The 60,948-nt window shown below is 39.2% G+C and overlaps 3 long non-coding RNA genes across 5 annotated transcripts; all 3 read right to left on the bottom strand.

The window, feature by feature from the left end:
* Window positions 1–26,229: 26,229 nt before the first annotated feature.
* On the bottom strand, window positions 26,230–27,236 carry LOC147537938 (uncharacterized). The gene is made up of 3 exons (XR_015226026.1): window positions 27,121–27,236; window positions 26,923–27,012; window positions 26,230–26,812 (listed from the first exon to the last, which is right to left on the bottom strand). It is a non-coding gene; the product is annotated as an uncharacterized LOC147537938 (long non-coding RNA).
* A 9,374-nt stretch (window positions 27,237–36,610) lies between these two features.
* On the bottom strand, window positions 36,611–48,892 carry LOC147537939 (uncharacterized). The gene is made up of 11 exons (XR_015226103.1): window positions 48,599–48,892; window positions 48,399–48,498; window positions 48,153–48,250; window positions 48,014–48,060; window positions 47,418–47,541; window positions 46,645–46,962; window positions 46,374–46,597; window positions 45,986–46,038; window positions 38,589–38,659; window positions 37,041–37,224; window positions 36,611–36,705 (listed from the first exon to the last, which is right to left on the bottom strand). It is a non-coding gene; the product is annotated as an uncharacterized LOC147537939 (long non-coding RNA).
* Window positions 48,893–56,591: 7,699 nt separating this feature from the next.
* Window positions 56,592–59,128, bottom strand: LOC147537940 (uncharacterized). 3 transcript variants are annotated; one of them, XR_015225469.1, is made up of 5 exons: window positions 58,696–59,128; window positions 58,362–58,465; window positions 58,030–58,307; window positions 57,673–57,849; window positions 56,592–57,067 (listed from the first exon to the last, which is right to left on the bottom strand). It is a non-coding gene; the product is annotated as an uncharacterized LOC147537940 (long non-coding RNA). The 3 variants fall into 3 exon arrangements; XR_015225470.1 differs by lacking the exon at window positions 56,592–57,067 and having other exon boundaries at window positions 57,078–57,849; window positions 58,030–58,294; XR_015225468.1 differs by lacking the exon at window positions 56,592–57,067 and having other exon boundaries at window positions 57,078–57,849.
* Window positions 59,129–60,948: the final 1,820 nt, after the last annotated feature.

The raw sequence follows: 60,948 nt of genomic DNA on the forward strand, positions 1-60,948 counted from the left end.
GAAAGAGAAATGTAAAAATTGTAGCTGCAAGTAATTTCAAAAGCAAGTACGAGGACACCGTCATGATATATCTCTACTTTTTCTAATGGTATTCCAATACTTGCCAGCAAGTCCATCCTATCCGTGGAAAATATCAAATTTCAGGTTTTCAAGATCCTCAAACATCATTTATAATCGGAAATATAGAAGGACAATCATAAACATACCAGGATTCCTTTAGTTGAACACATCGAATAGTTGTGTAGCATAAGTCAGCATCCAACAGCAACCAAGGGAAGCAAACCTGAATTATTAATCTGACGGATACCATCAAAGCAAAATTACCAAATATCAAGTTACACCAGAAGTCACGGTATACAATCTTATTCTGTACATTAGTCTGATTATTGAAGGCCAAGCATATAAGAAAATCAACCATAAAAACATGGTTCAAATGCATTTTTCTGGAACTTGCACCTTCAAACCCCATTTTCAATGAAAAAACTATTTTAGTAAAGGACATTTACTAATATGAGAAGTGTAGACTTAACAAACACATTTGTTTGAAATAAAAATCAGATGTCAGACCCTAATATGAAACCAGATAAATTACCAAGACTATACAAGCAGACAAGAAGAAATGAAACGAAAAAAGAAATGAAACGAAAAGCGATGAATCAACTTGTTAGCAAGTAAGAAGGGCGACCATGGGATTAACTTTAGTCTGCTGTAAGATGTACAGGGAAATAGTAACAATTCCATTTCCCTAGATGTATAAAATAGAAACAAAGAAAAATGAAGGAAATTTAATCCAAGTTGCATAATAGGACCCGTAAAATTTCCACAAAATTAGAAGATACCTTCTCAGGAAGAGCTGCAAGGAGAAAAATTTGTAAATAATCAATTGAATGTCAAATCTAAACCGTCGATCATCGTAGTTGATTTCAAAGCTACGGAGTCAACCAACAAAAGTGATTTTAAAACTACGCAGTCTAGTAAATTTCTTTGTAGGATTTTAGTATTAAGAAAAGTAATAGACTTGGGATTGAATGCTTGAGTGAGGGAGCTTAGCTAGGTGTGGGAATTCAGAAAGGTTCGGGTACCTGTTTCTTATGTCGAGTCGGGTCAGGCGGTCTTAGTTGCTACCACCTTCCATTCCTGCAGCTCTCCTTCCTCCATGACCCTTCCACGATTAGTTGAAGGCCAAACACTTGTAATGGCTGTGTCAAAGAGAAAACACAGAAACAAGTACAATAAACATGCAACACACAAAAACTTCATCTTCCATAGACATAATATCTCTACGAAAGATTTGTTTAGATCACCATAATTGCACCAGGCTAAATGAGGGTCTTTTCCACTTTTTACTTTTCAAGAATCCCTGAATCAGCTACGTTTTAGTGCCCAGTGTCCAGAGGGACTGCAGAGGGGACAATTGGTAATTTTTAGTCTTAACACATAGATTTACAGGGACACTTCAATCTTAATTGAGCAACCCACATATATAGAAGGCCTAATTAAATAAGTCATACCTATCAAAACTCTAAAAATATGTTGAATTACATATGCTTACGAAATAAGTCATACCTATCCTTTTGCTCCTGGTTGTCCAGGGCTGACAAAAGCACACGATGTTCAGCGCATCACTCTTTTTAACCCTATAGGTCCTGTCATGAAAAATGAAAGTGTTTAACGGCATGTTCAAAAGTTAAAAGTTTTGAAGAATAAAACAAGGTGTATCTAACAATAAATAAATATGAACTATACAAACTTCAATGCATTTCGCTCCCAAAATAAATTCTTGGTCGGAGGTAAGTGCATGAAGTCATTCATATTACTACAACGTATCAATCGATAAGATAAAAACAAAAGCTATAAATCTACCTTTCCCATTCAGCAAAGTAGAATAACACGTAAGAGTTCGCAATTTAATCCAACTTGCATTACAAGACCCCAAACATTTATTTAGAAGGCCGATTAGGACTTACTCCCTGAAACTAAGAAAAACTTTTTATGGCAGTGCCCTGCAGTATATGTCATACCTATCCTCTTGCTCCCCTTGTCCACAGTCCAAGACTCAGGGATTTCCATTTTCCAATCTTTTAAACCCTAGAGACCCGGTATGCATCCTGTCATTCACAGAAAAATGCATGTGTCGTCCATCAGCAGTACTTACCCTGATGGGTTTGCAATCTACAATGAACGTATAGGGTGTAATCTGAAATCAGTACCTTCGAGAAGGTCATCGATGAAGGTGTAAGGGCATGAATCAACACTACTTAAAAAGGAGGCCAACCTGACCTCTTTCATCGATCGGTTGACAATCTTGATCAAGATGCATGTATAGCATATGAACAGAAATCTGTAACTTCAAGAACTTCAATCGCATGAGTTCGAGAGAATCAGGCTAAAAAGTTCAGACATAAAAACCAAAATCAACAAAGCCGAATCTGATGCAATGAGTCTGAAAATTGTTTGGGATAAAATAGATCAAAAAGAGGGATACAGATAGTACCAAACTGATAAGGGGAAATTGAGTTGGCCATCATTTGCTAGTCCGATCGGAAGCCTTTGGGTTTACATGCCATGCGAAACCTAGTTTGTCTGTTATCAAAGAGATCATCCTTGGGTAAAAGAACTATCTAAGATGATAATAATGGAGAAAGTAGAGAGGCGGGTCGAGGGAGAAAGTGAGACAGAAACAAAGCTTCTTAGCAAGAGCTTTAAGGGGTCAGGCATTATGGCAATAAAAGATGAAGTGATAGTTCATATACTACTTTCAGAAGCCATGTTGAGATACGCATGAAGCTTCAAAGCTCTAACTGCTAACACTGCAAAGCTAATATAGTTCAAAAGAAATAGGAGCAAATGAGCAATACTTAATTTGGAATTCAAGGAAAACGAGTTCTTCTGCAGTAATATAGGTCAACCACAGTCCCTCAACCAACTAGCATTGTATTCATTTCATACTAAACAAAGAAAAGAGTAAGAAAGTGGTATTAGCAAACAGCCGATAACAAGGTAAATCATAAAATGGAGTAAATTCAAAAGGATACCTAGTGATCCTAATTAATGATACTAATTTTCAAAAAAATCTTAATTAATGATATTGAACTTGACTACATTGTTGTTGAAAATGTTTCAAGCTAAAAAGGAAGATGGGAAGAGCGTCCTTAGAGGATACACTTAGTTACCAAGATTCTTATCACAAACTGACGTTTTTGCAAATTGGAAAATAAGATCTGCAGAAAATATAAAATAAGACAGTAATAGCTAGCTACACACAGAAGAAAGACTAATGTGTCGAAGTATGGTTAGAATTAAATTGTTTCATTATCCATCTTGTTTGACTCATGTAACAGAAAAAAGAAAAGGCAATTTAATCCTAATTCCACAACAAGACCCACTTAGTTAAAAGGTCGTTATAGTCAAGATATAGAATTACGATATATGTCATACTTATTCTCTTGCTACCCTTTGTCCACTCTGTCCAGAACTTTGACATTTCCTTTTTCCACTCTTTTAAGCCCCTGAGAGCAACATTATCCTGTCATACACAGAAAAATGAATGTGTCATTGATCACAGTGCTTTACTGCATGGTGATATTTACAGTTCTAACACAAAATGTTTCTTCTAATCTTGAAATAAGAACAGATCCATTCATCAGCAATACTTACAAACTAAAACCCGTACCGTCAAGAACTCCATCAGTGAAGGGGTAAGGGCATCAATGAGCAATACTAATAAAGGAAGGCAACGCGATTCTTGCTGGCTCTTCTTTCAGCGAACGGGCAATCTGGATCAAAAGCTACCAGTTCAGCTGTTTGTTTGTCCTCGTACGAAGATCCAATGTCGAAGAACCAACATATCCTCTTCAATTCCAAAAACCTGACCTTCTGCTTTACAATTAAGTTTTCTCTTGATGTTTTTTTAGCATAGTCAAAATAAGTCTAGAGAATTTGCAGTAATCTTCCTACTTGCTTTTAAAGAATTTGTAAAGAAAATGATTACATGCTTCTAGTATTGGTGCTACAACAAAATCAGTATTAATTACATAGGAATCATATAGTTTCTCTACATAAGAAGATCTTACCATCACCTAAAATACAAAAGAAAAAAAGGAGGAAAAGAGGAAAAGCATAGTCCACCTACCCATTCTCATAAACCGTCGTGCCACGTGCAACCACTACCAACATGTTTAAAAGCAACAATACCACAGTACCTATCCGAAACAGAGAAAAGAAAAATAACTAGCACGCTTTTTTTACCAAAATGAAGGTAAATATGCGCATACGAAAAAGATATTAGGGAGTTTTGTGGACGATTCACCAAAATACCTGCAAGTAAATTTCTTCCAAGAGCAAGTAAAGGGATCACACCGAAACATGCAAGAAAGCATTCTTCAAAATGTTGCTTAAAACTTCTTCGACGATACTACCTCAAAATCAAAGATAGATCATCGCAGGTAAAATATTTCTCTGCTTACTAATCTATGACATGCAATTTGATTCTGAAGTTGTTTGTTTTGCAAAGCTAAGTAACAAATTCCTTGATAGAAAACATCAACAAGAGATGGTCGATGATTTCTAGAATTAAGTGTTAGTTGCAACAATTAGCATTGCTTTTACGATAAACAAGAATACAATACTTACCCTAAGAAAAAAATTCAGGAGGACACTAAAAAGGGGAATGATATTTCTAAGTATAAATTCAAAAAGCATAGGAAAAAAACATTTCATTAATTTCCTCAACAACCACTCACAGCATTCAATAACATCACATATACACTTCAAAAAATCAGATTTCCGGTGTTACTGGGTTCTGAAACATAGATTAATTAATATTATCAACATTATACTTGAAATTAGAAGAAACGAAATGAATAATGGGGTTCAACCATGCAGGCAACCCAGAAGGGTGGTTGCGTTAACTTCAGTATTTATCTCATTGGATTCATATAACAAAAACAAAACAAAGAGGAAAGCGTAGGAAAGTTAATCCTAGTTGCATAACAAGACCCATAGACATGATACCATTATGAAATATTTGTTTCGATCATAATAGTTGCACCTTGGTAAATGAGGGCTTCTTCCATTTTTTACTTTTCATGGATTCTTGAAGCAGATATGTGCTAGTGCCCAATGTCCAGAGGGGATTGCGGAGGGGTCAGGGATTGCGGAGGGGTCAATTAGTGATTTTAGTCTTACAGGACACATACATTTAAAGGGTCATTTCCATCTTAATCCAGCAACAATACCCACATATGTTGAAGGCCAATTACAATTAACAAGGTCTTCTTCTCTAAAACTATGCTAACTTTCATATCTCAGCGGTATAAGTCATACCTGTCCTCTTGCTCCCGATTGTACAGAACTGTGATAAAAACACTCAATTTCAAGCATTACTCTTTTTAACCCTATAAACCGGCATTATCCTGTCATATACAAAAGAAAATGGAAGTGTTTTTCATAATAAACAAAACCTTCACTTCAAAAGCACTTGGCAGACTGGCTTCAACGCATTTCTCTTTCAAAACAAAATCCTTGGCCAGGGGTAAGTAGGTGGAGGGTACAAACTAAAATCTTTCCAGGATTCCGGCCTTTCCATTTTCACTCTTTTAAACCCTAGAAACATTTTTGACGATGGATTCGCAATCTACAACGTACATGGAGGGCACAAACTAAAATTTGTACCTTCAAGAAGTTCATGGAAGAAGGCTTAAGGGCATGACCCAACAATACTTAAAAGGGAAGCCAACCTCATTCTTTGGTAGACAATATTGATCAGGAAATAGGACAAGAAACCCAAATCACTATATTGATCAGGAAATAGGACAGAAAACCCAAATGAATAAACCCAAAAACTGTTTGGGATAAAATAAGTATAGAAGGGGATACAGAGAGTACCAGACTGATAAGAGAAATGGAGTTTGCCCATCATTTGGTCGTCCGATCAAAAGCCCTTGGTTATGCATGCCATGTGGAACCTAGTTTGTCTGGTACTCTTGAAAGCATTTCTTGTTGGTCCGCAGTTTCTTCTTTCATTAATCAATTGATAATCAAGATTCACTAGGTAATGAATAAGTTCAACCGAATGAGTTCTTCACCTATTCGATCTTGATTTTAATGCGTAAGAAATGTGACTAAATTGATCGTCCTTAAGTAAAAAGAACGATGATGGAGAAAATAGAAAGAGAAAGTGGAGAGAGAACCCAAATCAAGAGAATCAAGCTAAGGAAAAATAGGTGCAAAAGGGGATACAGAGAGTACCAGACTGATAAGGGGAAATGGATTTCGGCCATCATTTGCTCGTCCGATCAGAAGCCCTTTGTTATGTATGAGTTGTGAAGCCTACTTTGTCTGAACCGAACAACAATCAGTCAACAACTAGGTTTAATTTGGACTCTTGAAAGCATTTCTTGACAGTCAAGATTCAATATGGTTTAATTTGTTAACAACCAGGCAATGAACTGAAAAATGGAGAAAATGTGAAAAGGAACGATGATAATGATGGAGAAAATAGAGAGAGAAAGTGGAGAGAGAACGTTAAGAAAGCGAATGTATGAAAGATTTGGGGATAGAGAGAACATTCCCTTAACAAACTTCACCTCCACCCCGACAGACATTTTTTTTGTTGAAAGCCCAACGGACATATTCTAACTAGGGTTTAAATGAGATTGGTCAAATTTCAATGTGGACGACTCAGTGTTCATTTCATTACAAAAGACCATCATCACTATCCACAACATCGAACATATTGATGGATGAAAGAAAAAAAAGAGTAAAAACCTTACATGAATAAATATGGTGGGTTCCAATATTTAGACAATAGCAATGTATATTACTTGGTACCTAAAAAAAAAACTAAAAACCTTAGAATTGACGCCGCTAGATTGAGTGAGTCCTGGTTATGAAGTCTTTGGCATTAACTAATCGCCAACTGTCTTGTTTGTCCCCTTGACCGTAGGCCGTGATTTCAAGCGTAATTTGCCAATGCACCTCTAGATCAACAGATGAGATGAGTTCAAATAAAACCCTAGCATCACCCTCTATTATAAAAGAAATCAACTCCAAAGCTTCTGATAACTCTAAACCACTTTCAAATCCTAGCATCTCGTTGTGGATACGAGAGATCGGCGGAATTGTTTTAACTTTTGTGCAAGTGATAATTTCCTCTCAGTTTTTAGAAATGGCTGCACAAGAAGTTTGGTTTTCTCGAAAAGGTCCAGCGAAATTTATTTTTATATGTCCTTGTGGACACCATTTACCTACCTGCACAAATGAGTTTGAAGATGGTCACTCGAATAGATCTGTTACATACCTGAGAGACACATTTCTCAATTATATGGGGAAATGGATTGAAATTAGGAATCAGTCCATTTCATTACAGAAGGACCACATAACACCACTCGGGTAAATCCACTAGATTGAGCCTACCGTGCATCACTATGTTCTATCTACAATTGAGAGCGATCAAGGAAAATCTTTATCTATTATGATGTTTTTTTTGTTGAAACATTCTATTATGATGTTTTTTATTTATGCAATGTAGAATATGTGTCTCGTACCGACTACCCGAAACTTAGAGGGTAAAATCCAACTTGGTAACCACTCCAACCGAGAGTTTTTGACATTTATTATGTTGTTCGCTATTTTTTTAAGAGTTTTGATTATTTTATATTTTGCATATCATCGTGAGAATATGTAACTTCAAACTACAAACAATGATTGTTGCTTTAGGATATCCAAAATAGAAGTGAAAACAAACTAGCAAACATAATTGAGGACCAAAACAAGCAGTTAGTCATAAGACATACATAAATAAAAACTAGGCATAACTCGTGCCTCCGGCACGGTGAAAATCATATCTAAATGTGAAAAAAAATTTACAAATAGATACCTAAATTGGTTCTACAGAGTTGCAAAAAGTTGTACTATAAACTAACAAATATGAAAATAAGAAGCTTAAGAGTTTAAAAATTAAAGAGATTAATAAGTCTGCAAAAACCACTTACTCCATTTATATAGATGATCTATTGATTGTAGAATCTCTTGTAACTTGTGATATCTTTGCATATTCATGTTTAGTTGAATGCAATACAAATTCAAGGAATCTCATATCGGCTTCAGGCAACGTAATAAGACAGAAGGGTCTTTCAGCTGAAGCAACATCGGAACAAATTCAAGGATATCTATGCATATTCATGTTTGGTTTCCTTTGTCTAATAAAGTAATCCGTTATATAGCAGATATAATTTGTAAGAAACAATTTCAAACGAATAAATTAAAATATTTTGGTTTTTTCTTCTTTTTGTTTTCGTTTCCGGTTGATCATTATTTTCATTAATATGCTTGATAAGAAACTGAATTTGATAATCTTATTTTACTTATATTTTCTGCTCCCTGTATATTTTTTAATATGTAAGTGAGAAAGCAAGGAACATTTGAGTAAAACAAAGTACTACAAGTTCACTGACCTGAACAATTAGATCTTTCTTGTAAGTGTGGTGTTCACTACTCACATGTAGCAACTTCATTGCAGCTGCATCTTTCATGGAACTTGATGATGCATAAATTGTCTAGACGTTGACTTGCGTTTGGAAGTCAAGAACTGACGTGAAGTCCAACGGGTCAACCCGGCTCAAGGCAGCAGAATAGCTAAAGCCCTCAACGATCCGCCATCTACACCCCTAACTGGGAGGTCGGCTGAGATAACCTAAGAGGTAACAACTCTGTTTTGCCCTCGGCATAGACAGATCAACCCTGGAATCTCTAAAGGAATGAGGGGGGTCCACGTCAGCTAAGCCTCTGCTTCACGCCCTAAACTAGGGAGGCAGGACAGTGTTGCGGGCTTACCGACTCAATCCCGGAATTTTCCTAAAGGATCCCAGTCGGTTACTGATCTTAAGTGTTTAAGGAACTTTGGGCTTCAAGAGTCTCCAAAGAGAAAGTATCTCCCCAAAGATCTATCACCTCAGCAGGATATCTACGGAATATCCTTGAACATAAAAACTTCCTGTTATCTTAAATACGAGATAGACTCTAAGGGAAACCTTAGATACTAATAAAGGGTAACTTCCCTAAACGGTTTGACGGCCACCTCCTCACCTACGCCACTGATCACAGTCGACCTAACATCGCCTATAAAAGGGCCTCCCATCGTCTTCTAGAAAGGACGATCTCTCAACTAGAAAGATCACTACTTCCACTGAGTAACACATACTCGCTCCCCAAAAGGTTCAATAAATATTCAATCTTTTATTGCAAAGAACACCCTGACTGTTTTGAGCGTCGGAGCGGTTTTCGAACCCTTTACAGGTTTTCCCCCAGGAATCAGGAGCTAGGAGTTGGAGCTAAGATCAGGAGCAGGAGCAGGAACGAGGAGCAAGAGCAATGAGCCAAAGAAGGAATCTTAATCACTCACTGAATATTCGATCATAACAGAGGTTGTCATGCATCAACTCCTATTTCCATGTTGATATAACGGAAGGCCATTTTTTGACATCAGCATTTGGCGCTAGAAGGAGGGCATTTCTCCAGCAATACCATTAGTTCGGTAACCCAAACTCTCTCGCTCTCAATCTCAAAACTATCCGTTTTCATTAGCTTCCCAGGCAACTATGTCCGCTGGCAGACACACCTCTCGGAGGTCTCGGGACGAGCCCCTCACAGTCGAGGAGCGGCTGGTCGAAATCGAACGACTCGAGATGGACTAGCTGAGAAAATAACAAAAAATAAAGAGGCTGCAGGAGAACCTGTGCGAAGCAGAAGCCGCCCGAAAGAAGGCAAAGACGGAGGAACGAATAGGGTCAATCAGAACACAACACCCGGAGTTTTTCCCAGAACCTAGGAGCCCTTACTTATCGGAGCCAAGGGACAAACAACCACCATCCCGTTACCCAAAACGTTTGGGTCGAACAACAGGTGACGCCGAAACGGTGAGCCCAAACACGGCGGACACCCCAGAACACCAAGGAGCCGACGCGGGATGCATGAGCGAACTGACCCTCAATGGAGTTAACCCACAAGTTTAACGAAGGACCGGGAACCCCAAGGGAGGATCCCGACGAGAATTGAAAAGGAGAACGTCGACACGATAGAGACCGACAACCCCGTCCCAAAGGAAAAAGACCTCGAAGCAGAGGAGAACCCAGAGGCAACACGCGCTCGGGAGTGATAGGCCACATTAACACCATCGAAGGGAATCTGATCCCTGATAGGAAGATCAAGAATGAGGAAAGAAGGGAATCTTTTACGACTACCCCCAGCAGATGCGCAGAAATAAGGTATGACTTGCCCAGGTACGGGGAACAGTCCTCTTTCAATTTATCTTACTATAAGGCCAGTAGGCCATGATGTAGCAATAGCTACAGTATCTATCAATAAATAATGCTTTTCAAAAACAAGTATTATCTAAGGAGAAGTCCTAATTAAACTTACTTGGCGAAACCAAAACGGACAGCCCTGATAGCGAAAACAACGACCAGGGTCCATAAGGAGGTGTCCTAGTTAAACTTACTTTGCGAAAGCTAAACGGACAACCCTGATAGTGAAAGCAACAACCAGGGGCCCTAAGGAGGATTCCTAGTTAAACTAACTTTGCGAAAGCAAAACGGACAGCTCTGACAGCGAAAGAACCGACCAAGGGCCCTAAGGAGGAGCCCTAGTTAAACTTACTTTGCGAAAGCAAAACGGACAACCCTGGTAGTGGAAGCGACGACCAGGGGCCCTAAGGATGAGTCCTAGTCAAACTCACCTTTACTCAAGTAAAACGGACAAGCCTTGGTAGTTAAGGCTACTACCAGGGCCCTAAGGAGAAGTCATAGTTAAAGATACTCTGCTTCGGCAAAACGGATAGCCCTGCTAGCGAAAGCAACGACCAAGGGCCATAAGGAGAAGTCATAGTAAGACTGACTTTGCTCAAGTAAAACGGACAACCCTGGTAGAAAGAATCAGGGGTCCTAAGGAGAAGTCCTAGTTAAACTAGTCATGCGCAAGCTGACGAAATAAGCCTGATAGCGAAAGCGACGACCAGGAGTCCCAAGTAGAAGTCTTAGTTAAACTAGTTGTGCTCAAGCCGACGAAACAACCCTGATAGCGAAAGCGACGACCAGGGGTCCCAAAGAGGAGTCCTAGTTAAGCTAGTTGTGCTCAAGCCGACGAAACAACCCTGATAGCGAAAGCGACGACCAGGGGTCCCAAGGAGAAGTCCTAGTTAAACTAGTCGTGCTCAAGCCGACGAAACAACCTTAATAGCGAAAGCTACAACCAGGGGTCAAGGGGAAGGCCTAGCTAAACTCCGAGACTACTCAGAAAATTTTTCACAGGGCTAACTTGGGTTATGCTGATGTTGAAAATTGGCTCCCGGTTAAATCAACATGAAAAAGGGAGTTGATGCATGACAACCTCTGTTATGATGGTATATTCTGTTTGGAGATGAGAGATTCCTCTGTTCAGCTCTGCTTCTCTGCTCTACTTCTCTGCTCCGCTTCTTTGCTCCAACTCCTCGCTCCTTGCTCCTATTCGTCTGTTCCCGAGGGCTGATCTATCCATGCCAAAGGCGGGTTAGTGCAGAGCTGATTTCTTCTGGCCGACTTCTCAGTTAGGGGAACGTATGGTGGACCATCAGGTGTTTAGCTGTCCTGCTGCCTTAAGCCGAGACGTTCCAAGAGACTTCAGGTCTGATCTTGACTCTTCAGACGTTAGTCAACGTCTGGACATTTTATGCATCATCATGAGTCCCGCCACTCCTTAGTTGAAAGTAAAGAGACTAAGGAGTAGAAGTAACTCGTGTGTTTTTACTTTATTTGAAGGCCTGAAGTCGAGAGTATTACCTATCCCAGAGCTGTATCGAGAAACTCTTTGGGTCTTACCTTGACCAGGGTTAGTTTGTGGAACTCAGTATTGTGCTGATGCTCCAGAGCTGATTGGTATCTGCTAAGTGGAGGTATTTTTCGACCAAGTATTGTTTCGCCCAGAGCCATCCCAGCTGTGCTTTTGTCTTGACGTGGGGCTTACTTTCCCAAGACACGTTTCGTCTTCTGCACAAGTAATTAGTCTTTTCCATGCGTGAATTTGTGACGTCATTGACTTGATTCTCTGATCGCGTATTTCTGATGCTGATCTTTTAGGTTACTGCGCACAATAACTATTTTCATCATGCACAGACGCGTGGAGCGTCGGGACTGGTGGATGAAACACGTCTCCTCGAGACCCGCTGAAATTTCATTGGTAACCGCTGTCCTTGAGCCGCTCACCTCTCTCAATTGTTATTCCGTTGAATGTTTTTGAGGCACATCTAGTCTTCGCCTTTAATGCTCTTTATCTGTTTCTCGAGGGGTCCCTTGGTTACCCTCTCTTACTATAAATAGCCTGCTTTGGCCTTTCAATTCTTCATCACTAAAAGTTTGAAAGACGATTTTTTTTTGGGGGAGGGGGGTCCTTCTTTTGACGTTGTCGTCTGATTTCCTTCTTCCTGCTTTCATCAAGGATTCGAGATGAGGCCTTTGTTCGAGTTTATACCAGTCGCCAACTTTGAGGAATGTTTTTTCATAATGACCGTGATAAAGGATGGGTTTCTTCATAATGGCTGTGATAACCTCACGAGCCGTTTTGTTTGAACCCGAAGGGGGGTAAGGATTGCCAATACTGCCTCCGGCTTAGGTGTTTAGGACAAGGTGATGATGGCGAGGGGGTTATTTTTTCCCTTGGTTGTCTTCGTGCCTTGGTTGCATCTCTGAATGGTGGTTCCTGTCAGCCTATCCACTTTTCTTCTCTCAAACTCTTTGACGGCTCTTCTGTAGTCGCTCAGGTTTTTGGGTCTGTTTTCCTTTCCCTCGACGGTTAAGGGCGTTCCTGCAATTTCTTCTGTAATAGATCCTTCTTATGAATTAACAAAGAATTACCTTTTTCCCCTTATGCTTTTGTATCTCTTTTCATCTTCCATGTTTAAGTCTGTTGACTCCCCATTTGTTAATTGTGACTGTTCGCCGCGACCCTTTGTTGATCGTGCCCTATTTATTGTGGCATCTTCATCCTATAAATAAGCATGGGGACACGAATAACTCCTCCATACCTCACTATGTCTCTTCTAATGGTTAGCGGAACTCTTCCTGGTGGTGGCGTTAAAGTTACTTTCTATATGGTTCTGAACTATAACAATTCTTCCATTGAGCACTTCTGCATGGAGGTGGCTGGTGAGGGTTTCATCGATGTTCTCCGTCCTTCTGATCTGCTAGACGATGATCATCCTTCCGCCCTTAATTCATCTAGACCACTCTATCATTTGGTTTATACTCTGACTGGTACTACCAACACTTCTGAACCTGCTCTCTTTTCTGCTGTGGGATTTCTGGTTCATCGTCGTGGGGTGGCCGTCTTCTGGCCGTGATGATAAGGGTTTCGGTTGATATCGGCGGTTCTCCTCCTTCTTCCTCTTCTGGCGACTAAAGCTTGCCGTCGCATTGCATTTTCCTGTTTTCTATTCTTTGTATGTAATCAAAACAAATAGTTAATGTAATTAGTCCTATACTTACTAATGCAATTTTCCTAAACTTACTACGCATGCTCCGAATGATCCCACCTGCAAGAGAAATAATTTCAGACCTAGTCTAGCATGCCCTAAACTTACTATTTCCCTCTGCAAGATAGAACCCAAGTTAGCCCTGTATAGAAAATTTTAAATGGTGCCCTGATCGTCTTTACCAGGGTTGTTTCTGCGTAACTAGTTTAACCAGGACTTCTCCTTAGACCTCCGATCGCAGCTTTCCCTATCAGAGCTGATTTCGTCAACTTGAGCTTGACTAGTTTACCTAGGAACTGGGAATTTCATCATGAGGTGGTTCATAGAAACTATTGCTCCTGTCTCTCTTAGGAAATTCCTGCCCAATATGATGTTATAGGCGTACATCTTATCGACAATAGCGAAGTTTAGCATTATCGCTTTTGCCGATTCTCCTTCACCGATTAGTACTGGCAGGGTCGCTATTCCATCTGTTTCGACCTAGTTGCCGCAAACCCTGTCAAGCAAGATTTATAAGATTTGAGGTGGTGCTGACTTACCCCGAGTTTTTGGAAGCATGCCCGACTCATGACTTCTGTCGAGCTTCCTGTATCGACCAGGATGCGTCCTACCCTCCAATTGGCCAACTACAACCGTTATTACCAATGGATTCGCGTGTGGAGTTATTACCCCAACCAGATCGTCGTCAGTAAAGATGATGGGTGGAGTTTCCACGACAGGTTTGATTAGCAGGACTTGCGGGTTCTTCGCCTCGTTGGCGTATCTACGCTGCTCCCCTTTAGTTGCTCCGCCGAGGGTTGGTCCTCCTGCTATGGTGTTGTTATTTCCCATTACTCCGATTGATTCCTCCAACCCTTTGTTTGCTTTTTTGAAAGTCAGGCCCTGCTCGTTGGTTTCCGATCCCGATCCAATTCCTACTCTGTTTACTGGCCTTTTGTTCCGGTATTCGTAGGGTCGTTGCTCTTTCTGGATGTTCTTATCCAGTTCTCCCTTTCTTACCATCTCTTCGATAAGATTTTTGAGGTGCCGACAATTGTCGGTCTTGTGGCCGTAACCTCTGTGGAAGGCACACCATGCAGTCATATCTCTAGACCCGAACTCCTCTCGATCGTCATTGGGTTTAGGCAGTTCGGCCTCGCCTTTTGCTATCAATACCTGCAAGATTTCCTCCCTCCCTTTCATCAGTGGGGTATAGGTTGTGAAGTCAGCCATAGGTCTCCTGCCTTATTCTCGGTCTCTGGGTGGCCTGACTTCGTCCCGTTCATTCTTTGGGGGACGTTCACTTTCGTATGGGATGTTGGCCACGTCCTTCATCCGTAGATAGTTTTCCTCTGTCCTAATAAACTGTTGCAACCATTCTATCAATTATGCGAGGGTGCCTGGCTTCCTTCCCGAGATATCTTTGATTATGTCGTCCTGCCTAAGGCCTCTCTGTAAGGCGACAAAGGCGACGTTTGATTCTAGGTCGGGGACCTGTACCATGAGATTGTGAAATCTCTGCCAGTAGCTCGCTAGAGTCTCGCTCTTTCTTTGTACCACATTGAACAACTCGTCGGTTCCTCTTTTGATGCTAGTGCTTCCTCGGAAAGCTTCGCAGAAAGCTCGGGCGAGCTGATCAAAGGACTTGATTGACCCTGGAGCTAGCGCTTGGTTCCATGCCTGAGCTGGCCCTTTTAGGATGGTGGCAAAGACTACACACCATATGTTTCAGTTAGTCGTGCATAAGTTCATCCTCACAACATAGTTGTTGATGAACACTCCTTGGTCTTCCACACCGTGATAATGTTCCAGCGTGGGACACTTGAAGTTTGCCGGTTTTTCGGATTCTAGTATCTCCCGGCAGAGGGGCGGCAGTCGAATTACCGTCCTTCTCGAGAGCTTATCCTTCTCTCTTTCTCTTGTCAATTCCGCCACTTGGTGTATGAGTATGTCACAAATGGTGGGGTCGTCCACGCACCCCTCACCTATTTCAGCTCTTTAGGGGACGTAAGGTTGGTCCGGATTCAGCACGCCTTGTACATTCAAGATGCTCTCCAGGCGCATCTGGTCGCTTGGTTGTAGAGTTAGGGCCTCAAGAGTGTAGGTGTCGTCGGGCGAGAAGAGCCTCCTCGCGAACGTCCTGAGTACTTCTTTCCTCTCCTCGGGTGCGGCAGCCCTCCTGGTTGTATCGGCTTTGCGGAGGCTTTCCTCCAATCGTTTTGCCTCCCCGTCTCTCCGGTAGTAGTCGGCCTTAACTTGCTCCAATTCGGCGAGGAGTTCGTCTGAGTTGAGAAGCCTGTGAGGCGTCCCACATTGAGTGTGTTCGCCCGAGGATATGTTTGCCTGAAGGGCTCAGGGAGGTAGTTAGTTCTAAAAAAGTATTGAGTAGGGTTCGGGTTACCGAATCTGATGATTTGCTGGAGAGATCCCCTCCTTCTAGCGCCAAATGCTGATGTCGAAAATTGGCTCCCGGTTAAATCAGCATGAAAAAGGGAGTTGATGTTTGACAGCCTCCGTTATGATGGTATATTCTGTTTGGAGAGGAGAGATTCCTCTGTTCAGCTCTGCTTCTCTGCTCAGTTCTGCTTCTCTGCTCAGCTCTGCTTCTCTGCTCTGCTTCTCTGTTCTGCTTCTCTACTCCGCTTCTTTGCTCCAGCTCCTCGCTCCTTGCTCCTGTTCGTCTGTTCCCGAGGACGGAAAACCTACAAAGGGTTCGAAAACCACTTTGACGCTCAAGATAGTCAGGGTGCTCTTTGTAGTAAAAGAATGAATATTGATCGATCTTTTTGGGGGGCGAGTTGTGAGAACTCTGAGTATGAGGTGATCTTTTCTGAGGTAAAGAGATCGTGTCCTGTGAAGGACGAAGTGGGTGGGGCTTTTATAGGCGACGTTAAACCGACTGTGATTAGTGGCGGTGGTGAGGCGGTGGCCGTTAAACCGTAAGGGAAGTTACCTCTTTTGCGTATCTAGGGTTTCTCTTCGAGTCTATCCCGGATCTTTGATAAGTGAAAGTTCCTAAGTTCAAGGATACTTTGTATATATCTTGCCGGAGTGATAGACTTTAAAGGAGAAATTTCCTCTTCTAGATACATGGAGTCCAATCGGGCTTAAACACTTTATGGGCCAAAATACGTCACCAGGAACGCCCCCAGAAATCCACGATTGATGGGCTTACGCGGTGACCAAGCCCGTCAATTAAATGACCAATGAGCCCAACCCATTTATCTTCAAGCATCCTGAAGCAACGTTAAAATACGGAAGTACGTTCAACACTGGAAAAAGAGGTCTGTCCTCACCAGCAATCCAAAGTACGGAAGTGAAACCAGCTCTGGATAAAGAGGTCCGTCCTCACTCCATCAGCAGACCAAACTACGGGAGTACATCCAACTCTGGATAGAAGAGGTCTGTCCTCTCCTCCTCAGCCGACCTCTCTTCGTGTATCTATTGGGGAGGCGTTACCGTTATTCAAAATGACAATATCCTGAATATATCCGTTAAGGGGTTACGATATCCATATTAATGGTAATAGCTCCAAGCGTTACCACATTCAAGGCAACAGGTCACCACCTGGCGACGGTTGACCAAAACGGATAGTTGACCAAAAAACTCTATATAAGGATCAGCTGGTAATCGACTAATGCATCCAACATCGGATAACAACTCCCAACTTCTAAATTCACTTACAATCAGCTAACAACCTATTTTCTCTATCATATCAATCATCCAAACCTTTGGCAGGCAACCCACGATTGCTACTACAATCATCTCTTCACCTGTTGAAGGAAGACGAGTGATCCTTCTCTCTCCCAAACGATCACCTGCTCATGGAAGACGGGTGATCTTTCTCTGTCCTAACGACTTGACGACCAAGGAAGGACGACCAGACGACCGTTCATTTCTTTCTCCACACGAGTAAGGGGTGCAAGCGCTTTGTTTCACTCGACGACCAGAGAACTAGGCAGGCATACACTCGGTTGTACCACCTTTTCTCCCAACGACCGTCTCGCTTAAGCAACATATCTAACTCCATAGCTCAGACTCTGGTTTACAGTTCTTATTTACTCTTTGCCAAGTTTACTGACTTGACCCTCGGAGCCCCCTTAGGCCGGCACCATCCCGACGTCCCCTAAGATCTCACGGTCACGTGCGTTGTTGTCTCTTTTGTCACAGGTTAAGTTCAAAGACGTTGTCGGTGCCCGCAAAATTATTAACAGGTGCAGGTTCGACTTCCGATCAACGACCTGGTCTCCGCTGACTTCTTGACCCGTGAATTCTTACCCCCACAAACACTGCGAGATGTGAGGTCGACTGAGATCTTTCTAGAAAGTCCGTGATTAATTCATTAGGTTGTGCAGCGCTGATATCTCCCCAGTTCTGGGCCTTAGATATATGGGCCGAACCCGTGGAGACCCCCCTTATTCCTTTTAAGATCCCAGGGCTGATCTATCCATGCCAAGGGCGTTTAGTGCGGAGCTGATTTCTTCTGGCTGACCTCCCAGTTAGGGGAACGTATGTTGGACCATCAGGTGTTTAGGTGTCCTGCTGTCTTAAGCCGAGTCATTCCAAGAGACTTCAGGTCTAATCTTGACTCTTCAGACGTTAGTCAACGTCTGGACATTTTATGCATCATCAGGTTCTATTTTGCAGAAGGAATTAGTAAGTTAGGACATGCATATCTTAGAATAGGTATGACTTTAACATTTCTTGTGCAGGAGAAGATCATTCAGGGCATGCGTAGTAAGTTAGGTACCTTAGTAAGTTAGGATCGCTCTAACCAAATAATCAGCTATGTTGGTCGAAATTAACATTGAATTGTAGGAACTAAAGAAGATGAACGGGATTTTAAAAGAACAAAGAGCAAACATGATCATGAGAGGCAAAGATAATTTCATCGAAAGATAGAACCTAGTCAGTCGGAGTACATATCAAAGCAGGAAAGAAGCCAGTCCGGACAAAATGAAAGTTCATCAATCATAACAGAAACAAAAACAAAGGACAAAAGAGAAGCCAGACAACCAAAATCATAGTCCTTCTTCGCGGGGAGAAGGGTTAAGACGGGTCGCCAGAGCCGGGTTGGGGCACCGAAAAAGTAGAACCCTCATCAGAATCATCATCGTCCACCGGGATCACAGAGGCAGTAGTCTCGACTTCCCATTCATCGTCGCTGAAGGGGAGGGTTTCCTTTATGCCTTGCTCAGCAGCGACAGAATCAACGAGCTCATCCACTTTTTCCTTGTTAAGACGGCGCAAGGGAAAAGACTCATCCGTGACATAGTAACGACGAGCAGACTTCCAGACAACCTTGAAAGTCAACTTACGATTCCTCCGGAGAATCTTCGAAAACTCGTCGCTACACTTAACACTGGCAATCGTCTTCTCCCGATTCAGACTGGCAAGTTGAAAGATGTTACGACAAGCCTCTTGAAGGGAATTCTTATCTTTCTCCCTGCGAGTTACGAGACCAGCTTCCCTTTCCTTGTAAGCTTTTTGTTGTTCTTCGAGAGCAGAAATACAAGCCTTGATCGATTTTCTAGTCTGCACAAAACCTATTAAACTCGTTTTCGCAAAATTCCATGCCATTGTCAGTCCTCAAGCGTTTGATCGATTTTCCAGTCTGCTTCTCGATCAAGGTCTTCCACTACTTGAACTTGACGAATGCCTCATCTTTGCGTTTCAGTATGTAGACCCATACTTTCCTGGAAAAATCATCTATCAAGGTTAACATGAACCTACCCCCACTATGTGAGCTGACCCGAGAGGGACCCCAAAGATCTGAATGGATGTAATCCGGAGTTCCTTTGGTATTGTGAACCGCTGTACTGAATTGTACCCGACATTGCTTCCCGAAAACACAATGTTCACATAATTCAAGTTTTCCAACCTTCTACCCACAGAGTAAACCTTGCTTGCTCAGTATGGCCATCCCCCTTCACTCATATGCCCTAACTGCATATGCCATAGCTTGGTAGTCTCAACTTCCTTGTCTGATGATGATACCGCTACAGATCTGGTAACTGTGTTACCTTGTAGCACATATAGACCATTCATTTTCAACCCCTTCATAACTGTAAGACTCCCCTTAGAAATCCTAAGAACACCACCTTCACCAACATATTTGCAACCATTATCATCCAAAGTTCCCAAAGAGATTAGATTCCTCTTCAAATCTGGAACATGTCTGACGTCTGTTATAGTCCTCACAACATCATCGTGCATCTTGATCTGAATAGTACCAATTCCAACCACCTTACAAGGAGCGTCGTTTCCCATTAACACCTTACCGCCATTAATGACTGTGTAAGTGGAAAACCATTCCTTATGAGGACATACATGGAATGTACAACCAGTATCCAAAATCCACTAATCTTCTGCTAAACAGGCATTAATGGCCAGAACCGTAGCTTCATCACATTCTTCAATGATTGCCAAGACACTACCACCTTCTTCTTCGATGGCTGCTGCCTCTGCTAGCTTCTTCCTAAGCTCAGGATAATTCCTTTTGAAGTGCCCCTCCTTCTTACAGTTAAAGCATATATACTTCTTAGGTTTCGATTTAGACCGTGAACGGTCCTTCCCATCGACCACATGCTGCGACCTTCCCCTTACAACCAAACCATCTCTTGAGCTGCTTTCTTCCATTGACCTCCGTCTCAACTCCTTCGAGTTCAATGCTGCTTTAACATCCTCAAAGGTTGTAGTTATTTTTCCAGACATAAAAGAATCAACAAAGCTTTCATATGATGGTGGCAGGGATGCAAGCAATAGTACTGCCTTATCTTCTTCTTCGAACTTGACATCTATATTTGCCAAATCTAAGAATACTCGGTTGAGTTCATCCATATGGTCTTTCAACGATTCCCCTTCTAACATCTCTAAACTAAATAATTTCTTCTTTAGATACAAATGATTAGTTAGAGATTTCGTCATATAACTTGTCCCCAGCTTACTCCATAGCCCATCGGTCGTAGTTTCCGTCGCTACTTCCCGCAAGACCTCATTGCTCAAACAGAGTAGAATCTGACCATGAGATCTTCCTTCTCTGCTTCTGAAAGTTATTCAGAGAGTGCAGCCTTTCCATTCAACGTCTTCAGCAGACCCTCTTGAACTAATAATGCTCGCATCTTAATCTTCCAAAGATTAAAATCGTTACTTCCTTCGAACTTCTCTATCTCGTATTTTGCCATCACAGAAATCTCAAAACCTCAGCTTTGGTACCAGTTTGTTATGCCAATCGGGGTTAATGTGAACAATACGAGTAATCAAACAGAAGTAATAGGAATAGTAAAGAACAATCAAGAACAGAACACAGAGATTTACGTGGTTCGGTTGGTGAGACCTACTCCACGGCGACAACGGCGCGATGATTTTCACTATGATAAGCAAACAAGTTTACACAAGAGATTCGTGAGATTGTGCTACTGATATCTCCTTAGGGTTTAGTTTATATAGCCACTAAACCCTAATCCCACTGCCTCACCGACTTTCTACAACCGACTCTCTCTACAACCGACATTATACACGGATAACACTAATCACCGACATAAGCCTATCGTCCACATTCCAGCTCTGTCTCGGAGTCCAGCTCTGCCTCACAGCCCTGCTTCGCAAACCAGCTCTGTCTCAGCAATCAACTCCGATAAGCGGGTTGGCGGGTCGTAAACCGGGTTCGATACCAATCCATATTCGAGTCACTTCTAACAATTCTCCACTTTGACTTGAATATGCTCCTCTTGACTTAAATCTGCCACCATCATAGCTCAACGCCTCTGAGCCATTTTTGCTCCAACCATGGTAGGGCTACCATCTGGAGATCCCAATCAAGTCTAAGCAATGCTTAAATTTGAAAGTTGTAACTGCCTTGGTCAGCATATCCGCTGGATTCTCTGCCGTAAAAACTTTTTTCATCGTGATCTTCCCTTGTTCAATCACGTCCTTGATAAAGTGATACATCACGTCAATGTGTTTAGTTCTCTCGTGATACATTTGGTTTTCGGTCAAATGAATAGCACTCTGGCTGTCGCAGTAGACCTCTGTCACCTCCTACTTCAGGCCAAAATCCCAAACTAAGCCACTCAGCCATATTGCCTCCTTTACCGCCTCTGTTGGATGTCGGTTGTCATCCAGGTCTGGTTGAGTGACTGGTCAGCTGGAGGTACCGCCTACTTCTGTCCTGGTTGACTGCTCCGGAGTTGTCGAGCGAGGGATTGGTTGGTACGCTATGCCCCCTGCTCCAGTGGTCCTTTCGGCCCGTTCTTCAAGATCCAATTCTATCTGTCTAGGGGCAACTGCTCCTCGAGGTGATATAGCTACAGACAGCTCCGTGATTTTTTCCTGTAGTAATTGATTCTCGGCTCTGACCAGGATGTTCTCCTCTTCCAAGGCTCTGTACCGTTGCGTGTTCTCTTGCATTTGAGTTGTTAGCATTGCAAGTTGGGATGCTACGTTGAGTGGAGTGTTGGTCATCTCTTGTACCATTGGGGTAAGCTCAGTAATTAGTAGTCGGGCCCCCTCCTTCTAGTGCCAAACTATGAGCGTAAGAAATCGAAGGTCAAACAGTCAGCTGGACTGGGTCGTTGACCGGAAGTCGAGCCTCCACCTGTTAATAGTTTTGCGGGCACCGACGACGTCTTTGGGCTCAACCTGTGACAAAAGAAACAAGAACACACCTGACCGTGAAGTCTTAGGGGACACCGAGATGGTGTCGGCCTAAGGAGATTCCAACGGTCAAGTCAGTAAGCTTGCAAGAGAAATAATGTATTCGTGGATATTAACCTTGGAATGTTACCGTTGGTTGGGTAGTGGTTGGAGCTTAGGCCCGACTCGTAGAGTAGCCGGAGCTCGCTCTCTACGTGTGTCTGACTTGATTTGAGAGTGATTATGACAGCGTATGAGGTTTGTCCTTGAGTGAGGCAGCCCTGGAGTGGTTTGCCTTGTCCAGGGGTATGTATCGTAAATAAGTGAGAAGTTTTAAGGGTCTGACCTTATAATTCACGTGGGTGGTATGTCAAGGGTCTGCCCTCTGGAGAGATAATGTGAGCCGAACCTTATAGATAATCACGTGGATGATGTAGGAAGTCCTGACCTCTCAAAAGTAAGCGAACTTTTGAAGTAGACGAACCCTTGATAATGAAGTGGTGGAGAGAGAAAGTAGGTGCTTGCTTCCTCAAGGCTCCGTATTCGATAAGATATCCCTGTATTTGGTAATATCTTGTACTTGACAAGGTTCTGTACCTTGATAAATGGTGTCTAACCTTGTATCTTCAGTGCTCAATATTTTATGAGGTCTTGTATATGGATACAAGACAGTAATGGTGCTTAGGTGAGAGAAAGGCGGCAAGACTATATGATGAAGCGGGACTCTATCAAAGAGAAGGACTCTATTAGAGATAAAGTGGATTGCTGATACTTTGTATGAGAGAGAAAGTAGCGGGGTTCTTCGCTCGGGATCAGATGATTATAGAGTGCTTGATAGTGATATTAGTGGAATATGAATATGTTCGCCGGTCACCAGATGATCAAGTGTATTTGTCGGGAATTCGATGATATTATTGAGTCTGTACTCGATGTGTTTGCCTGGAATTAGATGATCCGTATCATCTTCTTCTTGGTCCTTTTATAGAGTCTTCGATCGACTGTTACTCAGTGATGAGTTACCATCTTTTGTGGTGGTAACGCATGAGTTGTCACCATTAATATGGATGATGTAACCCTTAACGGATATATCCGGGATGTTGTCATCTTGAATGACTGTAACGTTTCTCCAACGGATATACGACAGGAGGTCCGTTAAGAATTTAAGGGGGGACCTCTTTATCCAGAGTTGGGTGTGCTTCCGTACTTAGGTCTATTGAGAAGGCGAGGGCATGCCTCTTCTTCCAGGGCTGGAAGTGCTTCTTTATTTTGGCGTTGCTTCGGGGTGTCCGAAGATAAATGAGTCGGGTCCATTAGCCATTAGTTCATGGGCTTGGTCACCGAGTAAGCCCATTAATCATGAATTTCTCGGGACACTCTTGGTGACGTATTTTAGCCCATACAATTTGTCCCTCACTCTCTAAGTTGACGGAGTGCGGAAACTTAGAGAGTAGTTCGAAGTTATATGGCCAATCTGCAGTTCGGTTTTGCTGCCTTTGTAGCCGAGTTCCTGTCCCGTGGAGACTTGTCTGCGAAGAGTGTCGCGTTTATTGAGTCAATCTGGATTTCTCTTGAGGAGGCACATTGGAGTGGTCCGAGTGAAATTTTAATTTTCTTCGATTCCCTGAATTACCGGTTGACGGTTGGAGGTTGTTCCGGAACACTCTTCGTAGCGTCGAAGTTTTATTAATCTCAAATAGAATTATATCAATAATGTTCGATTAAAGGAATATTAACCAATAATCTCGTGCAAAGATTATTTTAAACAAAATAGACGCATTGGGCGAAATTTCTCGTTTTTCAAAATAATGCGGTCGAGATGTATCTATAATCCGGAGATTATTGGGGTCTAGGGAGATAAATAAGGAGACCCCATAAATAAGATGAATTTTTTCAGCCAATAGATAACTTGAGAAATTAAAATAAAGTCCCGAACAGATCAAAGCGTACTGTCACTGGTAGTATGAAGAGGCCGGAACGTGACGTCACAGTCGGGACGTGAGGTCAAAATTAGTACTCCAAGTCCAAGTGATGTCAAAATTAGTACTCCAAGTAAGTTCCTTCTCATAGTTTTGGAAAAGAAACCAAATGTCATCGGGTCCCACGTATGCTCGTGTTGTCACTTCCCGACTTTGGAAAGTAAAGAATTGAAAAGCCACTTTAATGTAAATATGGAATTGAGGTTCCCAAGGTCCCATTAACTATCCAAATTGTAATTGAAAGTGTTCCCACCTGAATTGATAATTTTAAAGGCTAAGCTTCCAAGGGTCCCACCTTAATTTCCAACTCATGTGTATATACATATGTGTATATGTAATTGCTAGAAAGGTCAAAATAATATTGAAAATGAGTAGAAAATCACAAAACATTTGAAAATTATTATTCAGGTCAAAAAGTGTGCAAATACTAAAATACCCCTTTTTGTCATTTTGTGTAACTAAATTCTTTTATTTTTCTTCAAATTTTAAATCGATATAACTTTTGTTTGAGATATCGGATTTTTATAAAACTTATATATTTAGAAATGATTTTTCATTAGCTTTCTAACAAGATCCACTTTCAATACTTTTTTCTCAAAAAAAAAACCCAGAAAAAAACGTGTTTTTTTCCTTTACGTTTTTCTGCAGACGTGTTTGCAGCAATCTGTTATGCAAACGTGTTTGCAGCAATCTGTTATGCAAACGTGTTTGCAGCAATCTGTTATGCAAACGTGTTTGCAGCAATCTGTTATGCAAACGTGTTTGCAGCAATCTGTTCTGCAAACGTGTTTGCAACAATCTGTTCTGCAAACATGTGTTTGCATTTGCGATATTGCAAACATGTGTTTGCATTTACGATATTGCAAACTGCGTTTGCATGTGCGACAATGCAAACTGAGTTTGAAAATCCGAGCTGCTCTAAGACCTTTGGTGGTGGTGTTAAAGAGATAAAGATGTGAAAACCCGAGCTGCTCTATGGTGGTGGTGAAAAACTTGAACAAAGGAGATAAGAATGTTCTCTCATATTATCCCTAAGAACATAAGTTTGTTATCAAGTAATAAAAAATTGTACACATAGAATTACTATTATTCTTGTTGTTGCAAGATTTGTTATTTTCCTTGTGATTGTGAATACGTAAGTATCTATCAAGTACAGTTATCATATATATTTTCAAGTTCATGTAATCCTTTCTAGTTTCTGATTTGAGATGAATAAAATTTGAGCTAGTTCATATATTTCGAAATTCTAGTTCTTCGTCAAAAATTTTCATTTCTTCTTGTATTAAGAATTTCTATACTTAAATTTGAACACCCTGAAACCCTTTCACAAATGAAAACAACAGATTATGCATGGTTGCCTTTTTTATGAATAATCCATCCATTACCAATTTTAGTTGTCTACTTACTTCTCCCATCAAGACACAAACCACAGTAAGGTACAACAACATCAACTAGCATCATTTACAAACTGCATAATAGAATCTCTTTTTCTCTTTCTCAATTATCTTTTGCTGCCACTAATAAATCACAAGTATGTCGTTAAAAGAAGAAGATGATTCTTCAAGTGAGTGGCTGAGTGAGATAGGTAAAAACTATTGCCATAAGCATCACTAGTGGGAGCAGGAGCCAAAGTACGTTGCTGAACAGCAGTGGGAACGAGAATGTTGAAAATGTGTTTTACCACCACCGTTAAATCGCCATCAATCATAAAACCCTAATCTGATTACAAATATTGAAACCATAGATAAGACTGTAGCTGAAATACATAGTACCCCTAGAAAATAGAGTATGTCGGTAGAAAATGCTCATCATTTAACATCTCAAATTTGTTGTAACTCTTCATCATCCAATGGTACGTATGAATAACCTTAACACATACCTCTCCTCTTAAGGTGAGTATAGATCTCCAGAGTCCAGCGTAATACCCCGAGTTTTTGACTTAGAAAAGTTCATCACTACAAATGTTTAAAATTTCTCACTCACTAACTCTGTTTTTTAGCGTCACGAAACATCAATATCGTTCTACACATAGGCCTTAGCTGTAAGATATAATAGAACTATAGTATGTCGAGATCAGAATGTGAGCAACAACCTAAAAGCATGCCAAACATACAAATAGGACACTGCAACACAAAAGGCTGAAAAAAGAAACTATCAACATTACAAAATTCCTCGACATATCTTCTCCAAGCTCAAGTTTTATATAGTTTTATATGAACTGCAACTTCAATCGGTGATCAGCTGAAGCTGTGTTTTCAAGTAACTAAGAGTTTGAAACTATGTTTCTTACGTATTCAAATTCGCTTCTAATCAGAGCTCGGAGATTATTAGCCAGCGAAGAGGAAGTTTCTTGCTTCTGATGTACCAGCTCCAGCTCACTTGATGGCATCAACAACAAAAAAGCGAAAAGTATTAACCTATACAAGTCGCATTGAAGAGAACCAGAAGGTCCAGGACTTGCATCACCACCAGCAGTTTCAATTACAGTCCGCATTCCTTTCCCATCATTACTTCCGTCAACCAAACCAACCCGAAAACATTTCTCGAATCAAGCAACCATGAATCTTCAACAGTCCCACCTTCTTTCAAGACCCGGGCACCGAATTTCAACAGTGTTTGAAAGTCCAAGTACAGAAAATGTATTCAAAGAATCAATAAGAAGACCCAAACTAATTCCAAACCTAGGTCTTCCTTCAGCTCTGTAATCATAACTAAGGAACAGCTACAACCAAACAAGTCAACTTTGATTCTTTAAAATTTCACAAATCAAATTAATTTGGAACTAGAAACTGGATTAAGAACGAAAAAAAAATCCTAAAATCAATTCAATACCTCACGTTTCAAATAAACTTTAGCCTGAATACAACCGGAATCTTCAGCAATCAAAACGATACCATGTTCAGATAATTCAAGAACAACATCCTAGAAATTTCACGAAAATTTAGTACACAATTCGAAGTAATAAGAAGAAACCCTAGATATTGTGTAATGAGAAGAGAAACAGAAACTCTAGAGAGAGAAATGGCAGACCTGATGACGTTTCCATGAGGGAAATCTGGTTCGACCGCCGACGAACTCATCTTTCTTCCCGCCAGAATGATGAAGTGTGGAAGGAGAAGAAGAATAAAACCCTAAAATGGTTCTCCATTTTTCCTAGGGATAGAGAGCTTTAAGGTTAAGGGTATTTTGGGAAATAAAAAAATAGAAAATGACCTAATTGATAATTACTCATATTATTTGAAACCTTATGTATCATTCCCAATACTATTATGACAACTTTTAGTTAATAAAAAAAGATGATGGTTTTTTTAGCTATTATTATAATATTTTGAACTCAAATAGTCATTTTCTCTTTATTTTATTTTTGAAAATTACAAGGGAGATGCATACGATGATAATTGAAGAGTACCTAGACATCAGTGTATATTGAATTATTCGAGGAGGAAAGATGTTCCGTGGGACGGTTTAATAAATACCGATCTCTCTTCAGTCGGTGGATCCAGCGTTCTTGGCAATGCGCGTGACGGTGCATGGTTGCCTAGTCAATGCATGGCTTATATGTCGAGTGTTCTTGGTGCAAACTTTCTAATCGAGGCGGGCTCGCGAAGCGTGATTACCAATCGAGGCAGTCCTAATGTAAATGGGGTGGACTACTGATCAAGATAGGGTGTCCGCCTGTAGTCCAGGTAGTCCTGACAAGTTATTTTCGAATGAGGCATGCTCATGAGGCAGGACTACCGATCGAGGCAAGATATATGCCGAGTAGTCCTGACATAGATTTTTAGTGAGGCAGGTCCGAAGCTTATGGCGAGGCAAGCCTAGTGCTCTCGGTGAGTCTTGTGATGTGGGTTTGTCAGTTAAGGCAAGACTTATATGCCGAGTGCACTTGACGTGAGGTAAGACTAGTCTTGACCTAATTTGGACGAGGAAGATCCAGAGCTCCTGGCGAGGCGGACCTAGTGCTCTTGGCGAGGCACATGCGGGGTTGTCAGTCAAGGCAAGGCTTATGCTCTTGACATAGACTTAAGGGTAACTACTTAAACCGAGGTGGGATTGTAGAGTAAGGCTACTAACCGAGGCAAGGCTTGTGTCGAGTGCTTTTTCGACCGTAGACTTTTAATGAGGCGGGCGACGAGGCAGATCCACAACTCCTTGCGAGGCGGACCTAGTGCTCTTGGAGAGACACGTGATGCAGGGATGGCAATCAAGACAAGGCTTATACGCCGAGTGCGCTTGACGCAGACTTAGTGAAAGCTACTCAAATCGAGGCAGATTGTAGAGTAGGTCTACTGACCGAGGCATGGCTTAAAAGCTGAGTGCTTATCGATCGTAGACTTTTGATGAAGCCTGCTGTAATCAAGGAAGACTTGCAAAGCAGGGCTACAGATCAAGGCAAGGCTTATACGCCGAGTGCTTTTAATCGTAGACTTTTAATGAGGCGGAGCTGGTGTGTTGATCGAAGCACGGGCAAGCTTCCTCTTTATTTCGGGATTAACATATCGACACCCACTCATGCATACCTCCTTCCTCTTTATCTGTACACATGGAAAACCTGATTGTATTTAGAGCCAGAGCAAGCTTTAGGCGCCTAAGACACTCTATCGACCCCCAGTTTGGCCTTGAGTGGTAGAGCTTTTCTGATTCACCACCATAATGACTTGACTAGGGTTAACCCATTGGGCTTTTGATCTTTTCTTAACTTATTAATCTTAATCAACTGGTGATCACTTTTAGATCATCAGACACTACGATACTCGCACCCTCGGAGGATGCTGGAGACACCTTACCCATTAAACTAAGATGTAATCTACCGTAGCGACATTAGACAAGAGAGGCGTACTGCGTCCATAGAGCGTGACAAAAACTTAATTTCTCTTACAGAAAAGTTAGTTCGTATGTATTTCATCACTAAAAAATTACAATGAAGTCGAAAGGAAAAACAAAGTTTTATTTGCAAACGACGACACAAAAATAGCCTTAATTAATTCCAAGTGAAATCCAAACACGATATAAAAAAATCTTTAATAGCATCTCAATGTTGAATCAGGACAAGAAACCTCTGCATATACAACTTTTGTCGTGGTACTTAGAACTGGATGCTGGAATCAGAAGACGTAGGTGATTCAAAATCATTGGGTGAAGACCAAATTCCCGAATTTATCTCCCTTCAAAATTCTAAAGTACTAAGACGCAACTCTGACACCCATTAATCTCGCTACATTGCAAATTCCATATTTTGGAGAAAAATCCCACAATAACACAATCAACAATTTTGACTTGATCCAACTGATTAAGAAAATTTATAATTTGCTTTCTCTCCTTTTATTTCCCCATTTCAGTTACTATATTCTCAAGATTTAGAACATTATATTTCTCCATCTATATTGTTAACTTAGGTGTTGTTTGTTTTTTAAAATTTTCAGATCTGAAATCTGAATTGGATTCCAATTTTAATTTCAGATGTTTGTTTTTGTATTTAGGTAAATCTGAAATTCTATCTGAATTAATTACATGTCTGAATTGGCTGAATATAAGCCCATACATTTCAGACTTGTTTTGAAGTCTGAAATGTGAGTACAACATCTGAAAATCAGCGAAAGACATATATACCCCTCCTAAACTTTAAAATACCCAGTTATATCCTTCTTCTTGTCTTGCCCACCACCACCACCACCACCACCACCACCAGGATTACAACAACCTTCTGAATCTGTTAGGCAAGCTAACATTGCCTAACAAATGAAATCAAATTTTGGCGAATCTTCAACTTCAGTTGAAGCTCAGATCTGAATCTGCCAATGAAAGTTAGGGTTTTCTGAACTTGAATCTTCGACATAAACGACCATAACCGCCACCACCACAACCAAAGTTAACCACTGTCACAGAAAATATAGAGAGGGTCGGCGAGGGTTAACTTTGCCGATCTTCGGTTGAGAGGAAGAGAGAAAGGGAGTGACCATGTCGGATCTTGGATTAGAGAGAGAGAAAGAGGACTGTGACGGTGAGAAATCTTGCCGGAGAGTCTAAGAAAGAGCAAAGAACCGAGAGAGAGAGTCTCGCTGGATAATCTGGCAGGGAGCTCGCCGGTGAAACTGTGGAGAGAGAGACAGACGGGAGAGAGGGAGAAAGAGATGGCGGAATTTAGGGTTTCATCTTCTCTTTATAATTAGTCCATATGAAGTTTTGAGAGCGCCCCTTGTAAGTGTTAGAGGCGCTTCCCACAAAGCAAACTTGAAAGTGAGTTTGTGATGGACGGAGGCGCCTACGGCACTTATTAGAGGCGCCTATAAAACTTTCCTTGCTACATTGTTTTTAGTCCAAACTATCAAACGGGGGTATAAAGGTCAAAATTTCAATTCAGACCTTATAATTCAGATTTAGAAAACAAACATCAAACTTGTAAAAAAATTCAGCAAATTCAATTCAGCAAATTCAGATTCAGCAATTTCAGATTCAACAAATTCATATTCAGACATAAATAAAAAAACAAACAGCACCTTAAATGGGCTGGTCGTTTACTTTTCTTAATAATATCAAATCAATCTAGAAAAGAATATAATCCTTTTACAAAATTTTGTTAGATCTTTCTAAAAGTTAATTAGTATTTAATTTCATTTTCAAGAGTTGATTTTTAGGTTCTTTTTTGGTTAAAAATTAAATTTCAATCAAAATTCCCAAAAATTAGGCAAAATTCTTAAAATATAAGGGAAATTTGCGATTACAGCCGAAGTGTTGCACTAAAAAGTGCTAGTGCTTTTCCTTTTTGGTTTCTCTCGAAAACAAAAAATTTTGGTATTCTGAAGTTCATTTCTCACTTTCAACAACAAAAAAAAAAATTCATTCCTTGCCGTAAAGAACTTCAAATTTTTTTTTGAGAAATCGATTACAATCTACGTTAAGTCACTACAAGGCATTGATACATCATCAAGATGTAAAGGAATAGTTCCAGTCAGAAAGCGTTTCCCATCTTCGAGAGTCTACTATAACGAAATAAACAACTTCATTCGTTCGCGCTTTGACCATCCATTACCCCACCAACATACTGTATGTACATAATGGGGTATTCATTCCCACATGGAGAGTGTTGATAGTGCAACCTGTCCCAATAGGCAAAGCACGTTCAATCAAGTCCTTGTAAGCACTTTCAGGTTCCACCAAAGCCTATCTTTAGCAAAATACACTTTATCCGCAACATTGTTCTGACTTACTAAATCAATTAAAATCACCAGATGCACGTGATTAATTACTATTGGGTACAATGAGTGAAGTCCTCTAATGAACCTGTCACTAACAATTGCATAAAAGTGTAAAGTCTTCATTAGGACGTTCACGTTCCATCAAATAATCAAATTCAACTCCTATGTTTTCGGTGTCATGTAGTGAATTTTTTGAAAGAATACACCTAAACTTTGATGTTAGTGCGACTTCACTATGGCGTTTACTACTCCGTATTTCCTAGAAGAAGCGAGTATTAAAACAAAAACGTGGAAATGAACCAAACGAGAAAAGGAACCATAACAAAACCTTCTCCACTAAAACTCCATCGCAGTAGCACCTCTCAGATGTCTTTGACTGGGGACAGTTACAATGGTCATAAGGGTAAATATTACTCAATGGAAACCATAATCATATGTAGGGGTTAAATATATATCTAGGGTAATAAGACCAACCAAGAACACTAATAAGTTATTTGCTCCAATCAGGTGTTAGCAAAAATTCAGAAGTATTAAAATGCAGAAACTACAAACATAAGTTTTGCCTTGTGCAGTTGGAATCAGCCCACTGTCTACAGCTAACCATGATCTCATAGCCTATTCGCAAAAGTTACAGACAATGACATAAAGAAAAATCTGTTTAACTATTGACGCATAAAGTACACAACCAGTAAAAATCTAATGTTAGTTATGTTACGTATGTACTTTATCCTGATCAGGAAAAAAAAATGTGAAAGAGAAAAACCATAAAACTAATATATTATGTGCCTTTTTCTAACTTTCATGGATAAGTTCTACCAAAATTACTCAAGTGGGTACAATTTTTTAAGCTATAATACTTCACGAAACAAACAGAAGAGCTATAGATTCTCGGGTGGCTTTTGTAATGAAATATAAAAGAACTTGTGCTGACACGATAGTTTTTGTGATGCATTTTTTGTTGGAGAAAGTCTACTGGCATCAAAAAGTGATTGTATACAATACAATTTTCGAATATTCTAAACAACTTAGCAGCAAATCCATCTGCTGACAGATATTTGATGGACTACACATGCAAATATGCAGATGTCTGAAGACAAAATCTTGGTGACACTAGTCCATTTTTAGTTGCTTTTGTCTTGGTTTTTTTTTGGGTCTAAGCCCTTATACGTATTATGTATATATTGGTTATGTACTAAGTAGAAGAACTAATAATAGGACAGTTACCCGCTGTCATGCACGTGTAAATTGATTATCCGCCAGCATTTTTCGTTAGCAGTCAATCACATATTCTATATTTAGAGCCACACAGTCAAACAGTTATACAAGAAATGACCAAGATATCCAAGAAGTGCGCATACCTCCACTGGTTGTCGGTCTTAAAATAATGTCCAAAGAAGTGGTACAATTCATCCTTATCTTGGTACCTATTAACAACATACGGGCAACCATCAGTACGAAGTTATAGTTTCAGTTCGAAACAAAAAACTAGTGTGGAAAACAGGAAAAGGAAGAGTTATTCAAAGTTGTCAGTTGTTACTACAAGAAGCCTGCATATTCATTGGCGTGGTTTCCTGTATCATAGCCCTTGTCACTGGAAGTCCAACATATGATTAGAAGAAGCAGAAATCGAGAAAACAAGTTAGCATCAGGCTACCAAGAAACTCAATGCTCCAACAAGAAACATATAAAATCAATAGCTGTTTGATGTTATTGTGGGCTTGTGGCACTTTTACTGGATCTAGGTAGAATGGTTTCCCATGTGGTTGTGGGCTTGTGGCATATATCGATTCGTGTAGAAAAAAGCTATCTGACCAACAAGCTACAATGATACTTGTTCTGTCCATCCAAGACTTCAATAACTGTAAATTGTCGGTGACTTCCAGAGTTCCAATGTCCCCATCTATCTCAACTATGATAATCATCATCAACTCATTTATCTAAGACTTCCCTGGGCACTTAATGCACTTTATACGCATTCAATTAACAATGTTATAAACGATTACCTCAGATCAAAGATAACCCCACCGAATAAAAAGTTACTAACAAGTCAACAAACTTTTGTAAGAAAATAACATCTTTCAATATAAAGAGGGTTATGATCAGCAATATAATAATGTGGAATTGTGGACAGGGGCGGATCCATGGGGGTGCGAGGGGGTGCGGCCGCACCCCGTGGATCCTCCCGAAAAAGAAATTTAGTAGTAGACTTTTTTTTAATATATATGTAAGTATATTTGAATATATAATTTCTGATGCAATAAGATGACATAGAGAAATCCTTGGCTTAGTGGTTAAAGTGTAGTTAAGTTGATGGGTGGATTGTGAGGATTTGGGTTCAAATCCTTTAGCAACCATTTAAAGTGTTTTTTTTTCACATTTATGTGTCTGAACCTATATATACCCAATTGTGTTTATAAATGTCATCAAGTAGTAATTGGTTCAATGGTGAAGGCTTTAAATTTGGAGTGAGTGGGAGCGTTAGGTTCTGGGTTTGAGTCTCGTCGAACTATTTTCGTTTGATTGGTCATTTGTATGTAAAAATCGAGTTCGCGCGAGAAGAAAATGTGTGAAATAGTCCAATTTTTTTGCCACCTTTTTTTAGATGGTAAATTGAAAACACAAATCTTGGAAAGCTTAAATTGAAGCTCGCTAAAATAGCTTAGAATCGATGGAATTGCTTGAAGATTGACGAAATCGATTGAATATCGACGAAATTGCTTGAAGATTTCGATGAAATCGCTTGAAAATTTACGAAATTGCTTGAAGATTGATGAAACCAGGAAGCAAATTGAACTCTCTCTCTCTCTCTCTGTATTTGCCTAATCTGTTAAAACCTTTATCTAAATCTGTTAGAATTGGAAGAATCCCTAATTCATATGACCCTAAAATAGAAACAATACAGAGAGAGAGAACGAGAGAGGGAACTTGGAATGAGATGAAATTGGCAATGGTTATGAAAACATTTCAAAATATGAACTCTCTGATGTCAATTGCATTTGTAATCGTTGAAGTATTAATATAATCAACGAATATAAATATTTTGTTAATTACTCTGTTTGCAAAAAAAAGAAAAAATTTATTTAAGTATATAGATCCGCACCCCCTAGGTGAAAATCCTGGATCCGTCCCTGATTGTGGACATAAAATTTTGAAAAAACACTTGATTACCTTAGATCGAAGAAGACCACAAATACCAGGGCCTGAAGAGTTGCTTATTCTGTTATTGGGCCTACATTTATCGCAGCTTCCTTAAGGCAAACATATTGCATTTTGCGATACAAGACCTGCCAAGAATCAAAGGGAAATATCAACAATATGAAACCGCAATTACTCACGTAATACAGTATAATACTGTGATTAGCTCTAGATCTTCTCAAAACTTAAGGCTTACCTTAAAAGCCATGTTGAGAAATGCTTGAAGCTAAAAAGCTCTTTAGTAGAACTGTAGAACATATTGCCTCTAATTGGAAACCTGATATCTTTCATAAGAGTAGAAGTGTAAAGGAAAAACTAGTTTTTCAAGCTACCACTTCCAATCGTTTGCCTCTTCGTGAAACCCAATGTTGAAGATTTAAGATATGCTCTTCATTTACCCTAACCTGAATTTCCACTTTAAAACTCAATCACTGTTATTGTTGTTTTACAGTCAGAAGGAGTAGAGACGTTATCTGGCAAAAAAAGTGGTCACAACTGCGTATTTTGCTACTATAACACTAGTGACAAAAAGAAACCTAGTGGAAAATGATATACATATTCCTTCAATTTCATTGTTATTACACTGTGAATACAGTAGCAGGTTTTAGGTGAGTACAAGAAAACGTTCACTTCTAGGTAACAAATCTGTAATAGTATGGCCAAGTTCCACCAATCCACAGAAAAATATTTTGAATGAAAAACCAATAGAGTTGTTTGTGTATCGTACTTTTTTCTCCACATATTCTAATCACCAAAAAGACGGAGAATAAAAATGGAAAAGAAAAATAGAGTGCACCTACAGATTCTCATTAACCATTGTTTCACGTGTACAAACTTCTAACATGTTGTGCAACCCAAAGTATACCGATTTGGTGGACCAGTCTGAAACAAGGAAGAGCAAAATAAATAACACTTTCTACCGAAATGACGGGAAATATGCTAATGTGAAAAAAGTATCAAAGAGTTCTCTAGATGACTAATGAAGATTCCCACAAAGTCCGCAAATTTCTTGCGAAGGGTAGCTAAAGGATTCATACCAAATTTGCAACAAAACTGAGTCAACGTCAAACACTTATAAATGTGGACATTTAATTGGTGAATGTGATAATCACTTACCAAACAAGACTAGATTGTGATCCCTGTCGTGGTCAATGCTGAAGTAATTTGTCGCAATCAAGCACGGTGCCTATAGCCAAATAAAGGGTGCCATATTTCCCTGCCTATTGTGAATATAACACCAGTGACAGGAAGAGAAATTAACGTGTGGAAAAGGATATACATGTTCCTCCCATTGTGCTATAATTACATGGGAGAGTACAATAGCAGGTTTCACGTGAGTACAAAAGAAAAGTTGTCTTCTAAGAAACGAATCCTTACTAGTGTTGCCGAGTTCTACCAATTAATATAGAGATAATCTGAGTGAAAAACCCATTGAAGCTGATAGTGAATCATACTAGGCAGATCTTGTTGGAAAAATAATTGCTACTAGTAATAATTCAAATGGAAAAGCAGAAAGTGATGTTGTTATACACGAAACTTCAAAGATAATATCGATTCTTTTAGACAGTAATTCGCCCCCTTCTGGTATAAACCACGAGTACACAACGGGTCAGGAATTATGCCTTCAAGATCCGATGAAGTCTTAACAATAACAACTATCTTAGTTCAAAGTATGTACGCTTTGACTAAGGTCGAGAACACTCCAAAATATAAACTGATAATGCCAAAAGGAAATCGACGCCAAATTCGACAAAACTTGATATAAATTTAAACTAGAAAATGAGAGTAAGAGAGAGAGAGAAGAATTCGTTGGATCATATTGGAGTCTGGTTGTTGCCACTTAATATATATGAAGTGAAAAGATATGGATGCATCTCATCCCATGGGATGCATCCATTTGATGCAACAGTCAACAATTTGAATGGGCAATGAACCCATTCAATTTGTATTGTTTGACGAGATGGACAACTACCATGTTCCATCCAAGGCATCCTTCAAATGCCTTACTATCCTTGGATCGATCCCGGCTTTGCCGGATTACTACTTGATACCTCCCCGCTTGGGTGTGCAACCTTTTCGGGTGCATCAAACACAACAGGTATTAACATGTACCCAAGTTTAGTCAGACATTTCATCAAACACATAGTGTACAATCAAATTGAGAAACTCACCTCCTTAACAACTCCCCAAGTAATAAGGTCCATTGTTAGGTTCAACTGTATTTCTGTAATAAAACCAAATGAAATTTTATTAGACCAACAAAATATCAAAAATCTCAAATCAATATAGTGAAATAACAAAATAATGCACAAAAGTATCAACGTAAGAATTTTAACTAAAATGACTTTATTAGTAATAAACATCGACGATGAAAGATAAAAAACAATAACCTCCTTCATAATCTATACGCAACAAATAATAAAAACAAACGCATCAAAAATACCATGAAGAACATATTCTTAGACAGAATCCAAATCACCTTGAAGTAAGAAATCCATAAATCAAAATAATGCCAAGAACTCCTGAATAAAAGATCAAAAGTTTAAATAAAATAATCACCTGATAGAGAAGATGAGAATTAGGAATGGGTCTAGGGTTCGATCGTAGCGATGGATTACACCTGATGAGAGAATGAGAGCTAGAACGATCGTCATTGATGGAGAAGATGAAGAAATGTAACAGTCGACCAAGAAGGGCAGTGGAAGGTTTGATGATACTGAAGTCCCGTGAGGAAAATTTATGACTGCAAATTGTGATAAGATGTGTCCCTTGAGAAAAGAAAATAAAACTGATGATAGGAAATTTTTTTACTATCATCAGAGCAAGTAAAAAACTCTTTTCAAGTATAAGTGAAAACAAATGAATTGCGAAACTATTGTTGCACTACTAAATAAAGCCTACTTATCTGCCCAAAACCGACAAATAAGTAACCATTTACTGTCGCATTAAGTTACACTATAAAAAGTTGTTGGTAACGCGAATTCCATATCATTTCCTCCATACAACATTTAAGTTATCTAAATACAATCACTAAACCTGTGAAGACAACCAACAAACTATAAACAGAAAAACTTACAAACTATTAACACTTCAGATTCTTTTCAATATTTATGACTATATAAGGATCAACATCAACGAACGTCTTTACCACATCTCATCTTCACGACTTTGATCATGCTATCTCTGAAAGAATCTGACACCCTCTTTTTTTTTTTTTTTTGCATTAATCTGACACCCTCTTATCAAGACCTCTAAATGTATCTTCGAGTAAATTGAGATGTGTTGAAATCCAATCCAATATATAATCTCTTTCCTCACCGTACTCGGGTTCAGTTGGACATCTGCCTGTTATCATTTCCAAAAGTATAATGCCAAAGCTATATGTAACTGAAATTGGAGGATTTTAAGATTTTGTTTCTTTTGGACATCTGCCTGTTACATTTCTAATTAATGATTTTGTTTCTTCTGGACATAGAATTAAGAAATTGCAAGAGAGATATGTAACTGAAATTGGAGGATTTTAAAGTGTTAGAAAGAGGGATTGAGGATTTATAGAGGGAAAACAAGAACTGACAAGATATATCTTTTGGGAAGGGAGAGGATGAAGTAATAGAACCGAGAAGATATGTCCGTTGAGAAGGAACGGGAGGAAGTAAAGGACTAATGCTGATGTGGGTCGGACGACACAAACACTATTATAAGGACTAAGTTGGTTTTGTTTTAATTGTGTGAGTAATTCCACACGTTTCCTTCACACATAATAGTTAACTCTACAACCGGGCGAAGACCGTCATAGGCTGCATCTACTCCAATTCTGATTCAGTAAACAGTAAATAGAATGTAACAAACAATATAGTAAGAAGATAAAAGCATGAGGAGGTAGAAGCATAGAGGAACAAAGAAAGTATTTCCCTTTTGCTTACCAAACTACCTAAGCTAGAAAAGAGAGGTGAGCTCATGAGTCCTAGAATTATTTTTATCCTAATTGACAGTGAGTTTTAAACATAATAAAACCTGATAAAATGAATCAGCCCTTGCTTGTGAAACTAAAACACATGAAAACATAAGAACAAAATGGAGGAGCTAACACACAGAAACCATAAATACCTGATTAGATGTCGTAGCAAAGCCTGTTGGTGTAGATAATGCTGGCAATCAACTCCCCGCCTACAAATTTCCTAAAAAAATTTGTAACAATTTAATTGTTTCCACCACTAAGGTCACCAATCATTTTAATTGATAAATTTTAGTGAAAGAATTTACAGAAGTCTAGAGAGCTAGAAAAGTAGAAGAAATAGCTAGTGGAGTAAGGTTTAACAACTCACAGTTATACCCGCATATATCAGTTCAGTAAGCAAGAGGGCCCACATGATCAAAGTGACTGCGACGCTCATAATTAAAGATTCATGTCCACCACCCTTTCGTGTAACGGTTGGACACCCCTCTTAAGGCCATGAGGTCGTGGGATCGAGTCTCAGTGGACGCAGTTGCCATCAAGATTTATCCTATGTAATTTAGGCTATGAATAATGTAATAATTTGTCGGGTTATAGGCCTCTTCGTTGTCAGGCTTTAGGACTCTTTCATTCTCAGTTTAAATTAGGCGGTTATCGTGCTCATTACATCTCCATGATGCATCTATGCCTTGTAACGACTAACGTAGACCGTAGTCGAATTCTCAAAAAAAAAAAAAAAAAAGATTCATGAGCACTGTAACAAAAAGTAGGACCAAAAGCTTGCTTACAAATAGATTATAATGATGCATGAGCATCATCAATATCACCGGGTTTGGAGATAAGAAAAATCTAGATATCTTCAATGATCAAGTTACCTCATATGCATTCCACAAGCTAACATTATCCTCTTTCAACAATTGAAGTTGAAACAACGTAATTGCAATCCGATGATAATGGGGAAAGTAAACATAGCTATTAACAGCAAATATGAAGAAAAAAAAATGAGAATAACATATTCAGATTCAATACAAATTGGTGACTATATACAATAACCTTGAGCGAATAAGATTGAAACTTATCGTTTTTAGGTGGTTGTAAGAGTCTGGAGGGAGGAGAGAGAAGCTCTGACACAGGTCACTTTTCCAACGAACGCCGGACACACCAAACCTAAAGATCGCAGCTAAACCGTTCCACCGCTAACGCCACTGCACTGAATCTTCGATTCTGGTATAGCGCCGACCGGTTAACTGAGTGCATCGATAGGACCAGTGTGTTGGGTGCTAATCGGAGAAGAGGTAGTCCCTAGCTAAGGTCCGGTAGCATTTCATCCCTGGAGATCGCAGGAAACCAGCCCACCGCTACTGCCATTGCACAGAATCTTGGATTCTGGTATAGCGCCGTCTGGTGACCTGAGTTGCATCAAAAGGGAGTACCGTCTCACCGGCCTCAGTCAAAGACAACCATGTACGATAAGAATATCAGAATAGAACATAAACGTTATCTTCTCTCTAGGTCTAGATATGGTAGGTGTGGTGTATCTGAGCTCGGTTTCTTCAGGGAATGGAGTATTGATCTTCCGTCTTCTGGTATAGTGAGTCTGTCTGACTTCTTATCGGAGTTGGCTAAGGATAGAGACAGAAATATTCTAGACAGGAAGATGTCTAGATTTAGAGATGGCTCCTCTCTCTGGTTATGGGAAAGTATGGTTAACTCCAGAGGTGAGTTCATCTGGGCTCATAGGGTAGGGGAAGGTAACAATAGTAGGAAGTCGGTCTGCATCCCAATGGGGATTAAAGCCAGTGGATGGAGGCTTATGGCGGCGGAGTTAAAGGCTTTGGTGGAGGTTGGTTTTCAGGCCAAGAAAGCAATTTCGGGTAATATAGGATTGAGGGTGCTTCCATCCATTCCTTATTCTAAGATCCATCTGGGGAATAGGATAACACCTAATAAAGTGGCCATCAGCAACAGATTTGACGTCCTAGAGGATACCGAGGTGGAAGAGCAACAGGTGACGGCGGCAGCAGCCGACGCGGCTAGGCCTGCTCCAACGGTTGGGAATACGAAAAGACGTCATAAGGAGAGGACACATGCCTATAAAGCTCATGTTCAGAAAGGAGGTAAGTACCATAACTCTTTCATCCCCAAACCCTCTTCTCACTCCTCGAAAGCACCTTCTCTTTCTCCTTCCTCTTCCTCTTACCCTCTAATGGCTTCGTCCGAGATTCATTTGGTAGACTGGTCCAAAACCATGGTTGTGTCGGTTGAATGTCATGACAGTAGGTGGAAGGATGTGGAAGTGGTTGTTAGGAACATCATCGGCTCGTCGGACTTTGAGGTACGTCCGTTCACCGAAGAGGATGCAATTATTTGGTCTAAATCCTCCCTTGAGATCCTGAAGGAGGTTAGGTCGGTGATTCACCCTTTTGCTAGGGGTTCGATTTATTTCAGGCCATGGTCTCCAGAATGCAATTCGGTGGTCATCACCCAACAGTTGGTGGAGGTACGAATGTCTGGTATTCCGTTTAATCTCTGGAACGAAAGAGTTTTCTCTGACCTGGTAGCAGATTTAGGGGAAGTTGTCGAGATTGGGGAGGATACTCTGTATCTGAAAAACCTCAAGTTTGCTTCAGTTAACGTGGAAGTTAAGAATGGGGGAAAGTTGGCTGAAAGAAAAGTTCTCTTAGTGGATGGAGTTGGATACAACATAGATTTCAAAACCATTACTATCTGTGAGAAGCATGAGATGATCTGGCACCACAAGGATACGGCGACAGTATTGGAATTTCCACCGCCGGCGAGTGGTCAGTCATTCCCGGAGAAGAGGATGGATAATGACAAAGGAGACAACGTAGGACGGTCGGTGGGTGGAAGCGGCAGTAAGGTGGGCGATGCTACAGGGAATCAGACAGAATCGGTTGCAGAGGAGACAGAAACACCTTTTGTCAGAGATCCCAGGAAAGGAAAAGCACAAGCGGGGACGGTTATCCAGCTCGACCCAGACGATATTTCAAAAAAGTTGGCGGGAATGAAGGATATGATTGGAATTGAAATTCGTCAAGAAATGGTCAAAGCTATGACCGACCTGGTGAACAGTGCAAACAAATGGGCCAAAGGAATTACCTATGTTAGGAAACGTAAAGGAACTTCCCATTCGTCTCCTAAGTCTAGAGAAGGCCCTAAGAAGAAAGTGGTGCGGAAAGCATCAGGTATCAAGATAGGAGGTAAGGACGTGGATCCTAAAGTTGAGGCACAAGCAGAGGAACCTGCTAAGAAGTTTGTTGTCATGAATGAAGATGAGAGGTTGGAGCACCTCCTTCGAACCGGAGCTAATTTGGGATTCTCAGGGGGGGAAGAGTATGAGAGGGTGATCCAAATCCTTCGGGAGGAGAACATTGAGGTGGGTTTCAAGAACACAGATACCACCGGGGATGAGGAAGCCATGATAGTAGAACCACTCTCAGTCATCGCCCCTCCATCAGGTCAGGAGTTAGAATGCAGAGCGATTGTACCTTATGTTGGTTCTGCGGACCAGGAACCAATTGAAGGATCTAGCAGAGGCAAAGGCAAGAAGAAGAAGAAAAGAGTTGAGTTGAAGAAAGTCGTTTGGGGCTCAACTGACAGGAAGAGGAAGTCCAAGAGGGTTAAGAAGGATAAGAAGAACTCAAGACAAGGGGACGAGGATGATCGATGCCCCTAAACATTCTTAGTTGGAATGTAAGGGGCTTGGGTAAGCCAGGCAAGAAGCTAGCAGTACGTAGACTAGTTAGACAGTTTGATGTTTCGTTGTTATGTATTCAGGAGTCGAAAGTTAGTGATTTTCAGCCTTCTTTATTTCGTAGTCTGTGGGGTTCTAATGTGTGTGGGTGGGATGGGATTCCCTCTGAGGGTGCCTCAGGGGGTATTTTGTGTCTGTGGGATTCACTTGCCTTGTCAATGTGTGATGTATTGAAAGGCAAGTATAGCATCTCTCTTTTGTTTAAGAATATGAATGATAATTTTGAATGGGTTTTTACCGGTGTCTTTGGACCTTGTGTGAACTCTATGAGGAAAGATTTATGGATCGAACTTGACTTAGTAGCAGCTACTTGGGATAAACCCTGGTGTGTAGGTGGTGATTTCAACGTAATCCGATTCCTCCATGAAAAGAAAGGCAACTCTACTATCTCACCTGCTATGAGAGATTTTGGGGATTGGGTTGATAGGAATGCTATGTTAGACCTGCCCAAGCAAGGCCTGGAATTCACCTGGACAAACAATCAGGAATCCCCTACTTTGTGTGTGTTGGATAGATTTTTGATCAATGGGACTTGGGAGGATAAGTTCCCTGGGGTTGAACAAATTGTGTTACCCAGACCCACATCAGATCATACTCCCCTTTTGCTCCGAGCTGAGATCGACCAGACCAACCCCCCACCTTTCAGAATGGAGGAGGTGTGGATGTTGGATAAAGATTTCAAGGACAACATAGCTAGTTGGTGGCAGGGGGGTCCTTCTGGAACCTCAGCTGGGCACACACAATGGACCAAACTACAGTTCCTGAAAGATAAACTCAAATCCTGGTCGAGAGAGAAGTTCAGATGTTTCTCTAAGGAATTCAATGAGTTGCAGAATGGTATTAAGGATTTAGAGGTGAAAGAGGAAAGTCAAGGCCTATCTCATAGTGAGTTCACTTCAAAGAACCTGATGAAGGCCAATCTGGATAAGTTACTTAGCCTCGAGGAGATTAGCCTAAGACAGAAATCCAGGTCACAGTGGTTGAAAGCTGGGGACAGGAACACATCATATTTCCATAAGATTATGAAGTGCAGAAAAAGACAGAACAGGATAAGTGTAATTATGAAGGAAGAGACAGCAATCTCTGAGGAGGAGGAGATCAGAAGGGAGGCTGTCACATACTTTAGCAACTTGTATGAGGAACCGAGGTTGTGGCGTCCAGGCCTAGACAATATGCACCTTCCCTCCTTGTCTGATGTAGAAGCTGACCTTCTGGAAGCAAATATATCAGAGGAGGAAGTGTTGTGTGCACTTAAGGAGCTAGCTAAGGACAAGGCTCCTGGGCCGGATGGTTTTCCTATATCCTTTTTTGTGAGAACATGGGATACCATTAAAACCATCCTGATGGAAATGATATGTGAATTTATGTCAGGAGCTCAATTCCACTGGAGGCTGAATCATACTTTCATTGTACTTATTCCCAAAACCCATCATAGCTCTAGCTTCAAAGAGTACAGACCAATCAGTTTGGTGGGAGGAGCCTATAAGATTGTCTCTAAAGTCCTGGCCTCAAGGCTGTCTAGAGTCTTGGGCAGCCTAATTTCACCTTTCCAGGGAGCGTTTGTCAATGGCAGACAGATCCTGGATGGAGTGTTGATAGCTAATGAGTTGATTGACTCCAGGAGGAAAGCAGGCACCAGTGGGCTAGTAGTGAAGGCTGATTTGGAAAAGGCATATGATAGAATTAGTTGGGATTTCTTATACAAAACTATGGAAAGAATGGGGTTTGGTTACAAATGGAGAAGCTGGATCTACTCTTGTATTTCGACTGCAACCTTCTCCGTCCTGATTAATGGTAGGCCTTCGGAGGTCTTTCAAAGCTCTAGAGGAATTAGACAAGGGGACCCCCTGTCTCCCCTTCTATTCTTGTTAGTGGCTGAAGTTCTTAGCCAGTGCCTGCAGGTAGCTGGGAGAGAAGGTTGGGTAAAAGGTTTTAACGTGCACAATGGTGGGGAAAGAATAAATCATCTACAATTTGCGGATGATACCTTATTCTTCATAGATGAGGATGGTAGCCAATTAAGGTTCCTAAGAGATATCCTCATATGGTATGAAATTTCATCTGGCCTTAAGGTGAACATGCTGAAATCTTATATATATAGTGCTACTAAAGTGGGTGACCAGAATATGAATCATGAAATGATTAAGGAGTTTGGATGCCAGGTTGGTTGCCTACCTACATCTTATCTTGGATTACCCCTGGGAGAGACCTATAAGTCCAAGAAGCTTTGGGATCCTGTGCTAGAAAGGATCAACAAGCGATTAGCTTCATGGAAAGGTCATACCCTGTCTAAAGGGGGCAAGATAACCCTCCTTAAGTCAGTTCTCCAGGCGTTACCAACTTATTACCTGTCTCTGTTCTCAATACCAAAAGGGGTCCTTAAATGCATTGAGCAGAAGATGGGCTCGTTTTTTTGGAACAACAGTTTGCACCAGAAAAGTCTTCATTGGATGAAGTGGAAGCAACTTTCTACCAGCAGAGCTAAGAGAGGTATGGGAGTAAAAAACCTAGCACTTATGAATCAAGCCCTCCTTACCAAATGGCTATGGAGAATGGATCATGAGAAGGATCAACTGTGGCAAAGGGTTATAAGTTGCAAATATGGTAGGTGCCATAAGGAATGGATAGATAAATGTAAAAGAACTTCCTATGGATGTGGCGTCTGGAAAGGCATTTTATCTAATGTGGGGAAGTACCATAGCCTCACTAAGTGGAGGTTAGGTGACGGGACAAAAATTGAGTTTTGGACGGACCTATGGTTGGGGACCGAAACATTGCAAGCTACTTTCCCTAGTATCTATAGGCTGGCTATGAGACCGAAAGCAACTGTGGCAAAGGTTTTCAACAGTATTAGCAGGGATTGGGACATAACAGTTAGAAGAAATTTGAATGACTGGGAACTCCAACAGTATGTCCATCTTTTGCAAATCCTCCATGAAGTCAGCTGGGGAGAAGGCACGGATACAAGAATATGGCGCTTTGAGGAGAAAGAGCCACTATTCGTGTCAAATTGCTATAAGAGATTGGACATAGATGACAGTTTGCTTGAGCAATGCGTCTCTAACTACGTGTGGCTAAAAGCTCTGCCTCCTAGGGTGGGTTTCTTTATGTGGGCAACTTTGCTGCGCAAAATCCCCACGGTGGATGCGTTGAAAAGAAGAGGATTCCAGATACCTAACAGATGCATCTTATGCAAGATAGAGGAAGAATCGATGGAGCACCTGTTTCTGCACTGTAAGGTGGCCTCAAACCTGTGGAGCTTCTTTATTCAATCTATGGCCGGTCAATGGTGTACCCCTAACTCTATTAATCACATGATCACTCAATGGGATGGGCTTTATAAGAAAAAGCATAGAAGGAAGGTGTGGCAGCTAGTCCCTGCCGCGATAATATGGAGCATCTGGAGTGATAGGAACAATAAGATTTTTAGAGAGAAAAACCTTAACTCTTCGGTTGACATTGAAGATGTGAAGGGCACAATCTTTGTTTGGATTAGGAGAATAGAGAAATATAAGAATGTATCTTATCTTGAAGTAGTGTTAAATTGGGATACTTGGATGATGTGAGACATCGCCTTTGTATTCCCCAACTCTTGTAAATAGCTTTTTTCCTTTTATATATTCAATCTAATTTTCAAAAAAAAAAAATAAGATTGAAACTTTCAACTGCTAGTAGATGTTCCACTTTCTATAACACAACAGGTATTAACATGTCCCCAAGTTTAGTCAGACATTTCATCAAACACATAGTGTACAATCAAATTGAGAAACTCACCTCCTTAACAACTCCCCAAGTAATAAGGTCCATTGTTAGGTTCAACTGTATTTCTGTAATAGAACCAAATGAAATTTTATTAGACCAACAAAATATCAAAAATCTCAAATCAATATAGTGAAATAACAAAATAATGCACAAAAGTATCAACGTAAGAAATTTAACTAAAATGACTTTATTAGTAATAAACATCGACGATGAAAGATAAAAAACAATAACCTCCTTCATAATCTATACGCAACAAATAATAAAAACAAACGCATCAAAAATACCATGAAGAACATATTCTTAGACAGGATCCAAATCACCTTGAAGTAAGAAATCCATAAATCAAAATAATGCCAAAAACTCCTGAATAAAAGATCAAAAGTTTAAATAGAATAATCACCTGATGGAGAAGATGAGAATTAGGAATGGGTCTAGGGTTCGATCGTAGCGATGGATTACACTTGATGAGAGAATGAGAGCTAGAACGATCGTCATTGATGGAGAAGATGAAGAAATGTAACAGTCGACCAAGAAGGGCGTTGGAAGGTTTGATGATACTGAAGTCCCGTGAGGAAAATTTATGACTGCAAACTGTGATAAGATGTGTCCCTTGAGAAAATAAAACTGATATACCAATGTTGATCCAAGGGCGTTGGAAGGTTTGATGATACTGAAGTCCCGTGAGGAAAATTTATGACTGCAAACTGTGATAAGATGTGTCCCTTGAGAAAATAAAACTGATATACCAATGTTGATCCAAGGGCGGATAGGAATGCTGATGTGGGACGGACGGCTGGATTTATCCAGGGTTTTGTCCCAGTCAGCACCCATCCACCTGTTTTATTATATTATATAGATTTCCAACAGATCTCAAACCTTGAAAAAGCTTTTACCAATATGATTCTCCAAAGAAGCTTGTACTACCAGTCATTGATAATCAATAGAGTCCATACGAAGATCAAAGCTTATGAGACTGTGCAAGAAATAAACTGTACGACATTGTTAAGCTCTTTGTTACAATTTATTAATTATAAAGCGTGACTACAAATACATGTTCGTAAGCGAGTACGTTTTCTCAGCTCAACAAGCTAAAAGATGATAATCAATATTCACGCTCTTAAAGCAAATATCCTGTTCATAAGTGAATACCAATTTTCATGCAAATATACCAGTTTTGAACACCTGAAATGTATTCTCCTTTAACAGTGTCATAAAAGAAGATTTAGAAACTCATAAGAAGCTAAATAAAAGGAAAGCGATTTTATGGACTTAAAGGTATGAGAGGAAATAAAATCATATGCATGTACTAGATAAAGTCAGAGACTATAAAATTACAACTAAGGTAGGAAACCCAATGAAATTTTATTATAAGTGAAGCAAGGAGTAGATTTTACTGGCAGCGAACACCTCGATGCGAGTTAAAAGAGAATTAGTATGTAGTTACCTCCCATAACCTTACCAAAACGCATCTACTGCTTATGCAGCTCTACCAGCACAGCTTACCTTGTTGTAGATCTCATACGACTATCTCTATCGATAATTGTAGGTATAGAGGTTTGGGGGAAGACCTACGTGAGAAAATAACAGAATGGACTTAGAAAACAAAAATTAGAAGAAGTTCTGGTTTTTTTAATATGCAATCAATCCTAAAAGAAACAATCAGATGGGGATACAAATTTGAAATGACGTTCCAAAAAGACTTCTTCAAAAACTATAGCAGAGATGTTATTTGATAGGGATAGAATTGGGATTGAGAACATTAAAACTCTAAAGTTCTAGCACATAAAAACTTAGATGTTACTAGTTATTACATACTCACCATCCTAAATTTGTTCCGGAGACAAAACTATAGATTTCAAGTTTCGAGTAAAAGAGAATGATAGGTTTCAACATTTTTATCAATTATTTGGATGGTAATATTCCTCGAGTAAATTGTTGGTCAAATAGGAATCTTAAAGTGATAACAATTATTTGAATTAATGGACTTACAAATAGCTCGACCATCTCCGATCAATATAGTAATCTTAAAAACATACTTACCAACCTGTTCCTCCACTTTCTCACAAAAAAAATGCCCAAGAACGGATCTGCAGTTTATATTTGAGGTAGCAGCTTGGTTATCGTATAAAAGAAAAGAAATAAAAAATTTATTAAACAAAGGATCCAACTGCCTGTTTACCTCTTGCTTCTTTAGTCGAAAGAGGGAACTCACTTTTCGAACGCAATGACTCCATCACATAACAGCAGAATCCAAAATTTCAACATAATTGAGTGCAGCTATAACCTCAATATAAAAAAACCCTCAGTAAAATGTTTTTACTGAAATATGAAAGGTAGACACAATATTTTACTGTAAATCAACGTGACAAACACAAACACAAACACAAACACAGGCCAATAAAAAGTTAATATCATTATAACGTACGTTTTATCCAGAATCATTGAGATGGTTCCAGTTGTTCTGAAACCTAGGATTGCCTTAGTTGTGACTTCACTCTGATCGTTAGTTGTGAATTAGAAACTTCCTACGGATAAACCAGGACATGTCAGTCAATATAGTGATGCAACTAGAACAAAACCCACATAAGAATCCAACGCCTAAAGTGTTTTATTATCATCGCTTACATTTGAATCAAGAAGGTCTAATTTGCTCATATTCGAGATTGTCAGAGCTCTCCCCTTTTGATAGCTTGTTTTCTCAATATGCTTTCTGTTATCATGATCGATCTCAAGAGCTTTCTAAGTTCCGGTTAAGCTAGATATAGATTAGCCTGTTCTGAATAGTAATGCTCTCCAGAATACTTCTCAAATCTCACGGAAAGAAAAACACTATTCAAAGAAGTGGTTAGAGATCAATTACCATGTTGGTGCATAACTAAGTAGGTTGACTGACCTCCAAAACCTTGACCTACATCTTCTTATACTCATTAAAAAGTAGAATCTTACCCGGTGAACTTATCCGCCTCATTAACACAAACAAAAATCAACAAGTTAAACGGAAAGATTACGAAGATCAAAAGATCAACCAAAATTTATTCAACTAGTGAAGAAACTCAGCTTTCCATGATCAAAGATCAACCAAAATCTACATTACCAAAACTTCTACTTATTAGATAACAAATTTTATCAGCACCCGAGAAATTCGAGGAGCATGCCCAACTATAACCTGCCGAAACAGCCTAGAAAACAACGAATCGGATTCACGTGTAGTTGAATTTTTACCAAAAAAATTACATATTCTAATAAGGAGATTAACAGGAGGGTAACCAGTGTCAAGGCTCCCTTCAATGTGAATAATAAAAACGTTGCTCGCCTTCTCTCATCGATTTCTGCCTACTCATTTAAAATATGAGAAAAATGAATTTATGCAAAAGAAACATGAGTGATCAACAAATACCTAATGATTAGACATTTAATTAGTGATTGGGATCGACATTTAAATTGTCGCAGTCAGTTTTGAGGTTACTGTCGCAGTCAAGTAAGTGCCTATTGCCAGAACGGGGGTTTATAAAGAGATACCGTTGATTCTGCATTCCCTGCACAGTCACTTACTGATGTTGATATAGTAACAGTAGTGCTACTTCTGCTTCTTTGCATCGGTTAAAATACGTGATACCAAAAGGCCTAAACTGAAGGCTTGGTTGAAAACAACCCAAAACACCTGCGTTTCTTATCTTCCACTATCATCTTTATAAAAAGGTCTAAAAGGAGATGAGCGGGCAAAACAAGAAATCACATAGTTACTTGCAATATATTAGCCACAACGGACCCAATGAACTGGATGGTAGAAAATATATCTCTGAGGTTGAGGAATCTAATAAGCAAGATATTAGCCACACCGGACCTAATGAAATGTATCGGCTTTAGCAATCTAATAAGCAAGAAAGCTGCACTGAATCTCTTCCTGCGCATGTTGAGTTGAAACTTCTACAAAGGAAAAAAAAGCAAACGTTCTTGAAGCCTAACAAACAATTTTTTTGAATAATTAGAGTTGTTCTTCAAACCTCTAGAATACTTCTAATTGATTCTCGATTGAAACCTAAGCCCTTGTTTATAATACTACTTCCTAATTCTAATGGACTTCTAGAATATAATTCCACTCAGTCTAGGAAACCTATTTTGATAGTGAAAGAAACAAACAATTAAAAAGTGATATAATTAAATTAGAATGTGATAGAAATATTTAGTGGGGGTCCAAATCCGTCCTTGGATTCTCGTGACATTCACATCATCATTCCTGGCTTGACGAACTTCGACCTCAAACTTAGAAGGAAATGCCTTCATCATCTTCTCACCAGGAATGATGTGTTTACTCTTTGAATCTTTTAGGTAAAATCAACATTAATTAGAAATAAAATCACGATTTTAGCGAGTAATTGGAGTAGTTATTCGGACACTCTTAAAATTCTTCTGTACAAAAATGATTCTCAATTTTATTACTATAAGTTTCTTAATTCTAATGGGCTTCTAAAATTTAATTCAACTCAATCTTTGAAACCTATTCTGGTATGAAAAGTACTATTTCCGTTAAAACACCTAATAAAATAAGATGATAGAATTAACAAGAAAACACGTTTACACCTGCAATACCAATTTCAGAAACCAGAATCAGACACCCTTCAATAGCTCTCTGGTAGAACATCATGCCTCTAACAACAAACCTGATATACTGCATAAGACTAGGAGCAATAGTTAATATCGACTTAAATGAAAAAACTAGTTTATAAACTACCAGCTCTGCATTGTGTTTGTCCTTCTAGGGAGACCTAATGTGGGAGATTCAACCTATTCTAGGTCCAGTGAATTTCCAAAGGAAGGGATCCTCCTATGTGCTTCTAAGTTCGCCGGCACGTAGTCTTATGTGGAAAATGATATACAGGGGATACAACAACAAGTTTCGTTTGAGCACAAGCACAAAGTTGACTGAATCATACTTGGACGGAGGAATAATTTGACTGAATAACCAACAAAAATTGTTTACTGGACCGTACATTTCCTCTACATATTCAAGATTCTACCATCAACCAAAACTCAAAAAAGAAAAAGCAGACTGCATTCACCAATTCTTATTAACCATCGTGTCACGTGTGGTTACTTCTAACCTGTTCCGTGGCAGTGATACCTTCTTGAAGATACTGAAAAGTGGAACGATACTTCTAATAACAAATTTATAAAACACAGGAATAAATCAAGCTTTTCTTAGTTTTCCCAACAACCAAGACACCGAGAAAAGTTTAAACGACTCACAACATTTAATAAGAGCACATATATGAAGCAGAAATCACATTTCAGTCTCCAATCCGAAATTGCGCTGCCATATTCAGTGCCATTGAGATCTGAAAGAAAGAATGTTATCAAGATTATACAAGCACATTGCTAGCATGGAAGAAGGCCAGCCAGTGTATTAACTTCAGTCTGTCATAAGATGTATAAGGAACTAGGAACAACTCCATTTCCCTGGATCTAAAAAATACAAAAAGAACAACGAAGGAAATTTAACCCTCATTGCACAATAACAATCAATTGGATGAGGAATCTATGCAGTCGAACAACGGAAAAGGATTTTAAAGCTACTCACTTAGTCAATAGAAGTGACGATTTCAAAGTTACGCAATCCAAACAATTTCTTTGTAGGATTTTAGCATTAGGAAAAGCAACAGTAGCGTTTGCAAGTATAAGTGAATGAATTCACCTTCAAGTAAAAAAATAATAGTGAGTAAGTCACAAACAAGCAGGGCAATAACACACACATGCATGCACCTCATCTAGTAACAACTACAAGAAAACACACAAACAAGTACAACAAAAACAAACTCCGACCTACATCACAAGCGCTTATAGAATGACAAACACCAAACATAAAAAACCACAACCGCAAGCAGAAAGAAAAACACAAGCAAAAATAGAAACAGAAAGAGATACAAAAACACAAATACAAAAACAAACACAAACACAAACATAAAACACAAACACAAGCACAAAAACAAGTACAAGCACAACCATAAGCCTAAACACAGACACACAAACACAAACACAACCACAACCACACACACCCACCCACACACACACACACACACAAAAACACAAACACAAACACAAACAAAAACACAAACACAAACACAAAGACAAGTCACAAACACAAGCAAAACCAAACACAAGCAAAAGCAAAAGCGAACACAAACACAAACACATGCACATGCACACCTACAAACATAGCACAAACACAAGCAAACACAACTAAAAACTCAAACCCAATAAAATAATACACAAAAAGAGTCAAACAAAAACAAAAACAATCCGAATAAACTAACACTTTACAAATCAAGTTGATACTAGAACTTAGAGTGTAGTCTAGCCTTCCTGAGTTACTGTTCCCAGTCCCCAGATATTTATTTTATCACAAACCTCTAAGGGTTTAGTCTAGTTTACCATAGTCAATAATTCAAACTACATTATGTCCTTATGGCTTCTCCTCTTTTGCAGCACATCTAAAGTTTAACATAAAATCGATACAGTGATTCGAGCATACCTAAGCTTGCGTTGACTTTTCTTCCTCACACTTTGCATTGCAGACATGAAATGAGGTTATCATACTTATGTGAAGATTAAATTCGAGAAGACATCGTTAAAAGGCAGTGATACTTATCAGTTCCCCCCATCACCAAGATATCGGAACAAGTTTAAACGACTCATAACATTCAACAACTACACATATAAGCTACCAAAGATCAGAGTCCCCGAAATGAAATTTCACAACCATATAAGTGCTATTGGGATCTACAAGACAGATTGATTATCAATATTAAAAAAATATGATCGAAGGCGAAGAATCAACCATGCTAACAAGTAAGAAGGGTATGCACTATTAACTTCACTTAGGTGTAACGTGTATAAGGAACTAGTAACAACTCCATCTCCTGGCATTAATAAACTAAAACCGAGACAAATTAAGAAAATTTACCCTAATTACACAACAACTCCATCTCCATCTCCTTTACACCTCTAACCGAGTAGTCTTGATCAATGAGCCACAGTTCTGCGAGTTTCTGGTAAACGTCGGGTACATGAGGCTACAATGTTACATTAGTAAGGGAATAAATATTATGGGAGCATTTCCACAAGTCACACTTACATACATAACTCACTTAAAAGAAGTGGCAGGAACGATATCTGAAATCCGTTATAATCCCACGTAGAAACTAGTGAAAATATAAACAACACCACTAATGAAACATGACAAGAGAATACGAAATAGAAATAAAAAAATTCATAACAACCAGTTAACCACAATTTACCTTTCCTTTAATACACCATTTTTCAAAAATCCACCTTCGTAGAAGCACCAAGCAGCAGTGATCCATATTCACCGAAAGGGCTTTTAGAAACTAGGTGTTCTCCACTTGAATGAACCGATCCCTAAGAAATTGTTCCATCTTGCACCTGAATAACTTGTGACATACCATTTTCCCTTCAAAAGTTCCTGTGTTAAGTATGTGTGGATGTTACAGTGAGCTATACCTAAAAGAATGTCATTAATGCATAAAGGGAACTATACCCTGGTAAATTAAGGAATTTATCATCCTCCCGATTTCTCCTGTCATTATTGACACAAACTACAACCATACATAAATTTAAGACTTCGTTGTCTGTCTACATTCCCCTTTTTTACTTCCTCTCTCTCTCTCTTTCCATGGCTATACCCATAAATACACATGTGTACATATGTATATACATTGTATATATATGTACATATATACACATGTGTATATGATTAGGTAATTTAGTAAATACATTGTATATTTGCATGGTTTTAATTGCTAGTAGGTTACGTATTTACAAGAGTTGAATCACTCGGCGTAAACTATGGGCAAGTAAGGAACAATCTAACATCTCCAAGTCAAGGTTTTTCAAATCATGGAAACAAAAACACACTTACAAACTTTTCGTGTAAGATTTCGACCGAAATCTCACAAAATTTTGCTTTCTTCATCATTTTCTTTTTTATTTCTTCATCAAATCTTCTTGATTTCTTCTTCATAGGTTCAAGTTTCAGATTTTATGGGTGGGTTTAGGGTGAAGAAGAAGAGAAGAAAGAGATTAGGGTTTAGTAGAAGAAGAAGGAGAGAGAGGCGCGACTGTTGGAAAAAAAATTAGGGTTTTGGTTTTAAAAAGTTATAAAGTTAAAAGCACCCCTCAAAAGTTATCTGGCACCCGTTCTTTCACTGTCCCAATGTCCTGAAGGTGTGCCAGAAACTATTTTGAAGGGTTCCTTAAGAAATTGTTTAGGGGTGACCTCAAAAGCACCCCTAAACAATTTCTTAAGTGAATATAGCCCTACAGTCTAACAGAATAGGTTAAAAACAATTAGATTTAATCCCAAACTAACTATTTTACTACAGATGAGCCCCTGAAGTAAGTGTTTTGGGATTTTTAGAGGTGAATAATTTAATTGAGCCCCTAAATTATCTCAATTTACCCCCTAAACTAACTACTTTATTGCAGATTAGCCTCTAACATAAGTGTTTTAGGTTTATCAGAGGTGAATAATTACATTTAGCCTCTAAATTAACTACTTTAATGCATATTAGGCTTCTAAGATACTAACCTTTCATATTAAAGAGATGTTAATAAGGCTACTAACATTTCCACAAATTTGTAAAGTTTCTACATAGACCGAAACATTCCCACTTTTGGACTCACCGAAGTTTCCACCGAAACCGAAGTTTCATTCCTTGCTTTCCGGTAAACGTCGAGTACGTAAATGTCAGGTCAGTAAGAGAATAAACAGAGAGCATTTCACCAAGTTACACTTACATAAATAACTCACTTAAGGCAGGACAAAAGTCTGAAATCCATTATAATCCCACATAGCAACTATTGCTGGTGAAAATATAAACAACACCACCAGTGAAACATGGCAAGAGAATACGAAATAGAAAAAAATGCATAACAACCACAATTTACCTTTCTTTCAGTACACCATTGTTAAGAAAACCACCTTCGTAGGAGCACCAAGCAGCAAGGATTCATATTCACCAAACGGGCTTTCAGAAACTAGATCTTCTCTTCTTGAATGAACAAATCCCTAAGAAATCGTTCCACCTCGTACCTGAATACCTTGTGACACCATTTTCCCTTCAGATGTTTCTGTGTTTAAGTATGTGTGGATGTTACAGTGAGCTATACTTAAACGAATGTCATTAATGCACAAAGGGAACTATAACCAAGTAACGTAAGGAATTTATCATCCTCCCAAATTCTTCTTTCATTATTAACATTAAAACTACAACCATACATAAATTTAAGACTTCGGTGTCTCTCTACATTCCCTTCTTTACTTCCTCTCTCTCTCTCTCTCTCTCTCTCTCTCTCTCTCTCTCTCTCTCTCTTTCCATGGCTATACCCATATATGCATAGATGTACATATATATATATATACACGTGTGTTTGTGTGTGTGTATCTAACTAGGTTATTTAGTAAAATTACATTGTGCGTCTAATTAGGTAACTTAGTAAAAATACATTGTATGGTTTTAATTGTTACTTGTTAGTAGGTTTTGTATTTACAAGAGTTGAATCACTAGCCATAAACTATGGGCAAGTAAGGAACAATCTAACATCTCCAAGTCAAGTTTTTGGTCTCTTGAGCTCTCTAAATATTAACAAGATAAGAATAATTGATTCAAATTAACAAAACGTGTAGTTGTTAAGATGGTGAATTGTGACATAATAACATTGAGGATTGCATTAGCGTATTTGAAGTGCATTCATTTATCATTATAAGTTTAATTTGAAATGTCTTTTCTATCTCAGTTGTCTTCTTTAATGTTCAATTAATTCTACCATGTTTTGTATTTTATTTAAAATGTTTTGTTTGGTTTAGCAACATGTAGAGGATTACTGTAGCATTGTAGAAGATGAAAGCTCACAATTCATTCTCAATAGGGCCTCTCTCAATGATACTTTTATATTGTTCTAATCTTTGTTACTTTTGGTTTCTTCGTAGAAATTACAAATCAATTCCAATAAGGCTCCAAAGAAAAATCTTTTACAGGAGTATTCAAATAGTTGTAAATGCACCTTATCGAAGTAAATGCTCACCAAATCGCGGTGCCGGAGGCACAAGCTATAACCTAGTATAAATTTATGATATTAAGGACGTTACCAGAATAACCTTGCTTTGGTACATTGTATTGGGTTTGTCTATAAAACATCATACTATCTAAACTTTTAAAGTAACTAAAATACTTTTCTTCTTTCTATAACATATACGAAGTGAACAATGCCTTGCAAACCTAATTAAAAGGGAGAAATCAAACCAATGAATCTATAACAGAAAACCAATGAAAAAAAATCCCTCATATACAATAAATACATATACAAATTTTTCGTGGGTTGTGCACAATAGATCCCGAACCTAATTAAACCAAATTAAAATGGGAAAGTAAACCCAATGGATCTATTGTGCAAAACCCATGAAAAATTCATCATGCAATCAAGAAGATATCGAAAAAATTGCGTAAAAAGGAAATAACAATAAATAAAGACAAGTACAAATGTAATAATAACAAGAAGCCGAGGACACAGTCAACCACAAGATAAAGTAAATCTAGGAGCATACCTGGTAAGAAAGCATTACTTTCATGAATCCAATTTCGATACATTAAGTCACAGCTCTTATGAGAAATGACAATCAAAAACAACATAAATGCAGACCAAGAAAAATAAACAGACTTTATGCCTGTGCCCATCCTAATTAGTAATATTTAAATAATTGACTACATGGTAGTTAAAATGTTTCAAGCTTAAAAGGAGGATGGGAAGAGCATCCTTACTGGATACCACTTAGTTACCAAGATTATTATCACAAATTGATGTCTTTGCAAATCGGAAAGTAAGATCTGCAAAAAAATATAAATAACACATACCCACAAGTTTTAAAGTAAGGATAAGAAGATAATTCCATCAAAGTATGCTTAAAGTTGTATCGCAGCTATCGCTTCATTACTTTACAATGAAGTTGTTGCTGTTGATCAAGATATTCCACTAGCAATGCAACAAAAGTTCACTGGTGCTTGCATCTCAGTAAGCTGCCTGTTACACCACATCAAATGTAAGAGAAATAGCATTTCCAATATCCATGTTGGCATGCATATATTATTAATGTATATATTAATGTTCAGCATATCTCTCTTTTGAACAAGAGCAACAAAATATGGTATGGTAAGGGAGAGGGGAATAAGCTACATATTCGACAAACTTCACAGTGTTGCAAGAATAGCCTCCCAATTCCAAGTGAAGACTCGAAAATATCATACACATCTCTAAGGGTTGTGCGTATCTCACGAGCAGAAAACATTATATAATTTTTTAACAAAAAATAATAAAATTGATCAAATGTAACTAATGAGAGAACAAAAAAATAGTAACGGATGATTACATACTAGAAAGATGGTTGCAGCCTCAGAAAGCAGTAACCAACGGTCTTAACGTTTAAACTTCGAGGTTCCATAGATTATCAATTTCATAACTTAGTCTTTTTCAATAAGATTTCCGTCTATAGTGTTTAAGAGTGCATCTTATATCCTTGCACCAATTTTTTTTTTCTTTTGGAAGTTCTTGAGTTTAAGCATGTATGAATGTTACACTATACTGTACTGAGAAATACGTCATTAGCCCATAACAAAACTTATACATACCTATAAAACACAGAATTCACCTTTCCTCAAGCAACCAACATGGTACACTAAAAAGGAAAAGAGTAAGAAATAAATAATATCTGCAGTTACTAACAAACAAAATAGTAAAGAAGCTTAACTAATCACAGAGCCAACTGTTCGCTCTGCAAATTTGATAGTGAGCTAAAGTCATGGCAGCTGAAGACAAAATGACATTAATTAAAGGCAAAAACATGCAGACTAAGAAAAATAACCAAAGATTCTCTAACAAGATATCACCTAATTTACCATGAATATTTTCACAAAGATGTTACTGGGATTTGCACATCAAAATGTAAAGTATGCAAAAAAAATTAAAATGTCCATCTTAAAACTTACAGATGTAATTGAAGATATCTCACTTCAGTTTATTCGTCTCTCACTCTTCCTTCATTTTCTTGAATGTTTGCATGCCCGCCTTAACCTATCACTACTCTCTTATTCTGATCTGCACACCCGTGGGAAGTTATGGTCCCAATCCCCGATAGTGGCCCCTTCCTTCAATAACAATGACTGAAAGCCCTTGCTACTGCTACTTCTCCCCGACTCTCCTACTCGGATGTGCACATTTGTAGTGCCACATACATATATATAACATATTTCCCTGACCAACAAATCTGCCCACAGTTTAAAGTTTACCAACAAGCATCAGGCACTTGACAAGAGATTACCTTTCCTTTAATATGCTCCTTCAGACATACAAGTTGATAACAGCTTTCTCACATTCGCAGGGTAGGATTTTGAAGAAGTCGTCCTAGCTAGCATCTGAAAAAGCCTACAAGATAAAAGATTCTCAGCCACACTAATTTCACACTAACCTATTGAATATAACTCTTCAAATAACAGAAGCGCACACAGGTGTAGAAGATTCCGGATTATGTGCCTTCAGATTTTCATACTAACCTATTGAATATGATCTGTACTTGCGACATCTTTACCTATTTATTTAGCGTCTACCAATACCATTAAAAGGGACAAAATACATGTGATAACCAAAAAAAGAACCTTATCATATGCCAGTCTGACTTTTCAATCCTCCTACGAAGCAAGAGAAATGTGAAAATAATAGTTCCTAGCAATTTGAAAAGCAAGTGCAACAACTCCGCTGTGGTGTGCCATTACTTGGCGAAGCCACACAAGCAAGTCCTTAGTACCAACAAACTTCCACCCATGTTATCCCTGGAAAAGATCAAATTTAAGGTTTTCAAGATGCTCAAACATCATTTGTGACCGGAAATAAAAAATGACAACCATAAAAATATTCGGATTCCTTCATTTGAACATCCAATTGTTGTCGAGCATAAGTCAGGAACCAACAACAACCAAAGGAAGCAAACCATAATTACTAATCTGACTCATACCATAATAGCAGAATTAGCAAATATCAAGTTACACCAGATCATGGTATGCATCTTATCTTGTAATGAAACTGATTATTCAAGCATATAAAGAAATCAACCATAAGAACATGGTAGACATGCCTCTTTTCAAAACTTGCTCCTTCAAACTCGGGTTCCTTCTATTAAAAAGTACTATAAGAAAATCAAATTGATTAATTAAGCATATAAGAAAGTCAACCAACCATAGGGACACTGTAGAAATGCCTCTTTTTGGAACATAGACCTTCAAATCCATTTCCTTGTAATGAGAAGTACTATTTTAGTAAAGGACATTAATAATATGAGCAGTGTAGACTTAACAAACCCATAAAATTTTCTCAATTGCAGACTGGGTCGAATAGAAACCAAGAGATTTATGTTTTTTTATCTACCAGTACCTATTAGTTAAACGGAAAGCTCTAAATGGAGATGAGATGAGAAACAATGTTTCCACCTGAATAGCACGAGAAGGATATTGTGAGAGGCGGTTTAGGTGACTTGTGGCGGTTTGTCCAATGGCGGTTTATGGAGCCAATTTGTGGCAGTTTCTAATTGTGGCAGTTTCTAATTGTGAATTGGATTCACAAATTGGACCCGGCTTATATTATTATAAATAGGGGGTTAAGGGCCAATGTATAAATCACCAACACAACTACTCAACAACTCTTCTTTAGAGAGCTAGAGAGAGAGCAAGAGTGAGAGAAATTTTTCATAGTTTTTGAGCGGTGTTAAATTTCTCGGTCGTCGAAGATATAGTATAGAAGGTTATTACTATACGGTACCATCTTGGGACGAACTTGCGGGTTGTGTGAGTCGTCTTCATCTATCCTTCAATAAAGATTTCTTGTTCGCCCGAGGACGTAGGCTTTAAAGCCGAACCTCGTAAATTCTGTTTGCATATTTAGATTTTGACTTAGCTTTTCGATTAATCTTCATAATCGGATCAATTTCTAGGTAGGTTCGATAGCTTCCGCGACTTTTATTTATAACAATTGGTACCAGAGCCTTGTTGAGATTGAACGAAGAGAAGATGGGATCGAGAAGTGGTACGGTCAAAACAGGGAAATATGAGATAGAGAAGTTCAATGGGAAAAACGATTTTTCTTATTGGCGGATGCAGATGAAGAATCTGTTAATCTCGCAGAAATTACACAAGACGTTGACGGGAAAGAAACCAGGAGATATGTCAGATAAGGATTGGGAAGAGTTAGATCTCGAAGCACGGGCTACCATTATGTTGTGTCTTGAGAGGGACGTGGCGTTCCTAGTAGACGAAGAAACAACGGCGGCGGGTGTGTGGTTAAAGCTGGAAAGCAGTTTCATGACGAAAACTTTAACGAATCGGGTCTACTTAAAATCCAAATTATTCACATGTAGAATGGAAGAGGGTTCTTCTATTCAGGAATATGTGAATAGGTTTGACAGGATTATCTCAGATTTGAAGGATATTGATGTTAAAGTTGAGGATGAGGACCAAACCCTCATATTGTTACTTTCATTACCTAAATCCTATGAAAACCTTGTTCTAACTTTGATGCTTGTTGGTGATAGTCTAAGCATGGAAGAGACGAGAAATTCGCTATTAGCGGATGACCTTCGTAAGGTTGCTACTAGCAGTATGGCGTCGGGTGGAGTAGACAAGGATCAAGCACAAGGGTTGTTTGTAACGAGGGGGAGGATTAATGAAAGGGGAAAGGGAAAGGGCGGGAAATCTAGATCCAAATCTAGAGGCTCTTTCAAGAAAACGTGCTTTAGTTGTGGTGAGCTTGGCCACTTTAAAGCGACTTGTCCAAAGAGAAAGTTGAAGCAAAAGAACGAAGACTACAAGGGGAAACAAGAGATGCAAGAGGCGGGATATGTGTCAGAAGAGGCGGACGAA

The sequence above is a fragment of the Eschscholzia californica genome, unplaced genomic scaffold (assembly GCF_041429995.1).
Source record: "Eschscholzia californica isolate CP2 unplaced genomic scaffold, dmEscCali1.0.p SCAF_5, whole genome shotgun sequence".
Lineage (NCBI taxonomy): Eukaryota > Viridiplantae > Streptophyta > Magnoliopsida > Ranunculales > Papaveraceae > Eschscholzia > Eschscholzia californica.